We start from the raw sequence: 65,186 nt of genomic DNA, 5'->3' as shown, positions 1-65,186 counted from the left end.
GAATGCATTATATTTGAACATCAAGTGCTGACAACGTACAGAAGACCTGTGTTCCACAGACTTTACAGGCTTTTTTACTGGTGGTGCAGTTCAATCTAATCTAAATTACTACACACTGAGATGTCAGAATCAGGTTTCATTTTATTAACAAGATTAAAGCTACATATTAGTACAAAGTACTTTGGTTCACAGTGCACACAAAGAACTGAGTCTGTCCGCCCATCAAGGGTTGTGTGAGAGTAGTCCAAACAAAGGTCTTGGGTTGAGTTGTCCTCTCCTAACCATGACTTCCTGCAATGGCACACGAGAGGAAGAAGTCCTTTAACTTCATTAACTTGCAAGCTATGTCACCCTGGCACAAGAGAGTTTGGCTCTTGGGAGATTGTTGTACCCTGCCACAACACTCCTCCACTCTCCAGGTTGGTAGTTGCCAGAAAGGAGGGGCAGGTCAGCAAAAGCGGGAGGCACGTATCTTGTGTTTGGCTCATGAGCTTAATCTGTGGAGGACAGGTACAGTTGAAGTCGGAAGTTTACATACACCTTAGCCAAATACATTTAAACTCAGTTTTTCACAATTCCTGACATTTAATCCTAGTAAAAATTCCCTGTTTTAGGTCAGTTAGGATCACCTCTTTATTTTAAGAATGTGAAATGTCAGAATAATAGTAGAGAGAATTATTTATTTCAGCTTTTATTCTTTCATCACATTCCCAGTGGGTCAGAAGTTTACATACAACCAAATACTAATTGAGTGTATTGCCTTAAATTGTTTAACTTGGGTCAAACGTTTCAGGTAGCCTTCCACAAGCTTCCCACAATGAGTTGGGTGATTTTTGGCCCATTCCTCCTGACAGAGCTGGTGTAACTGAGTCAGGTTTGTAGGCCTCCATGCTCGCACACGCTTTTTCAGTTCTGCCCACACATTTTCTATAGGGTTGAGGTCAGGGCTTTGTAATGGCCACTCCAATACCTTGAGACTTTGTTGTCCTTAAGCCATTTTGCCACAACTTTGGAGGTATGCTTAGGGTCACTGTCCATTTGGAAGACCCATTTGCGACCAAGCTTTAACTTCCTGACTGATATCTTGAGATGTTGTTGCTTCAATATATCCACATCATTTTCCTTCCTCATGATGCCATCTATTTTGTGAAGTGCACCAGTCCCTCCTGCAGCAAAGCATCCCCACAGCATGATGCTGCCACCCCCCATGCTTCACGATTGGCCCCAAAAAAAATTAAAAATTTAAAAAATAAATAAATAAAAAATAAACATATTGTAAAGTGGTTATCCCACTGGCTATAGGGTGAATGCACCAATTTGTAAGTCGCTCTGGATAAGAGCGTCTGCTAAATGACGTAAATGTAAATGTAAATGTGTTCTTCGGCTTGAAAGCAACCCCTTTTTCCTCCAAACATAACAATGGTCATTATGGCCAAACAGTTCTATTTTTGTTTCATCAGACCAGAGGACATTTCTCCAAAAAGTACGATCTTTGTCAACATGTGCGGTTGTAAACCGTAGTCTGGCTTTTTTATATGGCGGTTTTGGAGCAGTGGCTTCTTCCTTGCTGAGTGGCCTTTCAGGTTATGTCGATATAGGACTCGTTTTACTGTGGATTTAGATACTTTTGTACCTGTTTCCTCCAGCATCTTCACAAGGTCCTTTGCTGTTGTTCTGGGATTGATTTGCACTTTTCGCACCAAAGTACGTTCATCTGTAGGAGAGCGGTATGACGGCTGCGTGGTCCCATGGTGTTTATACTTGCGTACTATTGTTTGTACAGATGAACGTGGTACCTTCAGGCATTTGGAAATTGCTCCCAAGGATGAACCAGACTTGTGGAGGTCTATAATTGTTTTTCTGAGGTCTTGGCTGATTTCTTTAGATTTTCCCATGATGTCAAGCGAAGAGGCACTGAGTTTGAAGGTAGGCCTTGAAATACATCCACAGGTACACCTCCAATTGACTCAAATGATGTCAATTAGCCTATCAGAAGCTTCTAAAGCCATGACATCATTTTCTGGAATGTTCCAAGCTGTTTAAAGGCACAGTCAACTTAGTGCATTTAAACTTCTCACCCACTGGAATTGTGATACAGTGAATTATATGTGAAAAAATCAGTCTATAAACTATTGTTGGAAAAATTACTTGTGTCACGCACAAAGTAGATGTCCTAACCGACTTGCCAAAACTATAGTTTGTTAACAATAAATTTGTGGAGTGGTTGAAAAACAAGTTTCAATGACTCCAACCTAAGTGTATGCAAACTTCCGACTTCAACTGCAGTTGTGGAAGGCCACATATGCCCCTAGCCTTCAGGGGTACACTCGGATTGGACGACCAAGAATCCTCATCCTTGCAGCCATGATGCTGAATGCATTCTATGACTCTCCGACAACGGGAGTAGTGGTAGTGCAGGTTCATTGAGATGGACACCTATGAATGAGAGGTAACAACAGAATAAACAGTACCGGGCAAAAGTTTGGACACACCTACTCATTACAGGATTTTACATTTTTTTTACATTTTAGTCATTTAGCAGACGCTCTTATCCTTATGAGTGCATACATTATTTTTTAGGTTTCATACCCCCCCGTGGGAATTGAACCCACAACCCTGGCGTTGCAAACACCATGCTCTACCAACTGAGCTACATCCCTGCCGGCCATTCCCTCCCCTACCCTGGACGACGCTGGACCAATTGTGCGCCGCCCCATGGGGTCTCCCGGTCGGCTACGACAGAGCCTGGATTCGAACCAGGATCTCTAGTGGCACAGCTAGCACTGTGATGCAGTGCCTTAGACCACTCGGGAGGCGCAGTGGTCGGCCGTCTTTATTTTTAAAAAATTCTACATTGTAGAATCATAGTGAAGACATGAAAACTATGAAATAACACACTCAGAGCCTTGCAAAAGTATTCATCCCCCTTGGCGTTTTTCCTATTTTGTTGCATTACAACCTGTAATTTAAATTGATTTTTATTTGGATTTCATATAATGGACATACACAAAATAGACCAAATTGGTGAAGTGAAATTAAGAAAATAACTTTTTTCAAACAATTCTAAAAAATAAATAACGGAAAAGTGGTGCGTGCATATGTATTCACCCCCTTTGCTATGAAGCCCCTAAATAAGAACTGGTGCAACCAATTACCTTCAGAAGTCACATAATTAGTTAAATAAAGTCCACCTGTGTGCAATCTAAGTGTCACATGATCTGTCACATGATCTCAGTATATACAGTGGGGAAAAAAAGTATTTAGTCAGCCACCAATTGTGCAAGTTCTCCCACTTAAAAAGATGAGAGAGGCCTGTAATTTTCATCATAGGTACACGTCAACTATGACAGACAAATTGAGGAAAAAAAATCCAGAAAATCCCATTGTAGGATTTTTTATGAATTTATTTGCAAATTATGGTGGAAAATAAGTATTTGGTCACCTACAAACAAGCAAGATTTCTGGCTCTCACAGACCTGTAACTTCTTCTTTCAGAGGCTCCTCTGTCCTCCACTCGTTACCTGTATTAATGGCACCTGTTTGAACTTGTTATCAGTATAAAAGACACCTGTCCACAACCTCAAACAGTCACACTCCAAACTTCACAATGGCCAAGACCAAAGAGCTGTCAAAGGACACCAAAAACAAAATTGTAGACCTGCACCAGGCTGGGAAGACTGAATCTGCAATAGGTAAGCAGCTTGGTTTGAAGAAATCAACTGTGGGAGCAATTATTAGGAAATGGAAGACATACAAGACCACTGATAATCTCCCTCGATCTGGGGCTCCACGCAAGATCTCACCCCGTGGGGTCAAAATGATCACAAGAACGGTGAGCAAAAATCCCAGAACCACACGGGGGGACCTAGTGAATGACCTGCAGAGAGCTGGGACCAAAGTAACAAAGCCAACCATCAGTAACACACTACGCCGCCAGGGACTCAAATCCTGCAGTGCGAGACGTGTCCCCCTGCTTAAGCCAGTACATGTCCAGGCCCGTCTGAAGTGCATTTGGATGATCCAGAAGAGGATTGGGAGAATGTCATATGGTCAGATGAAACCAAAATATAACTTTTTGGTAAAAACTCAACTCGTCATGTTTGGAGGACAAAGAATGCTGAGTTGCATCCAAAGAACACCATACCTACTGTGAAGCATGGGGTTGGAAACATCATGCTTTGGGGCTGTTTTTCTGCAAAGGGACCAGGACGACTGATCCGTGTAAAGGAAAGAATGAATGGGGCCATGTATCGTGAGATTTTGAGTGAAACCCTCCTTCCATCAGCAAGGGCATTGAAGATGAAACGTGGCTGGGTCTTTCAGCATGACAATGATCCCAAACACACCGCCCGGGCAACGAAGGAGTGGCTTCGTAAGAAGCATTTCAAGGTCCTGGAGTGGCCTAGCCAGTCTCCAGATCTCAACCCCATAGAAAATCTTTGGAGGGAGTTGAAAGTCTGTGTTGCCCAGCGACAGCCCCAAAACATCACTGCTCTAGAGGAGATCTGCATGGAGGAATGGGCCAAAATACCAGCAACAGTGTGTGAAAACCTTGTGAAGACTTACAGAAAACGTTTGACCTGTGTCATTGCCAACAAAGGGTATATAACAAAGTATTGAGAAACTTTTGTTATTGACCAAATACTTATTTTCCACCATCATATGCCAATAAATTCATTAAAAATCCTACAATGTGATTTTCTGGATTTTTTTTTCTCATTTTGTCTGTCATAGTTGACGTGTACCTATGATGAAAATTACAGGCCTCTCTCATCTTTTTAAGTGGGAGAACTTGCACAATTGGTGGCTGACTAAATACTTTTTTTCCCCACTGTATACACACCTGTTCTGAAAGGCCCCAGAGTCTGCAACACCACTAAGCAAGGGGCACCACCAAGCAAGCGGCACCATGGAGACCAAGGAGCTCTCCAAACAGGTCAGGGACAAAGTTGTGGAGAAGTACAGATCAGGGTTGGGTTATAAAAAACATCCCATGGAGCACCATTAAATCCATTACTAAAAAATGGAAAGAATATGGCACCACAACAAACCTGCCAAGAGATGGCCGCCCACCAAAACTCACGTACCAGGCAAGGAGGGCATTAATCAGAGAGGCAACAAAGAGACCAAAGATAACCCTGAAGGAGCTGCAAAGCTCCACAGCGGAGATTGGAGAATCTGTCCATAGGACCACTTTAAGCCGTACACTCCACAGAGCTGGGCTTTACGGAAGAGTGGCCAGAAAAAAAAGCCATTGCTTAAAGAAAATAATAAGCAAACACATTTGGTGTTCGCCAAAAGGCATGTGGGAGACTCCCCAAACATATAGAAGGAGGTACTCTGGTCAGATGAGACTAAAATTGAGCTTTTTGGCCATCAAGGAAAACGCTATGTCTGGCGCAAACCCAACACCTCTCATCACCCCGAGAACACCAGGTTTCTGAGAGAGCTCCTCACTCTGCCACTGCTTGCTGAAGACTGGGAGGAGGATCAGAGACCTTAGATGACCTGCCTGTGATTGGCTGACTCCACGTGTGGTAAGGGCCCCTGGCAACAAGAAACCAATGGGTATGGCTAGGGCCTGAGGTAAGGGAAGCCAGTTTCCAACCCCCCCCCCCTTTTCTACAGTACTGCTGAGTAATGAGATGTTACCGGTCAACGGACCACTGACGATTCTTTACAGATACTATAAACCTCACTTATCACTTGGCAGGTGCCTTCTCAGAACTGTAGATGAATAAACTGGGACATAAGATCAATTACATAATCTTTAATTCACTTATTGCACAGCAGGAATGCCCTTTTGGGTTTTATTTGGTAAAACAATAAACATTCTTGTTTAACTGCAAGGATGACTTACTTATTAGTGTTTGGACCTCTGAATAGAAGAATTTAAATGTTTAATTTAAATTTAATGATCTGGGTAGCTGCTGTATGTAAGAATTGAGATGACAAAGTTACCTGTTCGTAAAAAGAAAAATGTTATGTACTGTAAACAAACTTGGCAACCAGACAAGTAGACAGTATGGCAATTTCATTTGACGTAGCAAATAAATAATGTTATCTGAAACAATATTGTTATAATTTATAATAGATGGGTAGATTAGTGCAGTGTTCCTCACTCCTGGTCCTGGGGACCAAAAGGGGTGCACATTTTGCTTTTTGCTGTCTCCTGGGGCACATGCATTCAACACCTGATCTGCATACTCTTACTTCTCGCATACATGCACACATTCAATCAGGATACAGATTATTTAGCCAGGCCTATAGGACCCCTGGACACTGGGAGTGTAGCGTTAGCAGTAGGTTAGCTAGGTGGTTTCGTAACAACATTTACAGATTAATTGGGTAACACAGGTGACTCTCCGTTTTTTATACAAATGTGAGTAACGGTGTGTATATCATTAGATTCCTTGATACACTGCAAATGTATTTAAATTCAAATATAATAATATTTTATAGTAGACATTTAGTAGTTCATTTAGTAAACACTTTTATCATACGTTTTGATACATTTAGCGGGTAATAAGAGTTACAAAAATAGTAGATTAATTCTATAAATTCTATAAGCCAAAGTTAAAAACAGCAGGTATGTGGCCCATCCAGGAATTGTATTCACAGCCTTGGTGTTATAAGCACCTGCACCAGCCAACTGTCTTACTAACTAAGCCTTGAAAAGAAATGTACCCAGAAAAAGACTTACATAAAAATCACTTTATAGTTTAGTCGATTTTTCACAGTCGCAAACATCCACTTTGCAGCCTTTTGCTTTTTTCTTCGTGGTTGTAGTCACATTTCTACAGGAAAAGTAGATATCAATGAAACCAAGCTTCAAAAGACAACAACAAGTTATACACCCTTAAACAACTCCTTTGTACCTTATTGTGTTACTCCATCTGCCTCATATATGAACGAATACCCTCTTATAGTTCCACAGCATTCCTACAAATGCAAAACGATCTGCCAAGTCTTATGTATGTGCATCTTTCCTCACACATTCTCTGGTGCACCTACCTCTTCCCCTCGGCCTCATCTGTAGAGTCAGGTAGTTCTGTCCTCCTGGTCTCAGGAAGAAGGACGACCAGAGCCCCACCAGCCAATGACAGGCTGCTGAACACGATGGTGGGGATAGACCAATGGTATGTGGCCAATATGTTGAGCATTGGAGACAGCATTCCAGCAATTCTGATTGCTATTGAACCTAAGCCTGTGGCCGTTTGTCTGAATGAAGGAGCAAATGGATGATACATTAAGGGTTATTAAACAATCTAGCATTAGTTATGGGCCTTATATGTATATATACAGTGGGGAAAAAAAGTATTTAGTCAGCCACCAATTGTGCAAGTTCTCCCACTTAAAAAGATGAGAGAGGCCTGTCATTTTCATCATAGGTACACGTCAACTATGACACACAAATTGAGAAAAAAAATTCCAGAAAATCACATTGTAGGATTTTTAATGAATTTATCTGCAAATTATGGTGGAAAATAAGTATTTGATCACCTACAAACAAGCAAGATTTCTGGCTCTCACAGACCTGTAACTTCTTATTTAAGAAGCTCCTCTGTCCTCCACTCGTTACCTGTATTAATGGCACCTGTTTGAACTTGTTATCAGTATAAAAGACACCTGTCCACAACCTCAAACAGTCACACTCCAAACTCCACTATGGCCAAGACCAAAGAGCTGTCAAAGGACACCAGAAACAAAATTGTAGACCTGCACCAGGCTGGGAAGACTGAATCTGCAATGGGTAAGCAGCTTGGTTTGAAGAAATCAACTGTGAGAGCAATTATTAGGAAATGGAAGACAAACAAGACCACTGATAATCTCCCTCGATCTGGGGCTCCACGCAAGATCTCACCCCGTGGGGTCAAAATGATCACAAGAACGGTGAGCAAAAATCCCAGAACCACACGGGGGGACCTAGTGAATGACCTGCAGAGAGCTGGGACCAAAGTAACAAAGCCTACCATCAGTAACACACTACGCCGCCAGGGACTCAAATCCTGCAGTGCTAGACGTGTCCCCCTGCTTAAGCCAGTACATGTCCAGGCCCGTCTGAAGTTTGCTAGAGTGCATCCAGAAGAGGATTGGGAGAATGTCATATGGTCAGATGAAACCAAAATATAACTTTTTGGTAAAAACTCAACTCGTCGTGTTTGGAGGACAAAGAATGCTGAGTTGCATCCAAAGAACACCATACCTACTGTGAAGCATGGGAGTGAAAACATCATACTTTGGGGCTGTTTTTCTGCAAAGGGACCAGGACGACTGATCCGTGTAAAGGAAAGAATGAATGGGGCCATGTATCGTGAGATTTTGAGTGAAAACCTCCTTCCATCAGCAAGGGCATTGAAGATGAAACGTGGCTGGGTCTTTCAGCATGACAATGATCCCAAACACACCGCCCGGGCAATGAAGGAGTGGCTTCGTAAGAAGCATTTCAAGGTCCTGGAGTCTCCAGATCTCAACCCCATAGAAAATCTTTGGAGGGAGTTGAAAGTCTGTGTTGCCCAGCGACAGCCCCAAAACATCACTGCTCTAGAGGAGATCTGCATGGAGGAATGGGCCAAAATACCAGCAACAGTGTGTGAAAACCTTGTGAAGACTTACAGAAAACGTTTGACCTGTGTCATTGCCAACAAAGGGTATATAACAAAGTATTGAGAAACTTTTGTTATTGACCAAATACTTATTTTCCACCATAATTTGCAAATAAATTCATAAAAAATCCTACAATGTGATTTTCTGGATTTTTTTTTCTCATTTTGTCTGTCATAGTTGACGTGTACCTATGATGAAAATTACAGGCCTCTCTCATCTTTTTAAGTGGGAGAACTTGCACAATTGGTGACTGACTAAATACTTTTTTTCCCCACTGTATATACACACAAACACACACACACACACACATACAGTGGGGAAAAAAGTATTTAGTCAGCCACCAATTGTGCAAGTTCTCCCACTTAAAAAGATGAGAAAGGCCTGTAATTTTCATCATAGGTACACGTCAACTATGACAGACAAAATGAGAAAAAAAATCCAGAAAATCACATTGTAGGATTTTTTATGAATTTATTTGCAAATTATGGTGGAAAATAAGTATTTGGTCAATAACAAAAGTTTCTCAATACTTTGTTATATACCCTTTGTTGGCAATGACACAGGTCAAACGTTTTCTGTAAGTCTTCACAAGGTTTTCACACACTGTTGCTGGTATTTTGGCCCATTCCTCCATGCAGATCTCCTCTAGAGCAGTGATGTTTTGGGGCTGTCACTGGGCAACACGGACTTTCAACTCCCTCCAAAGATTTTCTATGGGGTTGAGATCTGGAGACTGGCTAGGCCACTCCAGGACCTTGAAATGGTTCTTACGAAGCCACTCCTTCGTTGCCCGGGCGGTGTGTTTGGGATCATTGTCATGCTGAAAGACCCAGCCACGTTTCATCTTCAATGCCCTTGCTGATGGAAGGAGGTTTTCACTCAAAATCTCACGATACATGGCCCCATTCATTCTTTCCTTTACACGGATCAGTCGTCCTGGTCCCTTTGCAGAAAAACAGCCCCAAAGCATGATGTTTCCACCCCCATGCTTCACAGTAGGTATGGTGTTCTTTGGATGCAACTCAGCATTCTTTGTCCTCCAAACACGACGAGTTGAGTTTTTACCAAAAAGTTATATTTTGGTTTCATCTGACAATATGACATTCTCCCAATCCTCTTCTGGATCATCCAAATGCACTCTAGCAAACTTCAGACGGGCCTGGACATGTACTGGCTTAAGCAGGGGGACACGTCTGGCACTGCAGGATTTGAGTCCCTGGTGGCGTAGTGTGTTACTGATGGTAGGCTTTGTTACTTTGGTCCCAGCTCTCTGCAGGTCATTCACTAGGTCCCCCCGTGTGGTTCTGGGATTTTTGCTCACCGTTCTTGTGATCATTTTGACCCCACGGGGTGAGATCTTGCGTGGAGCCCCTGATCGAGGGAGATTATCAGTGGTCTTGTATGTCTTCCATTTCCTAATAATTGCTCCCGCAGTTGATTTCTTCAAACCAAGCTGCTTACCTATTGCAGATTCAGTCTTCCCAGCCTGGTGCTGGTCTACAATTTTGTTTCTGGTGTCCTTTGACAGCTCTTTGGTCTTGGCCATAGTGGAGTTTGGAGTGTGACTGTTTGAGGTTGTGGACAGGTGTCTTTTATACTGATAACAAGTTCAAACAGGTGCCATTAATACAGGTAACGAGTGGAGGACAGAGGAGCCTCTTAAAGAAGAAGTTACGGGTCTGTGAGAGCCAGAAATCTTGCTTGTTTGTAGGTGACCAAATACTTATTTTCCACCATAATTTGCAAATAAATTCATTAAAAATCCTACAATGTGATTTTCTGAATTTTTTTCCTCAATTTGTCTGTCATAGTTGACGTGTACCTATGATGAAAATTACAGGCCTCTCTCATCTTTTTAAGTGGGAGAACTTGCACAATTGGTGGCTGACTAAATACTTTTTTCCCCCACTGTATATTTATACACACTACCGGTCAAAAGTTTCTTTATTTTTACTATTTTCTACATTGTAGAATAATAGTGAAGACTTGAAAACTCTGAAAGTATTTAGATATCTATTATTTTCCCACATTTTGTTACGTTCAGCCTTATTCTAAAATTGATTGAATTGTTTTTTTCTCCTCATCAATCTACACAAAATACCCCATAATGACAAAGCAAAAACAGGTTTCTTATACATTTTTGCACAAAAAATAAGTTAAAATGTGAAATATAACATTTACATAAGTATTCAGACCCTTTACTCAGTACTTTGTTGAAGCACCTTTGGCAGCGATTACAGCCTAGAGTCTTCTTGGGTATGATGCTACAAGCTTGGCACACCTGTATTTGGGGAGTTTCTCCCATTCTTCTCTGCAGATCCTCTCAAGCTCTGTCAGGTTGGATGGGGAGCGTCGCTGCACAGCTATTTTCAGGTCTCTCCAGAGATGTTCGATCGGGTTCAAGTCCGGGCTCTGGCTGGGCCACTCAAGGACATTCAGAGACTTGTCCCGAAGCCACTCCTGCGTTGTCTTGGCTGTGTGCTTAGGGTCGTTATCCTGTTGGAAGGTGAACCGTTGTCCCAATTTGACTTCCCGAACGCTTCGGAGCAGGTTTTCATCAAGGATCTCTGTACTTTGCTCCGTTCTTTCCCTCGATCCTGACTAGTCTCCCAGTCCCTGCTGCTGAAAAACATCCCCACAGCATGACGCTGCCACCACCATGTTTCACCGTAGGGATGGTGTTGGCCAGGTGATGAGCGGTGCCTGGTTTCCTCCAGACGTGACGCTTGGCATCCAGGCCAAAGAGGTCAATCTTGATTTCAACAGAACTTAGAATCTTGTTTCTCATGGTCTGAGAGTACTTTAGGTGCCTTTTGGAAAACTCCAAACGGGCTGTCATGTGCCTTTTACTGAGGAGTGGCTTCCGTCTGGCCACTCTACTGTAAAGACCTGATTGGTGGAGTGCTGCAGAGATGGTTGTCCTTCTGGAAGGTTCTGCCATCTCCACAGAGGAACTCTGGAGCTCTGTCAGAGTGACCATTGGTTTCTTGGTCACCTCCCTGACCTAGGCCCTTCTCCGCCGATTGCTCAGTTTGGCCGGGCTGCCAGCTCTAGGAAGAGTCTTGGTGGTTCCAAACTTCTTCCATTTAAGAATGATGGAGGCCACTGTGTTCATGGGGACCTTCAATGCTGCAGACATTTTTTGGTACCCTTCCCCAGATCTGTACCTCAACACAATCCTGTCTCTGATATTTACAGACAATTCCTTCAACCTCATGACTTGGTTTTTGCTCTGACATGCACTGTCAACTGTGGGACCTTATATAGACAGGTGTGTGCCTTTCCAAATCATGTCCAATCAATTGAATTTACCACAGGTGGACTCCAATCAAGTTGTAGAAACATCTCAAGGATGATCAAAGGAAACAGGATGCACCTGAGCTCAATTTCGAGTCTCATAGCAAAGGGTCTGAATACATGTGTATAAGTTATTTCTGGTTTTATTTTTTTATAAATATACAAAAAAATCTAAAAACCTTTTTTCGCTTTGTCATTATGGGGTATTGTGTGTAGATTGATGAGGGGAAAAAAATAATTTAATCGATTTTAGAATAAGGCTGTAACGTACAACAAAATATGCGAAAAGTGAAGAGGTCTCTATGCATGTATACAGAAATAACAGGTCTTACCTAACAGAGGTGGGAAACAGCTCCTGAACATAGACGTTGCATATGGATCCAGCGTTGTTCATGAAAAACCTCCCAGCAGCTGCAAGAGCAGTGATAGCAACGGCGTTGTCTGAAGTAGAGTTAACGTACTGTTCATCAACATCAAGTAGAGTTAACGTACTGTTCATCAACATGAAGTAGAGTTAACGTACTGTTCATTAACATGAAGTAGAGTTAACGTACTGTTCATCAACATGAAGTAGAGTTAACGTACTGTTCATCAACATGAAGTAGAGTTAACGTACTGTTCAGTAACATGAAGTAGAGTTAACGTACTGTACATCAACATGTTTCTGTTGTCTGAAGTAGAGTTAACGTACTGTTCATTAACATGAAGTAGAGTTAACGTACTGTACATCAACATGAAGTAGAGTTAACGTACTGTTCATTAACATGAAGTAGAGTTAACGTACTGTTCATCAACATGAAGTAGAGTTAACGTACTGTTCATCAACATGAAGTAGAGTTAACGTACTGTACATCAACATGAAGTAGAGTTAACGTACTGTTCATCAACATGAAGTAGAGTTAACGTACTGTTCATCAACATGAAGTAGAGTTAACGTACTGTTCATCAACATGAAGTAGAGTTAACGTACTGTTCATCAACATGAAGTAGAGTTAACGTACTGTTCATCAACATGAAGTAGAGTTAACGTACTGTTCATTAACATGAAGTAGAGTTAACGTACTGTACATCAACATGAAGTAGAGTTAACGTACTGTTCATCAACATGAAGTAGAGTTAACGTACTGTTCATCAGCATGAAGTAGAGTTAACGTACTGTTCATCAACATGAAGTAGAGTTAACGTACTGTTCATCAACATGTTTCTGTTGTCTGAAGTAGAGTTAACGTACTGTTCATCAACATGAAGTAGAGTTAACGTACTGTTCATCAACATGAAGTAGAGTTAACGTACTGTTCATCAACATGTTTCTGTTGTCTGAAGTAGAGTTAACGTACTGTTCATCAACATGAAGTAGAGTTAACGTACTGTTCATCAACATGTTTCTGTTGTCTGAAGTAGAGTTAACGTACTGTTCATCAACATGAAGTAGAGTTAACGTACTGTTCATCAACATGAAGTAGAGTTAACGTACTGTACATCAACATGTTTCTGTTGTCTGAAGTAGAGTTAACGTACTGTTCATCAACATGTTTCTGTTGTCTGAAGTAGAGTTAACGTACTGTTCATCAACATGAAGTAGAGTTAACGTACTGTTCATCAACATGAAGTAGAGTTAACGTACTGTTCATCAACATGAAGTAGAGTTAACGTACTGTTCATCAACATGAAGTAGAGTTAACGTACTGTACATCAACATGTTTCTGTTGTCTGAAGTAGAGTTAACGTACTGTTCATCAACATGTTTCTGTTGTCTGAAGTAGAGTTAACGTACTGTTCATCAACATGAAGTAGAGTTAACGTACTGTTCATCAACATGAAGTAGAGTTAACGTACTGTACATCAACATGAAGTAGAGTTAACGTACTGTTCATCAACATGAAGTAGAGTTAACGTACTGTTCATCAACATGAAGTAGAGTTAACGTACTGTTCATCAACATGAAGTAGAGTTAACGTACTGTTCATCAACATGAAGTAGAGTTAACGTACTGTTCATCAACATGAAGTAGAGTTAACGTACTGTTCATCAACATGTTTCTGTTGTCTGAAGTAGAGTTAACGTACTGTACATCAACATGAAGTAGAGTTAACGTACTGTTCATCAACATGAAGTAGAGTTAACGTACTGTTCATCAACATGTTTCTGTTGTCTGAAGTAGAGTTAACGTACTGTTCATCAACATGAAGTAGAGTTAACGTACTGTTCATCAACATGAAGTAGAGTTAACGTACTGTTCATCAACATGTTTCTGTTGTCTGAAGTAGAGTTAACGTACTGTTCATCAACATGAAGTAGAGATAACGTACTGTTCATCAACATGTTTCTGTTGTCTGAAGTAGAGTTAACGTACTGTTCATCAACATGAAGTAGAGTTAACGTACTGTTCATCAACATGTTTCTGTTGTCTGAAGTAGAGTTAACGTACTGTTCATCAACATGAAGTAGAGTTAACGTACTGTACATCAACATGAAGTAGAGTTAACGTACTGTTCATCAACATGTTTCTGTTGTCTGAAGTAGAGTTAACGTACTGTACATCAACATGTTTCTGTTGTCTGAAGTAGAGTTAACGTACTGTACATCAACATGTTTCTGTTGTCTGAAGTAGAGTTAACGTACTGTTCATCAACATGAAGTAGAGTTAACGTACTGTTCATCAACATGAAGTAGAGTTAACGTACTGTTCATCAACATGTTTCTGTTGTCTGAAGTAGAGTTAACGTACTGTTCATCAACATGTTTCTGTTGTCTGAAGTAGAGTTAACGTACTGTTCATCAACATCAAGTAGAGTTAACGTACTGTTCATCAACATGAAGTAGAGTTAACGTACTGTTCATTAACATGAAGTAGAGTTAACGTACTGTTCATCAACATGAAGTAGAGTTAACGTACTGTTCATCAACATGAAGTAGAGTTAACGTACTGTTCATTAACATGAAGTAGAGTTAACGTACTGTACATCAACATGTTTCTGTTGTCTGAAGTAGAGTTAACGTACTGTTCATTAACATGAAGTAGAGTTAACGTACTGTACATCAACATGAAGTAGAGTTAACGTACTGTTCATTAACATGAAGTAGAGTTAACGTACTGTTCATCAACATGAAGTAGAGTTAACGTACTGTTCATCAACATGAAGTAGAGTTAACGTACTGTACATCAACATGAAGTAGAGTTAACGTACTGTTCATCAACATGAAGTAGAGTTAACGTACTGTTCATCAACATGAAGTAGAGTTAACGTACTGTTCATCAACATGAAGTAGAGTTAACGTACTGTTCATCAACATGAAGTAGAGTTAACGTACTGTTCATCAACATGAAGTAGAGTTAACGTACTGTTCATTAACATGAAGTAGAGTTAACGTACTGTACATCAACATGAAGTAGAGTTAACGTACTGTTCATCAACATGAAGTAGAGTTAACGTACTGTTTATCAACATGAAGTAGAGTTAACGTACTGTTCATCAACATGAAGTAGAGTTAACGTACTGTTCATCAACATGTTTCTGTTGTCTGAAGTAGAGTTAACGTACTGTACATCAGCATGAAGTAGAGTTAACGTACTGTTCATCAACATGTAGTAGAGTTAACGTACTGTTCATCAACATGTTTCTGTTGTCTGAAGTAGAGTTAACGTACTGTTCATCAACATGAAGTAGAGTTAACGTACTGTTCATCAACATGAAGTAGAGTTAACGTACTGTTCATCAACATGTTTCTGTTGTCTGAAGTAGAGTTAACGTACTGTTCATCAACATGAAGTAGAGTTAACGTACTGTTCATCAACATGTTTCTGTTGTCTGAAGTAGAGTTAACGTACTGTTCATCAACATGAAGTAGAGTTAACGTACTGTTCATCAACATGAAGTAGAGTTAACGTACTGTACATCAACATGTTTCTGTTGTCTGAAGTAGAGTTAACGTACTGTTCATCAACATGTTTCTGTTGTCTGAAGTAGAGTTAACGTACTGTTCATCAACATGAAGTAGAGTTAACGTACTGTTCATCAACATGAAGTAGAGTTAACGTACTGTACATCAACATGTTTCTGTTGTCTGAAGTAGAGTTAACGTACTGTTCATCAACATGTTTCTGTTGTCTGAAGTAGAGTTAACGTACTGTTCATCAACATGAAGTAGAGTTAACGTACTGTTCATCAACATGAAGTAGAGTTAACGTACTGTACATCAACATGAAGTAGAGTTAACGTACTGTTCATCAACATGAAGTAGAGTTAACGTACTGTTCATCAACATGAAGTAGAGTTAACGTACTGTTCATCAACATGAAGTAGAGTTAACGTACTGTTCATCAACATGAAGTAGAGTTAACGTACTGTTCATCAACATGAAGTAGAGTTAACGTACTGTTCATCAACATGTTTCTGTTGTCTGAAGTAGAGTTAACGTACTGTACATCAACATGAAGTAGAGTTAACGTACTGTTCATCAACATGAAGTAGAGTTAACGTACTGTTCATCAACATGTTTCTGTTGTCTGAAGTAGAGTTAACGTACTGTTCATCAACATGAAGTAGAGTTAACGTACTGTTCATCAACATGAAGTAGAGTTAACGTACTGTTCATCAACATGTTTCTGTTGTCTGAAGTAGAGTTAACGTACTGTTCATCAACATGAAGTAGAGATAACGTACTGTTCATCAACATGTTTCTGTTGTCTGAAGTAGAGTTAACGTACTGTTCATCAACATGAAGTAGAGTTAACGTACTGTTCATCAACATGTTTCTGTTGTCTGAAGTAGAGTTAACGTACTGTTCATCAACATGAAGTAGAGTTAACGTACTGTACATCAACATGAAGTAGAGTTAACGTACTGTTCATCAACATGTTTCTGTTGTCTGAAGTAGAGTTAACGTACTGTACATCAACATGTTTCTGTTGTCTGAAGTAGAGTTAACGTACTGTACATCAACATGTTTCTGTTGTCTGAAGTAGAGTTAACGTACTGTTCATCAACATGAAGTAGAGTTAACGTACTGTTCATCAACATGAAGTAGAGTTAACGTACTGTTCATCAACATGTTTCTGTTGTCTGAAGTAGAGTTAACGTACTGTTCATCAACATGTTTCTGTTGTCTGAAGTAGAGTTAACGTACTGTTCATCAACATCAAGTAGAGTTAACGTACTGTTCATCAACATGAAGTAGAGTTAACGTACTGTTCATTAACATGAAGTAGAGTTAACGTACTGTTCATCAACATGAAGTAGAGTTAACGTACTGTTCATCAACATGAAGTAGAGTTAACGTACTGTTCATTAACATGAAGTAGAGTTAACGTACTGTACATCAACATGTTTCTGTTGTCTGAAGTAGAGTTAACGTACTGTTCATTAACATGAAGTAGAGTTAACGTACTGTACATCAACATGAAGTAGAGTTAACGTACTGTTCATTAACATGAAGTAGAGTTAACGTACTGTTCATCAACATGAAGTAGAGTTAACGTACTGTTCATCAACATGAAGTAGAGTTAACGTACTGTACATCAACATGAAGTAGAGTTAACGTACTGTTCATCAACATGAAGTAGAGTTAACGTACTGTTCATCAACATGAAGTAGAGTTAACGTACTGTTCATCAACATGAAGTAGAGTTAACGTACTGTTCATCAACATGAAGTAGAGTTAACGTACTGTTCATCAACATGAAGTAGAGTTAACGTACTGTTCATTAACATGAAGTAGAGTTAACGTACTGTACATCAACATGAAGTAGAGTTAACGTACTGTTCATCAACATGAAGTAGAGTTAACGTACTGTTTATCAACATGAAGTAGAGTTAACGTACTGTTCATCAACATGAAGTAGAGTTAACGTACTGTTCATCAACATGTTTCTGTTGTCTGAAGTAGAGTTAACGTACTGTACATCAGCATGAAGTAGAGTTAACGTACTGTTCATCAACATGTAGTAGAGTTAACGTACTGTTCATCAACATGTTTCTGTTGTCTGAAGTAGAGTTAACGTACTGTTCATCAACATGAAGTAGAGTTAACGTACTGTTCATCAACATGAAGTAGAGTTAACGTACTGTTCATCAACATGTTTCTGTTGTCTGAAGTAGAGTTAACGTACTGTTCATCAACATGAAGTAGAGTTAACGTACTGTTCATCAACATGTTTCTGTTGTCTGAAGTAGAGTTAACGTACTGTTCATCAACATGAAGTAGAGTTAACGTACTGTTCATCAACATGAAGTAGAGTTAACGTACTGTACATCAACATGTTTCTGTTGTCTGAAGTAGAGTTAACGTACTGTTCATCAACATGTTTCTGTTGTCTGAAGTAGAGTTAACGTACTGTTCATCAACATGAAGTAGAGTTAACGTACTGTTCATCAACATGAAGTAGAGTTAACGTACTGTACATCAACATGTTTCTGTTGTCTGAAGTAGAGTTAACGTACTGTTCATCAACATGTTTCTGTTGTCTGAAGTAGAGTTAACGTACTGTTCATCAACATGAAGTAGAGTTAACGTACTGTTCATCAACATGAAGTAGAGTTAACGTACTGTACATCAACATGAAGTAGAGTTAACGTACTGTTCATCAACATGAAGTAGAGTTAACGTACTGTTCATCAACATGAAGTAGAGTTAACGTACTGTTCATCAACATGAAGTAGAGTTAACGTACTGTTCATCAACATGAAGTAGAGTTAACGTACTGTTCATCAACATGAAGTAGAGTTAACGTACTGTTCATCAACATGTTTCTGTTGTCTGAAGTAGAGTTAACGTACTGTACATCAACATGAAGTAGAGTTAACGTACTGTTCATCAACATGAAGTAGAGTTAACGTACTGTTCATCAACATGTTTCTGTTGTCTGAAGTAGAGTTAACGTACTGTTCATCAACATGAAGTAGAGTTAACGTACTGTTCATCAACATGAAGTAGAGTTAACGTACTGTTCATCAACATGTTTCTGTTGTCTGAAGTAGAGTTAACGTACTGTTCATCAACATGAAGTAGAGTTAACGTACTGTTCATCAACATGTTTCTGTTGTCTGAAGTAGAGTTAACGTACTGTTCATCAACATGAAGTAGAGTTAACGTACTGTTCATCAACATGTTTCTGTTGTCTGAAGTAGAGTTAACGTACTGTTCATCAACATGAAGTAGAGTTAACGTACTGTACATCAACATGAAGTAGAGTTAACGTACTGTTCATCAACATGTTTCTGTTGTCTGAAGTAGAGTTAACGTACTGTACATCAACATGTTTCTGTTGTCTGAAGTAGAGTTAACGTACTGTTCATCAACATGAAGTAGAGTTAACGTACTGTTCATCAACATGAAGTAGAGTTAACGTACTGTTCATCAACATGTTTCTGTTGTCTGAAGTAGAGTTAACGTACTGTTCATCAACATGTTTCTGTTGTCTGAAGTAGAGTTAACGTACTGTTCATCAACATGTTTCTGTTGTCTGAAGTAGAGTTAACGTACTGTTCATCAACATGTTTCTGTTGTCTGAAGTAGAGTTAACGTACTGTTCATCAACATGTTTCTGTTGTCTGAAGTAGAGTTAACGTACTGTTCATCAACATGTTTCTGTTGTCTGAAGTAGAGTTAACGTACTGTACATCAACATGTTTCTGTTGTCTGAAGTAGAGTTAACGTACTGTTCATCAACATGTTTCTGTTGTCTGAAGTAGAGTTAACGTACTGTTCATCAACATGTTTCTGTTGTCTGAAGTAGAGTTAACGTACTGTTCATCAACATGTTTCTGTTGTCTGAAGTAGAGTTAACGTACTGTTCATCAACATGTTTCTGTTGTCTGAAGTAGCGTTAACGTACTGTTCATTAACATGTTTCTGTTGTCTGAAGTAGAGTTAACGTACTGTTCATCAACATGTTTCTCAACTTTGTACGATCAGTCCACTGTCTCGGTAGATCTTTTATGTACAGTGCAATCGAAAAGTATTCAAAGATCTTCACTTTTTCCACATTTTGTTACGTTACAGCCTTATTCTAAAATGGATTAAATAAAAACAATCGGCATCAATCTACAAACATTACCCCATAATGACAAAGCAAAAACAGGTTTTTAGAATTTTTTGCAAAAACAGAAATACCTTGTTTACAAAAGTATTCAGACCCTTTGCTATGAGACTCGAAATTTTGCTCAGGTGCATCCTGTTTCCATTGATTATTCTTGAGATGTTTCCACAACTTGATTGGAGTCCACCTGTGGTAAATTCAATTGATTGGACATGATTTGGAAAGGCACACACCTGTCTATATAATGTTCCATAGTTGACAGTGCATGTCAGAGCAAAACCAAGCCATGAGGTCGAAGGAATTGTCCGTAGATCGCCAAGACAGGATTGTGTCGAGGCACAGATCTGGGGAAGGGTACCAAAGAATTTCTGCAGCATTGAAGGTCCCCAAGAACACAGTGGCCTCCATCATTCTTAAATGGATGAAGATTGAAACCACCAAGACTCTTCCTAGAGCTGGCGGCCCGGCCAAACTGAGCAATCGGCGGAGAAGGGCCTAGGTCAGGGAGGTGACCAAGAACCCAATGATCACTCTGACAGAGCTCCAGAGTTCCTTTCTAGAGATGGGAGAACCTTCCAGAAGGACAACCATCTCTGCAGCATTCCACCAATCAGCCACTCTTCAGTAAAAGCCACATTGCCAAAAGGCACCTAAAGGACTCTCACACCATGAGAAACAAGCTTATCTGGTCTGATGAAACCAATATTGAACGCTGTGGTCTGAATTGCAAGTTTCACGTCTGGAGGAAACCTGGCACCATCCCTACGGTGAAGCATGGTGGTGGCAGGATCATACTGTGGGGATGTTTTTCAGCGGCAGGGATGGGGAGACTAGTCAGGATCGAGGGAAAGATGAACGGAGAAAAGTACAGAGAGATCCTTGATGAAAACCTGCTCCAGAGCGGTCAGAACCTCAGACTGGGGCGAAGGTTGACCATCCATCAGGACAACAACCCTAAGCACACAGCCAAGACACCACAGGAGTGGCTTCGGGATAAGTCTCTGAATGTGTTTGAGTGGCCCATGCAGAGCCCGGATTTGAACCCGATCGAACATCTCTGGAGAGACCTGAAAATAACTGTGCAGCGACGCTCCCCATCGAACCTGACAGAGCTTCAGAGGATCTGCAGAGAAGAATGGAAGAAACTCCCCAAATGCAGGTGTGCAGAGCTTGTAGTGTCATATCCAAGAAAACTTGAGGCTGTAATAACTGCGAAAGGCGCTTCAACAAAGAATTAAGTAAAGGGTCTGAATACTTATGTAAATTTAATATTTCAGTTTTTATATTTAATACATTTGCAGAAATGTCTTAAAACCAGTTTTTGCTTTGTCATTATGGGGTATTGTGTGTAGATTGATGAGGGGGGAAAAAAACAATTTAATCCATTTTAGAATAAGGTTGTAACGTAAATGTTTTTGGAAAAAGTAAAGGGGTCTGAATACTTTCCGAATGCACTGTGTATGTACACTGAGTTTACAAAACATTAGGAACACCTGCTCTTTCCATGACATAGACTGAACAGGTGAATCCAGGTGAAAGCTATGATACCTTATTGATGTCACCTGTTAAATCCACTTCAATCAGTGTAGATGAAGGGGAGGAGACAAGTTAAAGAAGGATTCTTAAGCATTGTGACAATTGAGACATGGATTGTGTATGTGTGCCATTCAGAGGGTGAATGGGCAAGACAAAAGATTTAAGTCCATTTGAGCGGGGTATGGTAGAAGGTGCCAGACGCACCGGTTTGAGTGTGTCAAGAACTGCAACGCTGCTGGGTTTTTCACGCTAAACAGTTTCCCGTGTGTATCAAGAATGGTCCACCACCCAAAGGACATCCAGCCAACTTGACACAACTGTGGGAAGCATTGACGTCAACATGGGCCAGCATCCCCGTGGAACGCTTTCGACGTCTGGTAGAGTCCATGCCCCGACAAATTGAGGCTGTTCTGATTGCAACTCAATATTAGGAAGGTGTTCCTAATGTTTTGTACACTCTGCTCTGTCATCTCCTGTTCATGCTCTACAACATCCGTGGAGTACGACCATTCCTCACACAGGAAGCAGCGCAGGTCCTAATCCAGGCACGTGTCATCTCCCGTCTACACTACTGCAACTCTCTGTTGGCTGGGCTCCCTGCTTGTGCCATAAAACCCCCTGCATCTTATCCAGAATGCCGCAGCCCGCCTGGTGTTCAACCTTCCTAAGTTCTGCCATTGCACCCCGCTCCTCCGCACACTCCACTGGCTTCCAGACGAAGCTCGCATCATTTTCAAGACCCTGGTGCTTGCCTACGGAGTGGCAAGAGGAACTGCACCTCCTTACCTTCAGGATATGCTCAAACCCTACATCCAAACCCGAGCACTCTGTTCCGCCACCTCTGGTCTCTTGGCCCTCCCACCCCTGCAGCTACCGCTCAGCCCAGTCCAATCTCTTCCCTGTCCCGGCACCCCAACGGTGGAACAAGCTTCCCCCTAAAGTCAGGAAAGCAGAGTCTCTGCCCATCTTTCGAAAACGTCTGAAACCCTACCTCCTTGAAGAGTACCTTAAATAACTCTCACGGCGCCTCCCCCGCAAAAAAATACAAACAAAAAAACACTGATATTTTCCCACTAGCACTGACTTTTCTGATAAATACTTTGTTGAGGGAAAATGTACTTGATACGATTGTGATGTGTCGATGTCTCAACTAGCTATCTTAAGATGAATGCACTAATTGTTAGTTGCTCTGGATAAGAGCATCTACTAAATGTCTAAAATGTCAAATGTATTCCAGTTGGAACTTTACCTTGTGGAACAGCCAGGATTAGGAAGCAGGTGAACCCACCAGTCAGAAGGGTGGACATTAAGGATATCTTCCTCCCCAAATATTCCAGTATAAAGATGCAGAGTATATGACCTGGTATCTCTGTGAGTCCGAACATGAGCTGTGTCAAGAAGATGTCCAAGCCAAAGTTCCCGACGTTGAAGGACAAACAGTAGTAGGAGAGGTTTAACGAGAACCTGTGATTTCAGAGAGAGAGAGAGACACAAAAACAGACATCACATTTGTTTGTCATGATGAGATTTAATATTGGCTAAAGGTTGGACAATTTGAGATATTAAGGTATTAAAGAACGTACCATCCAAGAGTAATAGTTAAGAAGTATTTCCTAAGTACAGGAGATCTGATGAGAATGAGTACGCCTCCCTTCTGAACAACTTTCTCCTCAGCTATCTGGAATAGAGGTGATCTTTGTGTTAGATATTGCTCTTTGGGGTAGATGTACGTTTACCATAATCAGTGCCTGAAAGGTCAATCGAACTCGAGCAATACAATGCAATTGCCATGGAAACGCACGAGGGAAAGGGCCGTGAGGGAAAGATCCCGATTCGCCTCATTGCCCACCAGCAAAATGTACCTACATATAGACTATTGTTTATTTGTGTATTTCACACTATATTGAGATAGAAATCTGAGTAAATGCTTGTATGGATGTCAACCCCAACACATGTTCATGTCATCATTACCAATCAACTGCAATACAGTTAAAAAACGACTTTGACTGCCACCACCGATTTCTGTATGTTAGCTATGCTACCCAGCTTATGCGAACGAGGGTTAGCATTTAGCAGTCACTTCTTCTATACCTGAAAAGGGACAACTTCTACATGTTATGCAGCGAAAACTGCCAAATAAGAATATCAGAAATTGTGTAATCTAATTATTGTCAACCTACAATTTTGTCATAGAAGTATAAATGCAGTTGATACAGGTTTTATGCCAATTTTCTGTATAAATAGCCTCTAGGATATATATAAACAGAGCATAAATGTCTAAATGTTTGTTTTCTTGGAAAGTTGTGAGTGATACAATATCAGTACTTGTTGCATTTACAACTTGTCAACAAACTGGCTGACTAGCTAGCTAGCTAGCTAACAAACATACAGTGCAGATAAATTATTCAAATTCATTATTTTTACAATATCTTATCACAGCACTGGCAAACCATGGTTGACCAACTCCCTCCCTGAACATAAAAAGTTTCATTTCCATTCTAGGATTCTAATTCCTAATTCATGCACTTTACCTTCTCTAGAATAGTATCTGGAACTGTGCGTTTGTTGATGGCTGCTACCCTGAGTATCAACTTCTTAGCTTCCTCTGATTTCCCCTGATCCAATAACCACCTGGCTGATTCAGGAATAAACCTGGAAATACATAACAAGCAGATTTTACAAATTATAATTAATATTGCTAATATTAATATTCAGCTTGGGTGCTGTAATGCTCCGTTTGGCTTTGTAATGTCCCTGAGGTCTTTATCAGTTTGAATAACTTCTGTTTGGGATGTGTAATGCCTCTCTGGATTAAAACGATCCGTTTTAATATTGGTGAAAGACGACACGTGTACACACCATATATATACGGCGACCACTGCTATTGGTGCAGCCATGACAAACTGCGCAAGTCTCCAGTCTCGGATGAAGAAGATCATGCCAGCAAGGATGCACTGGCCAACTCCACCGAATGTCTGACTCAAACAAGACGCATAAGAACGTCTTGTCACTCCGACCCATTCAGTTGCTGTAGAAAGGAACATTTTATAATGTTATACAACTTGTTATTTTGACCAGCTGACTGACAAATCATTGACTGAGTTCTGTTATCTCATGTTTTTTTATTACAGAGCATAGTCTATTTGAAATGGACATCACTTTACCTAATACAATGCCGTTGATTCGAAATCCACCATATGCGATCCCTACTAAAAACTGGGATGCCAGATACAAATAAAAGTTTGGAGACAGGCCTGTTGTTACAGTAAAGATTAGCATAATAACCATGGGTATCTGAGTTGCTCGTTGGCGACCAAATCTAGAAGAGAAAAAAAGTGCAGAAAACCATGTTGGTTAAAACAGTTTTAAACCTCCTTTTGAAGGTTTGATGAATGTTCCTCTTGGTTTACTTGTTTATGTTTGGTGGTGTTTTTACAAAAGAGAAAGAAAGAAACCAAGAAGTATAGGACATGTTATTCACAACTTCAAGTGTGCTTACGATTCAGCAAAAGGTCCGAACAAGAGTGAACCAAGAAGAATGCCAGCCATGAACACAGTTTGTGCAAGTCCGACAACGTTAGCTTTGCCACAGACAAGATCAAACTGCAACAAAATAAAATCTGATAACATATAAGCTCATTAATGACATGACAAAATACAGTCTTATGGTTAGTAAAAACAATAGTTCATCCCCTGCACTCATCCTGTCCTACTTACATCAGTGACTATGGTGGCCTCGTACATTATCTTGTTGTACACCCATCCATTCTGGCACTCAGTGGTCTGATTGAGTCCATGCTCCCTGATGGTGTCAATGTCCCAGTCCACAGGGGTAAACATCAGACACCTACTGAAGGCTCCATCCTCCTCCCGGGGCACGGTCAGATTCAGCTGTTCCTCCCTGCTCAGATTAGAACCAGCTCTAAGGATCCAGTCAGTGTTACAGTGGCACTCAGGGTCTGACTGGATGAAAATCAAACTGGCCAGGTGGAAAGGCAGGATAAGATTCGGGAAGCATAGTCCAAATAGTATAAGCTTCTGGAATAATCCAAAGTCTCCAACGGTCCTCAGGATCTCGCCAAAATCAGCCATGTTCAAGAATCAAGTGATTCTCTGTTTGAGGAGCTCCAGACAGAAGGTGTTTGTCACAGAGAATCCTTTATGCAAGATAAATTAATGTTTAACTCTACTGTCCCACAGTATTTCAGCAAGCATGATTCAGCATGTGTGGAAACATGACTTTTTTAACAAGAACTGTAAGAAGCAATGTATCTGCACCGTCAGTTCCCTAGTTATACAATTTACCAAACCCCCAATCTGAATATTTTGCCCATCTACACTCTGAACAAAGTCCCAAAAAATATTTTAGTTGCATTATAATATCGCTTAGGTGTTCCAAAATTAAGCAAGCAGAACCACATTATAAAATTGAACCACAGGAGGTTGACGGCACCTTAATTGGGGAGAACGGGCTCGTGGTAATGGCTGGAGCGGAATTAGTGGAATGGTAACCAATACATCAAACACATGGTTTCCATGGTTTCCAGGTGTTTGATGCCATTCCATTTTCCGCCGTTCCGGACATTATAATGATCCGTTCTCCCTTCAGCTGTTCCTCACTGCTCAGATTAGAACCAGCTCTAAGGATCCAGTCAGTGTTACAATGACGCTCAGGGGTCTGACTGGATGAAAATCAAACTGACCAGGTGGAAAGGCAGGATAAGATTCGGGAAGCATATTCCCAAAACTATAAGTTTCTGGAATGATCCAAAGTCTCCAATGGTCCTCAGGATCTCGCCAAAATCAGACATGTTAATGCTGCTTGAGGAGCCCCAGAAAGAAGCACCTTTGAACAAGATACATTAATGTTTAACTCTATTGTCCCACAGTCTTTCAACAGTCATGATTCAGCATTAATGGAAACGTGACTTTTGAAACGAACATTCTGCACGCTCAGTTCCCTAATCCCTAATTATACATATTTCCTTTTATTACATGTAGTTTTACAGGGACAAGTGCACATGAATCAACATTGCTGTAAAAGTGCCAGTTTTAGCCAGCCGGCTAGTTTTCAACAAACCCCTAATTTGAATGTTTTGCCATCAAGTTCGTGCCAGACATGATTTTAGTTTCACTAATGAACTTGCTTAGGAGCTCCGAAATCATGCAAGCAGTTCAACATTATATAAATAAACGTCCTTCAGACTCACATCATAGTATCTGATTTTAGGCATGAATTAAGAGTTAATCCATTGTTTTTACCAGTCAACGAATGACTGATTATTCATTACATAGATATCATAAACGTTCCTTATCTCTTGTAGAATGAATGTTGCATAATGAAACCTTTCAAAGACTATGTAACACTTGGAAGGTCAGGTGACTTCCCAGAACTGTAGCTGTAGAGGTAAGACCATTTAAATAACTTGATGCAGGACTGCCCTTTGGGTTATGCTCGCTCAGAAAAAAATTATTATTGTTGTGGAACTGCAAGGACTACTTGTGAAACTGGTGGACTTCCATTTATAATAACAACATGGCGGCAGGTAGCCTAGCGGTTAAGAGCATTGGCCCAGTAACCGAAAGGTCGAAAGGTCGGAGACAGCAGGGGGTCAAACTGTAGAACCCAGTTCCTACATTTGAATATAAAAATGGATTTTATCAAACAGAACTATGCTACATTTTTTATCTCTGGGACCCTCAGGATGACAAATCAGAGCAAGATTACTGAATGTAAGTACATAATTTACCTTCAGAGGTGACTGTATCAAACCAGTTGCCGTGACAAAAGTGTTTTGTTGTTGTGCACTGTCATCAAACAATAGCATGGTATTTTTTTTGTTGCTGTAATAGCTACTGTAAATTGGACAGTGCAGTTAGATGAACAATAATTTAAGCTTTCTGCCCATATGAGACATGTCTATGTCCCGGAAAGTTGCCGTTGTTTACAACATTCTAGTCACATGTCGCATATTGAGCAGCAACCATCCCGGTACAGGGGATCCGATCCGATCCAGTAGAGGTTAATGACAGATCGGTATCTCAATACATTTTTTTGTCTAAATTACTATACATTTCGCAATGTGTGCAGACCTTCACAATCAACCTGATACCCCAAATAAACAATTTTGGACAAGCCTAAATCTTGTGGTCCTCTGTAGCTCAGCTGGTAGAGCACGGCGCTTGTAACGCCAAGGTAGTGGGTTCGATCCCCGGGACCACCCATACACAAAAAATAAAATAATGTATGCACGCATGACTGTAAGTCGCTTTGGATAAAAGCGTCTGCTAAATGGCATATTATTATTATTATAAATTACGGGCACGGTTGACCAATGAACAACGTCTTCAATATCCAACTTTATCCTCAGTAGGTAATAAGCTGTAGTCAGGTGGACATTACCAGGTTATGAGGTCTTAACTGGCCAGGTGGAAAGGCAGGATAATCCAAAGTCTCAAATGGTCCTCAGGATCGCACCAAAATCAGTGATGGTGTTGATGCTGGTGGATCTCTGCTTGAGGAGTTCCAAGAAAGAACGTGTTGAGTCTCAGAAGCATCTTTAAACGAGCTAAATACATTTTTAACTAAACCACAATGTTTAATCAAGGATGATTCAGCAGATGAGTGGATGGTTTACATTTACAAGAAGAGTCTGTCCTTATATTCTGTTTCATACTCAGGCAAAATGTACACTTTTTGCAGTCCTAATCAAGACAGTTTAAATACAGTTTCCACCATTCATCAACTATTAAAAATATCTTAAACAGTCAGATTCTCTGACTTACACGTAGAAGTGGATTTAGGCTGCCTTTAAGATCACACTTTCCCTTCGAAATTCGACGTATTATGGAGTAATGTCAATTTCTGACGCATTAATTCCATGTGGTTACAGGGTTAATTCTCCATGGTTACTGGGTTAATTCTCCAGGGTTACAGGGTTAATTCTCCATGGTTACTGGGTTAATTCTCCAGGGTTACAGGGTTAATTCTCCATGGTTACTGGGTTAATTCTCCAGGGTTACAGGGTTAATTCTCCATGGTTACTGGGTTAATTCTCCAGGGTTACAGGGTTAATTCTCCAGGGTTACAGGGTTAATTCTCCAGGGTTACAGGGTTAATTCTCCATGGTTACTGGGTTAATTCTCCAGGGTTACAGGGTTAATTCTCCATGGTTACTGGGTTAATTCTCCAGGGTTACAGGGTTAATTCTCCATGGTTACAGGGTTGAAACAGAAACAACTCAAAGTTGAACAGTTTAGGCATTAATTCTAGGTTAGGGCTATGGTTTTGGGATTTAATTAATTTAAAATGACACGCTATTACCATCAGGTCTCATCAGTATTCTCAGAATTCTCGCGGCTTATTACAGCATTATGAACTGCCGAAGGGCAGAGGTCTAAGCAGTTCGCTCTGACTCAACACTGAGCATTACGAGTTCACGCCCAGTGCTGGGCAATAATTTTTCATTTTATGGGTGATTGCAGAAGAAGGCATATGTCCACGTTCTCGGGACATTTAGAGGTGTTGTGATCCCATCCTGTATAACAGCAATAACAGCTTGTGCGCGATGTCTAATATTAAGGTAGTCTCGAGGTATTCCTCGCCTGAGGTAGAATACCTCATGATAAGCTGTAGAGCACACTATCTACCAAGAGAGTTTTCATCTATATTTTTCGTACCCGTCTGTTTACCACCACAAACTGACGCTGGCACTAAGACTGCACTCAACGAGCTGTATAAGGCCTTAAGCAAACAAGAAAACGCTCATCCAGAAACGGCGCTCCTAGTGGCCGGGGATTTTAATGCAGGCAAACAAATCCGCTTTACCTCATTTCTACCAGCATGTCATATGTGAAACCAGATGAAATAAAACTCTAGACCACCTTTACTCCACACACAGAGACGCGTACAAAGCTCTCCCTCGCCCTCCATTTGGCAAATATGACCATAATTCTATCCTCCTGATTCCTGCTTACAAGCAAGATTCTTCTAATTCTACCACTATCGGCTTATCTATTTATTATGGCCATCGAGATGTTAGCTATTAAAATCAGATCCAACAATAATATAAAAGGATTAGAAATTCAGGGCTTAAAAACAAAAGTGTCATTGTACGCTGATGATTCATGTTTTCTTTTAAATCCACAACTTGAATCCCTCCACAGCCTCATAGATGATCTAGATCAGGGGTGTCAAATGTACGGCCCGCGGGCCGGATCAGGCCCGCAAACGGGTTTAATCCGGCCCGCGAGATGATAAAAAAAAAAAAAATAATAATAATAATTGTAAAGTATAAAAATGCGCTGCAATTTTTCTATAAAATAAACTGCTGTTCCAATTGCGTCCACTGGATGGCGCAATAGCAATTGTGTTAAGCAAGCAAACTGTTTATACCGGGGCAGAGCAAGTAGGTCAAGCACGTGCAGCCAATGAGCTACTTTGTTTTGCCCGCAATATTTATTACGGCTTCTACTTTTAACATTATGTGCTTTGGCACCCTCATTGCCCCAATATGTCTCTGTCAAAAAAGAGAAAAGTGGACGCAGAGTGCAGAGTGTTCCAAGAAAAATGGTCATCCTATTTAATCACGGAATTGAATGGGAAAGCTGTATGTTTGGTGTGTTCAGAGCATGTTGCAGTGCTGAAAGAATATAACCTTCGTCGCCACTATGTGAGTCTTCATGCCGACAAATATGACAACTTTCAAGGACAGCGGAGATGAGAGAAGGTGAATGAACTGTTGGCGGGTCTGAAGAAACAGCAGTCTGTGTTTACTCACAGCCGAGACATCAGTGACGCTGCAGTGAAAGCTAGCTACCTCATTGCTAATGAAATCGCAGTGGCTTCAAAACCATTTAGTGAGGGTGAATTTGTAGAAACATGCATGATGAAGGCAGAGGAGATTGTGTGCCCTGAAAAGCGGCAGGCTTTTGAAAATATCAGCCTGACAAGAAACACAGTTGCAGACAGGATTTCCGATCTTTCAGTGGATTTGGACAGCCAGTTGAAGCAAAAAGTAAAGTCATTTATTGCGTTTTCGGTTGCAATTGATGAAAGCACAGACATTACAGATGTTGCACAACTGGCCATTTTTTCATCCGCGGAGTTGATGACACATTGACCGTCACCGAGGAGTTCGTGGAGTTGGTGCCGATGACAGATACAACGACAGCAGCTGATATTTTTACCGCACTCGTCGGCGCGCTGGACAGGGTCGGAGTGGACTGGTCCCGCGCTGTCAGCCTGGCTACAGATGGTGCGCCCTCAATGATTGGGAAAAAGCAGGTGTTGTGACAAAGTTCAGAGAGAAAGTGCAATCTGCAAATGGAGGACGTGATTTTTTGACTTTTCACTGTATTTTGCACCAGGAGGCTTTGTGTTGCAAGTCATTAAAGATGGATAACGTCATGAAGGTGGTCATCCAAACTGTTAATTTCATCCGATCCAGAAGCCTGAATCACCGTCAGTTTGACAGCCTTCTCAGAGAGAAAGACCACATCTATGGCCTGCCATACCACACTGAGGTAAGATGGTTAAGCCGAGGTGCTGTGCTGAGGCGTTTCTTTGATTTACGAGAAGAAATTGAACAGTTCATGGAAGAAAAGGGCAAACCAGTGTTAGAATTTCATTCCGCAGAATGGATGCCGGACCTTGCATTTATGGTGGATGTTACAGAGCACCTGAATAACTTGAACAAACAGCTGCAAGGGCGCAACAAAGTTGTCACGCAGTATTATGACAGCATACGTTCTTTCAAGTTGAAGCTGTCATTGTGGGAGACGCAACTTGCCGGTGGTGATGCAGCTCACTTCCCCTGTCTGAAAAATGTGTGCGCGACCCAACATGTGGCAGACATGAAGCGGTTCAAAGATAAAATAACGGGACTGTTACGGGAGTTTGAGCAACGCTTTCAGATTTATGTTTATATGTTTTTATGTTGATGTGCTATTGTTTTTAATTGATTTTATTTTATTTGTATATTTAACCTATTCTTGACTCTGTGGTTCTTGCACTTGTTTGGGGAACAGGATTTCATTATTTTTATCTACATTTCTGCCTGAGAAATGACACCCTGATATAGTTCTGTGATCTGTGAAACAGTTCTGTTAATCACTGAGGCATTGTGTGTTTGTGTGTTCTTTTTCTTTAGAATTTTCAAATAAACTTGACGTGTTTTATGATTAATAGTGATGTTGTGCTTGTACTATTTTGGACACACTGTCCTCAGGCTCCAGCTTTATGTTGTATGTTGATCGTATTAAAACAAAGAAAACAATCTGAAGTTGTTGTTTTTAAGTTATATATACCATGATTTTTCCGGTCCGGCCCACTTGGGAATAGATTTTCCTCCATGTGGCCCCTGAGCTAAAATGAGTTTGACACCCCTGATCTAGATACATTTTCTAACCGCTCTGGATTACAACCAAATTATGATACATGTACTATATTACGTATTGGTCTGATGGTGATGTGGATATACTCGGAATACATATCCCAAATGAAATAAATGATCTCACTCCAATACATTTTAATAGAAAGTTAGCAAAAATAGATAAGATCTTGCTACCATGGAAAGGTAAATACCTGTCAATTTGTGGAAAAATCACCCTGATGAACTCATTAGTATTATCCCAGTTTACCTATTTGCTTATGGTCTTGCCTACGCCTAGCGAACAGTTTTTTAAATTATATGAGAAAAAAATATTCAATTTTATTTGGAACGGCAAGCCAGACAAAATTAAATGGGCCTATTTATATAATTAATATGGATTCGGAGGACATAAATTATTAAATATTAAAGCATTAGACCTATCACTAAAAGCTTCAGTCATACAAAAGTTATACTTAAATCCAAACTGGTTCTCTAGCAAATTAGTAAAATTGTCTCACCCAATGTTCAAGAATGGCCTTTTTCCCTTTATTCAGATTACAACCACTCACTTTCAGTTATTTGAAAAGGAAATAATCTCCCAAATATCACTATTTCTAAAACAAGCCATAGAAAGTTGGTTGCAATTTCAATTTAATCCTCCAGAAACGACAGAACAAATAATGCAACAAATATTGTGGTTAAACTCAAATATACTAATTGATAAAAAATCTTTTAAAAAGGTATAATCTTCGTAAATGATATCATCGGTAGGACTGGTGGAGTTATGTCGCACATGCAGCTAACAAAAACATATGGAAATGTCTGCTCTACCCAAAATTACAACCAAATAATTGCAGCATTACCGCAAAAATGGAAGAGGAAAGTGGAAGGGTGAAAATTTAAGGAACTTGTCTGTCGGCCTTGCATTAAAGAACATCATTGGTTAAAGAAAATTGTGATAAATAACAAAGTATACCAGTTTCATTTAAGGACCAAATAATTGACAGCCGTCCCATATAGATTGCAAAATAGTTGGGAAGAGATTTTTGACGTACCGATCCCATGGCATAGTGTTTATGAACTGATACGCAAAACGACGCCGGATTCAAAACTTAGAATTGTTCAATTTAAATTATTATATAAAAATCTTGCTACCAATAGAATGTTATTTATATGGGGGATACAATCTTCCCAGCTCTGCAGATTTTACTGCAAAGAGACAGAATCATTAGATCATTTGTTTTGGTTCTGTCCATTTGTAGCTTGTTTTTGGACACAGGTCCAGGAATGGCTAAAGGATTGCAATATTTACCTGGAGCTAACCCTGCAGATAGCATTACTGGGTGATCTGAAAAGTCATAGTCAATCGATCAATAATATAATAATACTTTTAGCATAAATGTTTATTTTCAATTTACAATCTGTAGAAACAATGAGAATAGAAAGGTTCAGAACTTTTGTAAAACATCACAGTACAGTTGAAAAATATATGGCAAATAGAAATCCAATATGGATGGTGTTAAGAGATAGATGGGTGGTGTTGAATGGAGTTGAAGGATGGGACTAATAACAACTAACAACAACTAATAACAACAAGATAACTAATAATGTAAGCATACTGTGCCCATAATAAGTATATAGGTTATTTTTTTTACATTTTAGTCATTTAGCAGACGCTCTTATCCAGAGCGACTTACAGTTAGTGAGTGCATAAATTTGTTTCATACTGGCCCCCCGTGGGAAACGAACCCACAACCCTGGCATTGCAAGCGCCATGCTCTACCAACTGAGCTACACAGGGCCTGGTTATAGGTTGAGAGCTTTTGTGAAAGAGCACAGTTAGAAAGATATGGTAAACCGGATGGACATCATGAAAATGATCGGAGAGGTTAAGGGTAGAGGAAGTTCAGGAGTAAAAACAAACAAAATAGAATTATTGTAAAATTGACTGTGCCATAAAATGTATATAGTATGTATACGCTGGAAGTAGAGGCCTAAGCATTGTTGTTCACTAGTTTACTCCAATTAGGGAAGGGGTGGTGGGGTTGGAAAGTAAGAAAGGGAAATATATATGTATGTGTATATATATATGTATATATGTATGTATGTATGTATGTATATACAGTGGGGAGAACAAGTATTTGATACACTGCCGAATTTGCAGGTTTTCCTACTTACAAAGCATGTAGAGGTCTGTAATTTTTATCATAGGTACACTTCAACTGTGAGAGACGGAATCTAAAACAAAAATCCAGAAAATCACATTGTATGATTTTTAAGTAATTAATTTGCATTTTATTGCATGACATAAGTATTTCGATACATCAGAAAAGCAGAAATTAATATTTGGTACAGAAACCTTTGTTTGCAATTACAGAGATCGTACGTTTCCTGTAGGTCTTGACCAGGTTTGCACACACTTCAGCAGGGATTTTGGCCCACTCCTCCATACAGACCTTCTCCAGATCCTTCAGGTTTCGGGGCTGTCGCTGGGCAATACGGACTTTCAGCTCCCTCCAAAGATTTTCTATTGGGTTCAGGTCTGGAGACTGGCTAGGTCACTCCGGGACCTTGAGATGCTTCTTACGGAGCCACTCCTTAGTTGCACTGGCTGTGTGTTTCGGGTCGTTGTCATGCTGGAAGACCCAGCAACAACCCATCTTCTATGCTCTTACTGAGGGAAGGAGGTTGTTGGCCAAGATCTCGCGATACATGGCCCCATCCATCCTCCCCTCAATATGGTGCAGTCGTCCTGTCCCCTTTGCAGAAAAGCATCCCCAAAGAATGATGTTTCCACCTCCATGCTTCACGGTTGGGATGGTGTTCTTGGGGTTGTACTCATCCTTCTTCTTCCTCCAAACACGGCGAGTGGAGTTTAGACCAAAAAGCTCTATTTTTGTCTCATCAGACCACATGACCTTCTCCCATTCCTCCTCTGGATCATCCAGATGGTCATTGGCAAACTTCAGACGGGCCTGGACATGCGCTGGCTTGAGCAGGGGGACCTTGCGTGCGCTGCAGGATTTTAATCCATGACGGCGTAGTGTGTTACTAATGGTCTTTGAGACTGTGGTCCCAGCTCTCTTCAGGTCATTGACCAGGTCCTGCTGTGTAGTTTTGGGCTGATCCCTCACTTTCCTCATGATCATTGATGCCCCACGAGGTGAGATCGTGCATGGAGCCCCAGACCGAGGGTGATTGACCGTCTTCTTGAACTTCTTCCATTTTCTAATATATATTTGCGAGAATAAAAAAAACATATGGGGGATTGGAAGTGATGTAGACAATTACATTGATGGAAGTTACAATCTATCTTCAATATTAAAGCTGATCTACCCCCTAGAAGAAAAAGAAAAAAAGAAAAGAAAAGAAAAAAGATTATTCCAATGGCATTGAAGAGTATACCACCTCAGTCACCGGCTTCATCAATAAGTGCATCGACGATGTCGTCCCCACAGTGACCGTACGTACATATCCCAACCTGAAGCCATGGATTACAAGCAACATCCGCACCGAGCTAAAGGCTAGAGCTGCCGCTTTCAAGGAGCGGGACACTAATCTGGAAACTTATAAGAAATCCCGCTAGGCTCTCAGACGAACCATCAAACAGGCAAAGCGTTAATACAGGACTAAGATTGAATCCAACTACACCGGATCTGATGCTCATCGGATGTAGCAGGGCTTGCAAACTATTACAGACAACAAAGGGAAACCCAGCTGGGAGCTGCCCAGTGACGCGAGCCTACCAGACGGGCTAAATGCATTTTATGTTCGCTTCGAGGCAAGCAACACTGAAGCATGCATGAGAGCACCAGCTGTTCCAGACGACTGTGTGATCACGCTCTCCGAAGCCGATGTGAGCAAGACCTTTAAACAGGTGTAATGGGAAATGCTTATTTTATGTGTTCACATAACTGAGTATTTGGCTAACCTTGTGAAACGGTCCTATTATGTTCTCTCCTGTTCTTCTGAGTATAATTCTGTGTTGCAAACCAGCTTGCTCCTATGTCCTTGTATAGATAAAAGGAGAACTGAAAGTCCCGCCCAAGAACAGGAAACTATAAAGATATGTGCTTATCACCCAACGCTTCGGAATTTAGACTGTCTACACTGCGCTGTGTAACTCTGTTATTCTCCTGAGCTCAGAAAAATAAAGAATCTTAGTTTGACTTGGACTCCAGCAAATCCTTATTTTATAATATCCACCACACAGGTCAACATTCACAAGGCCGCGGGGCCAGACGGATTACCAGGACGTGTACTCAGAGCATGCGCGGACCAACTGGCAAATGTCTTCACTGACATTTTTAACCTCTCCCTGACCGAGTCTGTAATAGCTACATGTTTCAAGCAGACCACTATAGTCCCTGTGCCCAAGAAAGTGAAGGTAACCTGCCTAAATGACTACCGCCCTGTAGCACTCACATCGGTAGCCATGAAGTGCTTTGAAAGGCTGGTCATGGCTCACATCAACACCATCATCCCGGAAACCCTAGACCCATGCCAATTCGCACACCGCCCCAACAGATCCACAGATGACGCAATCTCAATCACACGCCACACTGCCCTTTCCCACCTGGACAAAAGGAACAACTATGTGAGAATGCTGTTCATTGACTACAGCTCAGCGTTCAACATCATAGTGCCCACAAAGCTCATCACTAAACTAAGGACCTTGGAACTAAACACCTCCCTCTGCCACTGGATCCTGTACATCCTGACGGGCCGCCCCCAGGTGGTAAGGGTAGGCAACAACATGTCTGCCACGCTGATCCTCAACACTGGGGCCCCTCAGGGGTGTGTGCTTAGTCCCCTCCTGTACTCCCTGTTCACCCACGACTGCATGGCCAAGCACGACTCCAACACAGTCATTAAGTTTGCTGACGACACAACGGTGGTAGGCCTGATCACCGATAATGATGAGACAGCCTATAGGGAGGAGGTCAGAGACCTGGCAGTGTGGTGCCAGGACAACAACCTCTCCCTCAACGTGAGCAAGACAAAGGAGATGATCGTGGACTACAGGAAAAGGAGGGCCAAACACGCCCCCATTCACAGCCTTTGGGCCAAGTTCATTCAAACCATGCTTTCTGGGATAAGTAAACAAAAACATACCAAAAAGGTCATTCTTGGAGCAAAAGAAAACCACACTGAGTTAGTGGCTCCTCAAAACAATATTAAGGCTACAGTATGAGCCAACAAGAAACATCTAAATTAATACTTGCCTGAGAAAAATGTTGGTTTCGTTTTTTGCTTTGAAATCCAGTTGGTGAGTTTGATTAGATAAGGCCTTGCATAATATCATATTCGTTTAAAAAAATGAACTGAAATCTAAGCTACTGAGCCAAAACACTGTCAGTAGCATAGGGGTTCAGGTCAGGGTATGTTGTGTGACTTTTGAATGTAAGAAGGTTTAACTGGAACACCACAGGCAACCAATTTATTGTGCCATATAGACAAAATATTGTATTGTATAATGTCTAATATATCACTTACCATTTTTATTACACTGAACAAAAATATAAACACAACATGTAAAGTGTTGGTCCTATTTTTCATGACTTGAAATAAAATAAAAAATCCCAGAAATTCTCACAATTACGCACAAAAAAAGCTTATTTCTCAAAAATGTTGTGCACAAATGTGTTTACGTCCCTGTCAGGGAGGATTTCTCCTTAGCCAAGAGAATCCATCCATCTGACAAGTGTGGCATATCAAGAAGCTGACTAAACAGCATGATCATTACACAGGTGCACCTTGTGCTGGGGACAATAAAAGGCCACTTTAAAATGTGCAGTTTTGTCACACAACACAATGCCACAGATGTCTCAAGTTTTGAGGGAGCGTGCAATTGGCATGCTGACTGCAGGAATGTCCCCCAGAGCTGTTGCCAGAGAATTAAATGTTAGTTTTTCGACCATAAACTGCCTCCAACGTTGTTTTAGAGAATTTGGCGCAATCTACATCCAACCGGCCTTACACCAGCCCAGGACCTCCACATCCGGTTTCTTCAGCTACAGGATTGTCTGAGCGGGGGGGGGGGGGGGGGGGGGGGGGGGGGGGGGGGTGCTGAGGAGTATTTATGTCTCTAATAAAGCCATTTTGTGGGGAAAAACTCATTCTGATAGGGTGGGACTGGCTTCCAAGTAGGTGGGCCTATGCCCTCCAAGGCCCACCCATGGCTGCACCTCTGTCCAGTCATGTGAAATCCATAGATTAGGGCCTAATTATTTTTATTCAATTGACTAATTTCCATATATGAACTGTAACTCACTCAGTAAAATCTTTGAAATTCTTGCATGTTGCATTTATATTTATGTTCAGTATATATGAAATATAAATATTTAATGTAATGTATTTAGATAAAACATTTACATTATATATTCTATAAAGAAAACGACAAATACAGTTCTCTTCAACAACAAACAAAATACTTTAAAAAAACATCCTTATAGTTATTTGTTGATATGGGAAACAGTCATCGCAATATATCCACATAAATGTATGTATACTACAGTGCCTTCAGAAAGTAGTCAGACCCCTTTCTCCACATTGTTACGTTACAGCCTTACTCTAAAATGGATTAAATATATTTTTTTCCTCAAATCTACACACAATACCCCATAATGAAAATGGGGTATTTGCAAATGTATTAAAAAATACAAACCTGTTTTTGCTTTGTCATTATGGGGTATTGTGTGTAGATTTTTGAGGGGGAAAAAAAACATATAAATCAATTTTAGAATAAGGCTGTAATGTAACAAAATGTGGAAAAAGTCAAGGGGTCTGAATACTTTCTAAGTGTGTTAATAACGGTGGCATTGGCTGCCATTGTTTTGTCAAAGGGAGAATCTCAATTGCATACTCCTTGCGTCCTCTCTCCTCCTCAAAACCCATTGGATGAAAAAGCCAGAGGTCCCTCACCTCTGACCTCTAATGCGTTTTGAGTAGGCGGCGAGAGGAGTATACAATTGAGATTCGCTCATTGTAGCACCCTCAGATGACGTCTGCTAAATTACTAAAAATAAATAAATAAATAAATGACCTGACCTAAACCACAGCCTTGCTGTGAACAAGGTAGAGAGTTGTAGATGTTTTTTTTTTTTTTGTTATATAAGATTTAACCCGAAATATCCCGAAGGAGAAGCCTCCACACGGTTTGAAGTTTGGTTGAACTCCCACGGTTACTACAGCATCATCCACTTTCAGATCGCTTGCATTCTTCAAGACGGTCACATTCCTACAGGGAAATAGATAACACAGATAAGAACACCAACAATGAATTAAAAGCATAATAACATCTTATGTTTTCAAATCTCACCGTGTCATTTAAAAAAAAACATATTTTGTCCTTTTTGTTTGTTTTGACAATTAATTATATATCTATCATTCTGTTTGAGGAACAAGTCGTAAAACTACTGTACTAAGTCTCTTCTCCGGCAGGTTTTTATGACTCATACGGTCAAATTATCCTTTCATCTCCTGACCTGCATAGTCCACCATCTGTAATCTTCTCCTGGCCGAGAACGCCACGCAATCCTTACATTCAATGCTTGAAATATTTTGTTCATGTGAGTTGCGTGCTCCTCCCTTTCATAGTGAAAGCACTTACAAATTCGTAACATATTGTACAAATTGGAATCCGTAACATATCATACAAATTGCAGGAAGTAACATATATACGAAATGGTTGACATTGTAGACAATTGTGGCTTGTCTTGTGAGCACTAGGCTACTTTCAAAACTACTGGCTGAAATTATACAAAACCTCTGTAGCATCACTTTAACTGAAACTATTATCTGGCTATTCTTGCAATGGCCAGTAGATTTTCCTGACCTTGTGACCAGACTCTGAAAACCATTTACAGGCTGTAACTAGGACACAAGAGTTGTTCCCGGTTCAGGTCACATGATCAGGAAAAACAAGTCTAAACGGATTGAGATTATCTGGTACAAAACTCACCCACAGTTTGAAATGTTGGCAATTAATTTGATCCTTTTCAGTGGCGCAACTGGTTTGTATGTTGTCAAGCGGGTGGTCACGTGTTTTTGCGAGCTAAGGGTCACTAGTTCAAGCCAGGGAAGGAAGCGTTACTGGTAGCAGCACAGTGACGCCGGCCACAGTTGTGCCATGACCCAGATTCACATTGTTTTTATTTACCAAACACCTGCATAAAACGGACTATGAACGTATATAAAGAAAACTCTTGGGACTTGGTTCAAATCATGAGATTTTATTTGCCTATTCACCAGTTTTTTGAAATAATAGTTGACCAGAATTATTTTCATGTTTTTGTGTGATGGCTAAAAATGTTAACCGCACATTTACAACATTGATTCTGCAAAGGGCTTTTAATTCATGACATTAAGTTTTGTAATTTAATTCTAAGGTTTCACAAATAACATTCTTCAAATAATCAACACAATTGATTTTGATCACTTGCACGTTTTGTGACGATACACATAACATCGAAAATATATGCATTGGTTTTAAGTAAACCAACTTCCAACAAATAAAAATAACCAAATCATAAAGTTCATTCAGATCCAAGTGAGTGTCATAATAAATACTCATCATTCAAAGAGTTTGCCTTGTGACATATCTACCTGACAACAGTGGCTTTCCAAATGGTATCACAATATAGGAGGGGTGTCTCAAATCTGTTTATTCTCATGCCAATTACATTGTTTTCCATGACAATGAGTGACAGGGATTTGGCATGATGGTACAAAGAGACTGGCACCCAGGCTAACTTTCTTCAACATATTGCTCAGTCTGAAAGCAACATATCACACTAGCGGGAATGGTGTCAGTTGTGTCATTTGCATTTGTTAGCTAGAACTACTTTTACATTTGTATAGGAACATCATTCCAGTTTGTGTGATTTACTACGGGAAAACCAACTCTAAAACTGGACAGGTTTCAGTGATTAGAAGAAAAAACAAACAATGGAAAAACAAAACAAAAAATACAAATTGCATATTAATATCTCCATGAAAACAAAAGCATAGAATGTGAGCCAGATCACAAGCCTTTTGAACTAACTAAAATATGCAGCTATGTTAATATATATATTGATAATAATAAAGGTGCGAACTTAGCAAATCAGATGTGGCATGATTAGCAACAAAACTTGGAATTAGTGATGAATATCTAAACAGAAGGCCAACAGTGGGAAAACTCAATACAAAATAAAAAAAATAAAAAAAACACCTCACTGTAGTTTCATTGTTTTAACCTATAGACTGGATGAGCTGATCAAGTATACCAGTTGTTTTTCTGACGTAATCATATGTACAATAAGAACCTTCTTCCCATTTTGGAAATGTACTCCAGAAAACAGTCAATGCTTTGCTTTGCCTCCTACTCACAGACCTTTGGGAGGGTGTGTGACTGACCGTGCATGTTGTTGCATCCATCATACGTTCCCATTATAATAATGTACGTACCTTTTTTGAAAATACAACACCCCTGCTAAATAGACCGATTTACAACAGTACCTGAACTAGGAAACACACGTCACACATCAACCAACCGTGTTGGGGAGTAGTGAACTACATTTAATTTTTTTTAGTTAAACTAGTAATTGGAATTACATTCTGCAGTAGCTTGGTGGTAGTCGAACAAAATTCAAGTCTAGGTAGTGTTTTCAGTAGTCAGTTACTTTATAGCCATGTAGCGGTGTAGCTAACTACTGGAACTACACACTACTGTTTTACCATGTAGCGGTGTAGCTAACTACTGGAACTACACACTACTGTTTTACCATGTAGCGGTGTAGCTAACTACTGGAACTACACACTACTGTTTTACCATGTAGCGGTGTAGCTAACTACTGGAACTACACACTACTGTTTTACCATGTAGCGGTGTAGCTAACTACTGGAACTACACACTACTGTTTTACCATGTAGCGGTGTAGCTAACTACTGGAACTACACACTACTGTTTTACCATGTAGCGGTGTAGCTAACTACTGGAACTACACACTACTGTTTTACCATGTAGCGGTGTAGCTAACTACTGGAACTACACACTACTGTTTTACCATGTAGCGGTGTAGCTAACTACTGGAACTACACACTACTTGTTTTTTTTTTGCAACGATTTAATAAAAATGTGTGAAGTAGGCAAGGATGTACATTCTTTTTTGGAATCAGACCTGCCTAATTCTCACTATTTTGTGTTTAATAGGCTAAATTATAGTGTTAACATCTGACTCCAGTGAGATCTGTTCCTGCAATTTGTAGTCTGACATTTCAGTTAGATATCATTTTTCACAAAGTAGTTTGGATGTAACTTAAGTTAAGTAAGCTATGTTTTTCTTAAGGGTAGCTTTTAGTGCAGCTTAACTTCTTCTAGCGTGAAGTAATTGGTAGCTTGGTAAACTATATTTTCATAGTAGGTTCCCCAACACTGCCAACCAACCAACATACAACGTAAAGTGGGAGTGACAACAGTCGGTGACTTTCAGGTGAGTGGATGGATTGGAGCACGACAAATTATTTTGTCCATCTACGATGACGAAACAGACAAATGTATAGAGACATACTGATGACAGCTAGCTGGCTAGTGAGATAACAGACAGTGATGACAGCTAGCTAGCTAGCTAGTGAGATAACAGACAGTGATGACAGCTAGCTAGCTAGCTAGTGAGATAACAGACAGTGATGACAGCTAGCTAGCTAGTGAGATAACAGACATAATGATGACAGCTAGCTAGCTAGTGAGATAACGGAGATCCAGTGGCTAGTGTACCGCTGGTGCTGGACATCAGAGACAAAGTTGCATAGTCACTCCCAAGACCATAATGATCAAGGTCTCAGTAAGGTATTGTTTTACCATAATAATCAAGGTCTCAGTAAGGTATTGTTTTACCTTCTTTGTGTATTAACACCGGCTAATGGTCCAGAACGTTTGCAGATAGAAATGTAATGAACAGAGCAGACACCGACTCACTCCTGAACAGACCCCTTTCATATTAGAGCAACGATGTCTGTCTGTCTGTCCTTCTGTCTGGGATAACCTGAACAACTAACACCACAGCTTATGTCAACATAATGATACACCAATGAGCGGTTATAACAGCTGATGTCAACAGTTAAGATAACTTATGACAGCTAATGTCAACTTATGATACACCTATGAGAGCTTATAATCAACAGATACACCTCAGAAAGCTTATGTCAACTTATGTTATGATATACACTAAAAGAGAAATGCGAGTTATTTCTGGTTCATGAAAAACTGGCTAGTTACTGTGTAATAAGGGGTTAACTGTGTGTGACTAGGGGCCCCTATAGTTTAATATCAATAATATTATCAAGGAAACTCAAGTCACTCATTCCCTCTACTTAGATCCATACTGTAATAGATCCGTACTAACTAAGGCCCCCCCTTCCTTTACACTTCCTAATATACCATGTCCGCGTCCCAAATGTCACCCCCATTCCCTACCTAGTAAACTACTTTCGACCAAGGCCCATAGGAAATGCACTATATAGGGGAATAAGGTGTCCATTTGGGACGTGGCATCCTGTATGATTCAGATGAGGATGTCTACCAGTGGAGGCCACTACACACACACACAACACTCATTTGGTTCAGTGGCACGGTTGATAAAAAGGCATTTATGTTGTTGTTGTTACCACTTCCAGAACTGGCAGCAGTTACATTTTTATTATATAACGCTTTGGATTGTACAACACTAACTAAGAAACGGTTTGTTGTTTTATTTTTAAGTCGATGACGACATCGTTGATTGCGACGTCGTCCTCCCTCCCAGATACACGTTGTCGATCGGTCCTGCTATAAACTCTTTCAAAATGTGATTTCCTGTTCTAACTGTTGTTGTTGTTGTTGTTGTTGTTGTTTTTTTTATTGTTGCGCTGGTCCCGTTCTCATAGCCCGTCCATTTTAACTAACACAGCAGGTTTCAGTAAAGAAAAGATCCCTACAGGTTGACAAATGCAGCTCTCGTCTTTGGCAGCGGTGGTGTCTTGGAATTTAGAACTATGCTGCTGTGCAATACTGTTTGTCGTTCTTTGTTGACGGAACGTTGAGTTAACTGATGCTGAGCTGAGCGAAACCCATCAGCTTCACATCGTCAGGGATCTCCGACTCGTCTATGCCAGATGCCTGAGAAGGAAAAAAAGGAGAATTGAGAAATTCCCAGTGCATCTCTCCTCGTAGGCTGTTGAACAGGGCCATAGAGTTGTTTCAATAGGCCAATGGTGGAGTGTTTTGCTAACTTACAAGTTTGAAAGTGACATTTCTATTGTTGAGAGGATCATCAACAATCTTCTGCAAATTGGCAGCAACTGGAAAGAACCCAGAGACGGGAAGCAGGAGTTACTGAGGGGGGTCATTGAGATAATCCTCTAATTTTAGCTCTGGAGTCATTGCTGGTTCATCATTTCAGCCTGAACTCTGTTGGCCTTTGTGTGACTTATCCTAGGTTTCTTACTCACCGACCACTAAATCTTTTCCATCGACCAGTCCTGCTGACACCAACTCCTGAGACACTCCATCAGCGGAGTCTGAGAGAGAGAGAGAGAATGTTTACTAATGAATTGAAGGAGAGAAAGAGAGACAGAAGAGAGGTTGAGCGAGAGACAGGAGAGAGGGAGAGAGAGACACAGGAGAGAGGGAGAGAGAGACACAGGAGAGACGGAGAGAGAGACACAGGAGAGAGGAGAGAGCTAGAGGGTGAGAGACAGGAGGGAGAGCGAGTGGGTGAGAGAGACAGGCAAGAGAGAGAGTAGGTGAGAGAGGAGAGAGAGTGGGTGAGAGAGACAGGCAAGAGAGAGAGTAGGTGAGAGAGGAGAGAGAGTGGGTGAGAGAGACAGGAGAGAGAGAGAGTGGGTGAGAGAGAGACAGGAGAGAGAGAGAGTGGGTGAGAGAGAGAGAGAGTGGGTGAGAGAGAGAGTGGGTGAGAGAGAGAGAGTGGGTGAGAGAGAGAGAGTGGGTGAGAGAGAGAGAGAGACAGGAGAGAGGGTGAGAGAGAGAGTGGGTGAGAGAGAGAGTGGGTGAGAGAGAGAGTGGGTGAGAGACAGGAGAGAGTGGGTGAGAGAGACAGGAGAGAGAGAGAGTGGGTGAGAGAGAGAGAGTGGGTGAGAGAGAGACAGGAGAGAGAGAGTGGGTGAGAGAGAGAGTGGGTGAGAGAGAGACAGGAGAGAGAGAGTGGGTGAGAGAGAGTGGGTGAGAGAGACAGGAGAGAGAGAGTGGGTGAGAGAGAGAGAGAGTGGGTGAGAGAGAGAGAGAGAGAGAGACAGGAGAGAGAGAGTGGGTGAGAGAGAGAGAGACAGAGAGAGAGAGAGAAGTGCGAGAGAGAGACAGAGACAGAGAGGATTGTTGACACAAGCAAACACAAAGATTGCAATAAAGTCAGACTGTTCGCTCCCCTCCTGAGCAGAAAACACCTGGTGATGTTTAAAACACAAACACCTACCTCTTCCAGGCATGAACTCAAACCGGATGTCATTCAGTTCTTTCTTCAAGTTTCTGGGAGAAGAACGTTAGAACTGGTTATTATAAGATTTAGATATGTGAAATAACTGTGTGGCATGGTAGAAAGGCTTGAGAAACACCCACTAGGTCAGTGTTTCTAAAACAATGTGTACCAGGGACAGACAAGCTATGGCCCTTCCTCCTTGGAGGACCACAGATTAAAACTAGCACTTGGGGACCGGACTGAACCACTGTCATATCAGTGAAGCATCTGAGGAACCAGTCAGTAACATACCATGGACCAGCACCGGTCCACGTACCAGGGGTTGAAGACCTCTGCACTAAATGATGCATACCTCAACCTTAACACCAGGCTGATGGGGACTTTGGTGGCGGTGGAGGCAGCAGGGTCCTGCGCTGGGACGTCTCCCTGGATCAGGGTGGCCTCACCTGGCTTGTCCTTGTCCTTGTCCTGTCCTGCCTCTCCTGGACGGAGCAGACTGGGAGAACCATCCTCTGGAGGGAAAATCTGAGGAGGACCAACGAAAGATAAACTCCTACTGTCTCAGGAAGAGATTCATTAACCGTTTAATGCGAATGTGGTTGTGACCATTATGTGGTTGTCTTACCTAGCTACCTTAAGATGAATGCTATGGATAAGAGCATCTGCCAAATGACTTAAAATGTAAGGCCTTTTCACAGTGCATTCTCTTAGCCAATGAGTAAGGAGGCTGTCAGCCCTGGGCTCAGTGCAGTGTGAACGTGGCTATAGATGCTTATAATGTATTATCACCGCACCATAATGCATTATACCTGTATGCCTTAAGTAAAGTGTTACCCCATTAACTACATGTCCATACACATGTTTTGTGGGAAGCAGATGAGAGAGTTAGATCAGGACATTTGGCAATGATTCTTCTAATTCAATTTCATGCAAATTTCACGCACAACTGAAGTCGGCACACTATTGTTTCTGCAATGAACAGATAAAAAGGTTTGAGGTGTTCTGATTTGATACCAACACCAGGGCTTACCTCGATGGATCCATCTTTCACTCTGGGAGACTAGAATGAAATACGACACAAAGATTAACAGACGTCAGAAGAACACGCGATGAAGGTTTTTTTCCTCCCCCAACACAGTAACAGGTTTGATTGAACATCTGATTTATTTATTTAATTTGATTGAGTCCTAGGTGGCTTTGAACCACTAGAGGGCTACAATAAGGTTACAGCTATCACACCTGGGTTCAAATACGAGTTAAAATCATTTTTGAAATACTTTATCTGGGCTTGATTGAGCTTGCCAGGCACAATGACACCAATAGAATAGTCTCGAAATCACAACCCACTCCAGGCAAGGCTAGAGCAAACCCTAAGGACCGGTTTCCCGGACACAGATTAAGTCTAGTCCTAGACAAAAAAAAAAAAAAAAAAAAAAAGCACTTCAGATGAAGAATCTCCATTGACGACGCTTTTTAGCCCAGGACTAGGCTTAATCTGTGTCTGGGAAATCAGCCCTTTAAGTATTTGAAAGGTCTGAGATAGCATTTGAAGCCAGGTGTGCTAGCTAGGTAGTCTAGGGTAGTCTAGGGTAGGGTAGTCTAGGGTAGTCTAGGGTAGGGTAGTCTAGGGTAGTCTAGGGTAGTCTCACCCGTAGAGCCGCAACCGCAGCCTTGCCCTCCTCACTCTCCATGTCCAACTCGTCATCACTCCACTCCCACTCCCCGTCCTCGGTCTTATGGAGACGACCGCTGGAGCCAGGAACACGACGCACCTGCATCAACGCACAAAAGGTCAACACACACTCACAGTAACACACTTATCTTCAGCATGGCATTTTTAGGGAAAAAAAAGGATACACGTGACCATTCCCTCGACCTCGACCACATAAACATATAAAAATGGGCAAAAAACCAAAACAAACCCATTCTGGACTATTCCCCTCCTCCCATACAGGCCTCCCGAGTGGCGCAGCGGTCTAAGGCACTGCATCTCAGTGCTTGAGGCGTCACTACAGACCCCCTGGTTCGATTCCAGGCTGTATCACAACCGTCCGTGATTGGGAGTCCCATAGGGGCGGCGCACAACTGGCCCAGCGTCGTCCGGGTTTGGCCGGTGTAGGCCGTCGTTGTAAATAAGAATTTGTTCTTAACTGACTTGCCTAGTTAAATAAAATAAAAAAAGGGACCTAGACTACTACTGCACACAGTTTGTGATGCGATGTTGACTTTCTGCATGACCGGCCATGTTTCAGGTCCTGTGTGTTAGCTAGTGCTGCTGAAATATTAAAGATGCACTCTACGTTACAGCAGATACTTCCTCCTTCTGACACTACGCAGGCAGGCCTGCCTACCCTGGCACAAGCACTGAGCAGATTGGGCACAGACTGGTTGTCGGGTTAGGCTCAAACACACAGAGACCAATACTTTTTTGATATATTATAGGCTACAAGATATTAGTGGGTTAGTTATAAAAATGGCTAACTCATTTCTTGTAAGCCTCGAGTACTCGGCTGACAAACTGTCTGTCTGGTTAGGATCATACAGTGAGACAAAACACTATATAGATACATTATACATTTAAAAACGTATATACATGCATCTTTTATCTCAATAATATTAGTTTTTAATGGCTATCTAATCCCTTGAAACTAGTATAACTAGTATATTTTCCCCTGTAGTGTTTGATGGTGTACATGGCAACAGAGCCTGATGTTTCATGCTGAATCTATTGTACAAATTCTAATATGCATACCACTTCTTCCACTCTACTGACATAACTGGGGCCTGTTCAGGGGATGCAACATTACGCAACGTTAATATAGAACTGCATAGAGTGGAGCAGATCTGAATGTCGTGTGGACTTCCACTATACACATCCAAGGGTTATTGTCGTACTCGTTTGGATCGGTCTCCTATCGACGGACCCTTCTGGAGCAGCTTCTCTTCCAGGTATTCATTATTCTGCGAGACAGAGACAGACAACATTAAAGCACATGACAAGAAGGTTCGATTTTCCTTTGCAACAGCATGCATATTGTAAATGGTCCTGTACTCTACAGAGCTATATATATATATATATATATATATATACACATACACACACACATATATACACATATATACGTATGTTTGTGTGTGTGTATATATATGTATATATATATATATATATACACATATACACACACATATATACATACATATATATATACACATACACACATATATACACACACACATATACATACACATTATATATACATATACACACACACACACACATATATATATATACAGTGGGGAGAACAAGTATTTGATACACTGCCGATTTTGCAGGTTTTCCTACTTACAAAGCATGTAGAGGTCTGTAATTTTTATCATAGGTACACTTCAACTGTGAGAGACGGAATCTAAAACAAAAATCCAGAAAATCACATTGTATGATTTTTAAGTAATTAATTTGCATTTTATTGCATGACATAAGTATTTGATCACCTACCAACCAGTAAGAATTCCGGCTCTCACAGACCTGTTAGTTTTTCTTTAAGAAGCCCTCCTGTTCTCCACTCATTACCTGTATTAACTGCACCTGTTTGAACTCGTTAACTGTATAAAAGACACCTGTCCACACATTCAATCAAACAGACTCCAACCTCTCCACAATGGCCAAGACCAGAGAGCTGTGTAAGGACATCAGGGATAAAATTGTAGACCTGCACAAGGCTGGGATGGGCTAAAGGACAATAGACAAGCAGCTTGGTGAGAAGGCAACAACTGTTGGCGCAATTATTAGAAAATGGAAGAAGTTCAAGACGACGGTCAATCACCCTCGGTCTGGGGCTCCATGCAAGATCTCACCTCGTGGGGCATCAATGATCATGAGGAAGGTGAGGGATCAGCCCAGAACTACACGGCAGGACCTGGTCAATGACCTGAAGAGAGCTGGGACCACAGTCTCAAAGAAAACCATTGGTAACACACTACGCCGTCATGGATTAAAATTCTGCAGCGCACACAAGGTCCCCCTGCTCAAGCCAGCGCATGTCCAGGCCCGTCTGAAGTTTGCCAATGACCATCTGGATGATCCAGAGGAGGAATGGGAGAAGGTCATGTGGTCTGATGAGACAAAAATAGAGCTTTTTGGTCTAAACTCCACTCGCCGTGTTTGGAGGAAGAAGAAGGATGAGTACAACCCCAAGAACACCATCCCAACCGTGAAGCCTGGAGGTGGAAACATCATTCTTTGGGGATGCTTTTCTGCAAAGGGGACAGGACGACTGCACCGTATTGAGGGGAGGATGGATGGGGCCATGTATCGCGAGATCTTGACCAACAACCTCCTTCCCTCAGTAAGAGCATTGAAGATGGGACGTGGCTGGGTCTTCCAGCATGACAACGATCCGAAACACACAGCCAGGGCAACTAAGGAGTGGCTCCGTAAGAAGCATCTCAAGGTCCTGGAGTGGCCTAGCCAGTCTCCAGACCTGAACCCAATAGAAAATCTTTGGAGGGAGCTGAAAATCCGTATTGCCCAGCGACAGGCCCGAAACCTGAAGGATCTGGAGAAGGTCTGTATGGAGGAGTGGGCCAAAATCCCTGCTGCAGTGTGTGCAAACCTGGTCAAGACCTACAGGAAACGTATGATCTCTGTAATTACAAACAAAGGTTTCTGTACCAAATATTAAGTTCTGATTTTCTAATGTATCAAATACTTATGTCATGCAATAAAATGCAAATTAATTACTTAAAAATCATACAATGTGATTTTCTGAATTTTTGTTTTAGATTCCGTCTCTCACAGTTGAAGTGTACCTATGATAAAAAATTACAGACCTCTACATGCTTTGTAAGTAGGAAAACCTGGAAAATCGGCAGTGTATCAAATACTTGTTCTCCCCACTGTGTGTGTGTGTGTGTGTGTGTGTGTGTGTGTGTGTGTGTGTGTGTGTGTGTGTGTGTATATATATATATATATATATATATATATATATATATATATATATATATATATATATATATATATATATACACATACATACAGTGGGGGAAAAAAGTATTTAGTCAGCCACCAATTGTGCAAGTTCTCCCACTTAAAAAGATGAGAGGCCTGTAATTTTCATCATAGGTACACGTCAACTATGACAGACAAATTGAGGAAAAAAAATACAGAAAATCACATTGTAGAATGTTTTATGAATTTATTTGCAAATTATGGTGGAAAATAAGTATTTGGTCACCTACAAACAAGCAAGATTTCTGGCTCTCACAGACCTGTAACTTCTTCTTTAAGAGGCTCCTCTGTCCTCCACTCGTTACCTGTATTAATGGCACCTGTTTGAACTTGTTATCAGTATAAAAGACACCTGTCCACAACCTCAAATAGTCACACTCCAAACTCCACTATGGCCAAGACCAAAGAGCTGTCAAAGGACACCAGAAACAAAATTGTAGACCTGCACCAGGCTGGGAAGACTGAATCTGCAATAAGTAAGCAGCTTGGTTTGAAGAAATCAACTGTGGGAGCAATTATTAGGAAATGGAAGACATACAAGACCACTGATAATCTCCATCGATCTGGGGCTCCACGCAAGATCTCACCCCGTGGGGTCAAAATGATCACAAGAACAGTGAGCAAAAATCCCAGAACCTCACGGGGGGACCTAGTGAATGACCTGCAGAGAGCTGGGACCAAAGTAACAAAGCCTACCATCAGTAACACACTACGCCGCCAGGGACTCAAATCCTGCAGTGCCAGACGTGTCCCCCTGCTTAAGCCAGTACATGTCCAGGCCCGTCTGAAGTTTGCTAGAGTGCATTTGGATGATCCAGAAGAGGATTGGGAGAATGTCATATGGTCAGATGAAACCAAAATAGAACTTTTTGGTAAAAACTCAACTCGTCGTGTTTGGAGGACAAAGAATGCTGAGTTGCATCCAAAGAACACCATACCTACTGTGAGGCATGGGGGTGGAAACATCATGCTTTGGGGCTGTTTTTCTGCAAAGGGACCAGGACGACTGATCCGTGTAAAGGAAAGAATGAATGAGGCCATGTATCGTGAGATTTTGAGTGAAAACCTCCTTCCATCAGCAAGGGCATTGAAGATGAAACGTGGCTGGGTCTTTCAGCATGACAATGGTCCCAAACACACCGCCCGGGCAACGAAGGAGTGGCTTCGTAAGAAGCATTTCAAGGTCCTGGAGTGGCCTAGCCAGTCTCCAGATCTCAACCCCATAGAAAATCTTTGGAGGGAGTTGAAAGTCCGTGTTGCCCAGCGACAGCCCCAAAACATCACTGCTCTAGAGGAGATCTGCATGGAGGAATGGGCCAAAATACCAGCAACAGTGTGTGAAAACCTTGTGAAGACTTACAGAAAAAAATTTGACCTGTGTCATTGCCAACAAAGGGTATATAACAAAGTATTGAGAAACTTTTGTTATTGACCAAATACTTATTTTCCACCATCATTTGCAAATAAATTCATTAAAAATCCTACAATGTGATTTTCTGGAGAAAATAGTTGACGTGTACCTATGATGAAAATTACAGGCCTCTCATCTTTTTAAGTGGGAGAACTTGGACAATTGGTGGCTGACTAAATACTTTTCCCCCCCACTGTATATACATACATACATACATACATACATACATACACACACACACACACACACACACACACATGGGCTTTACCTTTGCTTTCGTGAAGAATTTGTGTTTTAGCAGCTCAGCAGCAGTTGGTCTGAAAGACAACGACACAACATGCTTTACCACTACAGGACATTAGAACACATCACGGCAGGAAATCAGACTAGGAAAGAGAATCCACTCAACTAGAAAATGGGACTGAGAACGGTCGAGACCCAGAATAAGATGACAGTTTATTATTTACCCAATCTTCTTTTTGGTAGAAAATTATATATATAAAAAAATATATAATAATGTAAATGTAATGGTGCACCACACAAAGGACAACGCTAACTTGGAGAAATGGTGTCAAGGTGGAATTAGTTTACTAATACTAGGAGCCACCAACCCTGTTGTAACATATCTGATTAGTAGAATCACATTTGGTTAGATTAGGGTTGAAGCAAAAGCCTAAATGGGGAAAGCTCTCCAGGAATAACCCCTGTACTACACCCCTCCCACTTCAATTACAGTCAGTGGTCCTTTGTGACTGAGTTGGTTAGACCGTAGGACGGTGCCAGGTTTCCTCCAGACATGACGCTTGGCATACAGGCCAAAGAGTTCAATCTTGTTTGTCATGATCTGAGAGTCCTTTAGGTGCCTTTTGGCAAACTCCAAGCGGGCTGTCATGTGCCTTTTACTGAGGAATGGCTTCCATCTGGCCACTCTACCATAAAAGGCCTGATTGGTGGAGTGCTGGAGAGATGGTTGTCCTTCTGGAAGGTTCTCCCATCTCCACAGAGGAACTCTGGAGCTCTGTCAGAGTGAGCATCGGGTTCTTGGTCACCTCCCTGACCAAGGCCCTTCTCCCCCGATTGCCCAGTTTGGCCGGGCGGCCAGCTCTAGGAAGAGTCTTGGTGGTTCCAAACTTCTTCCATTTAAGAATGATGGAGGCCACTGTGTTCTTGGGGACCTTCAATGCATCAGACATTTTTGGGTACCCTTCCCCAGATCTGTGCCTCGACACAATCCTGCCTCTGAGCTCTACGGACAATTCCTTCGACCTCATGGCTTGGTTTTTGCTCTGACATGCACTGTCAACTGTTGGACCTTAAATAGACAGGTGTGTGCCTTTCCAAATCATGTCCAATCAATTGAATTTACCACAGGTGGACTCCAATCAAGTTGTAGAAACATCTCAAGGATGATCAATGGAAACAGGATGCACCTGAGCGCAATTTCGAGTCTCATAGCAAAGAATACTTATGTAAATAAGGTTTGCAAACATTTCTAAAAACCTGTTTTCTCTTTGTCATTATGGGGAATTGTGTAGATTGATGAGGAAAAACATTTAATCCATTGTAGAATAAAGTTGCAACGTAACAAAATGTAGAAAAAGAGAAGGGGTCTGAATACTTTCCGAATGCACTGTATCAAAGATCAAGTGGCTATGGCAGGCTACAAATCTTTTTATTCAGCTGAAACAAGCCCACAAATTTACTTCAGGAAATGTACCTTTTCTAGTTTAGTCATATTTATATCTGAGCTACCTTTAGAAGTGTTTACTTCGCGGGCTGACTAGCATCTATTGAGTTGAATGTCCCATACTTAAGACGCCTAAATCAACTGGAAGCGGCACAGGTCCTAATCCAGGCACTTGTCATCTCCCGTCTGGATTACTGCAACTGGGTAAGAGCGTCTGCTAAATGACTTAAATGTAAATGTACTGTACAAAACAAGTTGAAGCCACATAATCCAAAAGAAAGGCGACGTCTAACATTTTTTCCTAAAATTACTCTTCACAATTCACAAGTTATTATTTTGATTCACATGATTTGATTCATCGCAATTGAACCGAATCCCAACAAATACAATGTCGAAGTGAATAGTTTGTTTCGTCCCCCCCAAAAAAAAAAAAAAAAAAAGATTCATATGAATCGTTCACAAAGGTTAATCAACTTTGTATGGGCTTATTCCCGAGTGTCAGTGGAAAGTTTTTTGGGACATGACGAAAACATGATTACATGCTAATAACAGCTCAACAGTTAACTAGAGGGTAGAAGATATGTTTTGAATTGGCTTCCTAGTCAGTCTGCTCTATCATAGTTTATAGGATAGGCCTACCTGCTGTAATGGCCTACTGTCTGTCTCTCCTTGGGAAACGGCCCACTCGTCTCGCATACATGCAGGTGAAGTGTCATTCCAATCCTAGCTGATGTGTTGATTTTTATTTTATTTATAAAATGTAAAAACTATTCCTAAATAAATTACATTAACAGAAATTATGGAATTAATTTCGGTGACTTTTCCAAAACTTTTCAGATTTGATTATTTTCCAAAACTTTTCCAGGCATGGAAAACACCATTTAAAAATTCCATGACTTTTCCAGGATTTTCATGACTGTACGAGCCCTGCGTACTGCAAGTAACTTTGGATTAAAAACGTCTGTTAAAATGGGATAAAATATGAGCGTTTGGGATAGTCACCTTTTCTCAGGCTCCTTCTGCAGACATAGAGAGATCATTTTCCTGAAGGACTTCCCGTACTTCTTCACCATCTCCTTGTCCTGGATGCCGGTCTCCAAGCAGGGAGGGTCATTCTGTAGGGTTAGCATCAGCACCTACAGATACACACACACACACACACACACACACAACATCAGGTTACTACCAGGTCATTACACACACACACACACACACACACACAACATCAGGTTACTACCAGGTCATTACACACACACACACACACACACACACACACACACACACACACACACAACATCAGGTTACTACCAGGTCATTACACACACACACACACACACACACACACACATCAGGTTACTACCAGGTCATTACACACACACACACACACAACATCAGGTTACTACCAGGTCATTACACACACACACACACACAACATGTTAGACACCATCGGCTGACAATTGAATTTAATTCCTATTTATTTGGCCAGGATAGTCTCCTTTGCAACTGCTTTTCAGGAAGTCAAAGATCACACCCCTTCCATCTCTCCAAGTAAAAAGTAGAAATGACCTTCATGGGTGGATATTTGTGGTATGGAGCAGCGCCTGTAGCCAGCTCAATGGCTGTGATCCCAAAACTCCAGATATCTGCTTTGTAGTCATAACCTCGGACCTGAGGAGACATAAAGGATAATGGTAAGATATTTTTGGAGAGAGAGAAACAAAGAGAGAGAGAGACAAAGACAAAGAGAGCGAGAGAGAGAGAGAGCGAGAGCGAGAGCGAGAGCGAGAGACACAGAGAGAGAGAGAGAGAGAGACACAGAGAGAGAGAGAGAGAGAGAGAGAGAGAGAGAGAGAGAGAGAGAGAGAGAGAGCGAGAGAGAGACAAAGAGACAAAGAGAGAGACAAAGAGAGAGAATAGCCCCCCACCTGCTCCATGACCTCTGGGGCCATCCAACATGGCGTCCCAACAAACGTCTTCCTGACCTTAGTCCTGGTCATGTCTCCTCCCGCCGCTAAGAAGGCACTCACACCAAAGTCTGGGACAGACAGACACGAGGGGTGAAGAGTGGTGAGTGAGAGAGAAAGATCAGACAGACGGATATAACCAATGGACTTGTTCCAGAGGAATGAATGCCATAAAGCAGCGTTTCCCAAACTCGATCCTCGGGACCCCAAGGGGTGCACGTTTTTGGCATTCATTCATTCATTAATTCATTCGACAGCATAAAATCGATTAGAAGTGGGGAGTTAAGGTCTTGGGACATGTGACCATACCTGCGATTTGCACGGAGCCATCGTCACCAAGAAGAATATTTCCAGCCTTTAGATCCCTGTGAAACAGCAGAAGCCAGACGAACCAGTATTTATCAGGAGTCACCTGTAAATGAAACTAAACTACACGTAAATGCCGGGGAATGATAAGCAGTAGCCTCGTCTATATCAAGGTTTCTATAGTAGAGACCTAGTTACTACACAGACATGTTGGTCATACTACTAAAGAGGAGTCATTATCCAGTCTGTGTGTGGCCTGTTTTAGCTGTAAACCGTCAGCTCTTTTTATTAGCTCACGATAAGTGCCATCCAGTTTAGTGCACACTGTCTCGACGACCCAAGCCCTTTTACTTATCAGGACTTAACTATTGTGAATCTGAGCCAAACATGCTGGTTCAGCGCATACTACTAAAAGAGGAGTCAATATTCTGTGTGTCTGTGGCCTGTTTTTAGATGTGCGATACTGTAGTGTTTCATATGTAGTGTTACCTGGGGAGAGAAGCTGTTACATAAAACAAACCTCTTTAACAATGCATAAAGCCCTCTATGAAATATTGATAAATATGGGACAATGTGAAAGCTCACGAACCCGAAGAATGTGACTTTACCGAATGTGGCTTTGCCACTTCAAATTGGAGCTAGTAGTTTGGTTCATAAATGAATGAATGAAATAATGAATGATGGAGTTAACAATAAAACAGGGAAGTGCGCCAATTTCTTTGACTGGCTGTTGAATCTGACAACATCCTCAATGTACAAAGGGGAAAAAAAAGGTAAAAATCAACGCTAAATATTTCTAGTTGAATTTCAGTTGAAAACAAGGATGTGTCCTGACCTGTGGATCTGTCCGTTCTAAATATTTCTAGTTGAAAACAAGGATGTGTCCTGACCTGTGGATCTGTCCGTTCTAAATATTTCTAGTTGAAAACAAGGATGTGTCCTGACCTGTGGATCTGTCCGTTCTAAATATTTCTAGTTGAAAACAAGGATGTGCCCTGACCTGTGGATCTGTCCGTTCCTATGCAGATACTCTAGTCCTTCTAGGACCTCTTTGAGGATGGTGGCTATGGACGACTCATCCAGCACCCCAGACTTATGCTCCCCACGAGATATGATGTGTTTAATGATGTCCAGTACTGAGCCTGAGAGAGAGACAGAGAGAGACAGAGAGAGAGAGAGAGAGAGACAGAGAGAGCGAGAGAGCGAGAGAGAGAGAGAGAGAGAGAGAGAGAGACAGAGAGAGAGAGAGAGAGACAGAGAGAGAGGAGGGGGAGATAGAGAGTGAGTAACAAAAGGACCAGGTTACTATTGGTTAGCTGCAGACTAGGTTACTATTGGTTAGCTGAAGTATGCCTTGAATGGTTTAAGACGGCACTCTATACTCGCTCTTCCAAAGGGGAAGTGACATTGTTTTTGTTTGTTGCAGCGATAGAGCGGTGTTTGAACTAGGGCTCTGATCTTTATTACTGCTGTGTTTTTACCTTGGCTTGTAATGAAACGTGTGTGATAGCTGAGAACCCTAATCCCTCTATCTCTAGACAGCGTTACTGCATGCCAGGAGGATGGACAGTACCGTAGCAGGCGGAGAGCCAAGGCCACAGCTGGAGAGAAGCTGCTGCTCAGGGCCCTGCTTCATCCAGAAAGGGGGCCTATAGTGTCTGGTAGTCAGGCAGCTGGGATGGAGATGAACCAAGCTAACCATCCTCCTAGAGAGCTACTAGGTGTGCAGGGTTTTGCTTCAGCCCTGCTATAACAGCTGGAGGGCAGGAACAGGGGTGGACAACCACCTCCTGGAGAGCTACCGGGTCATGCAGGGTTTTGCTCCAGCCCTGCTCTCTGATTTGTTGAATCAGGTGATTACAGTAGGGCTGGAGCAAAACCAACAACCCACCCGTTATAGTATTGTTAAGCAGGCCGCAGTGTTTCCCCTAGCAATGTTTATGCAATGTTTATACAAAGGTGGGCCACCACCAACTAAAGAGCTACATAAGTGGTATTTATCCTCCTCTGCTTCCCTGCCTGGTTACAGTCCCTAAAGCAATACTTTACCACCACTGAGGAGCCGCATCACCAGCCACAGCTCGTCCTTCACTACAAAAGACGTGTAGTAGGACACAATGTTGGGGTGGTGGCACTGGGACATGGCCTGGATCTCTTTCTGCAAGGAGACGGGGGGAGAGAGAGAAAACAGAACGAATGAGCTTCCAATGGCTCAGCACATCGTACAGTAAAGCGTTTTGAGTCTAGACAGCAGATCTGACAGAATTGTACAGGTCTCGACTCTCCAACAATGCAGTAATGTATTTCCATTTCGACAGGCTAGGGGGGGGGGGGGGGGGGGACTCTCTCCCTATTGCTTATACTTATCCAATCCTAGTCAGATCCACACAAGAGTTTAGGGGTTGATTTGATGATTGGGTATCAGTGTCTAGAGGAAGGCTAAATCTCCACAGCTGTTCTGCTTCCTCTGCTTGTTCTCAACCCGACTGAGCACATGACAGAGCAGAGCAGGCCCCCCAATAGGGAAGAATGAGCGAGGAGTGACCTGGGTTATGTCACTACCGTAGCAATAGAATTACTAGGACACACACATTCAAGTCAATGTGCCACGATGGCTGCAGTCCAAATCACTGTGGCTTTTTTTCCCCCGTTCTAGTAATTCTATTTCTATGTCGCTACCGGCCGTGTCTCCAAGAGAGGCTTGATTGAGTTGCCAAGACAGGGCCTACTGAATGTTATGCAATAAGGGCTGAAAACACTGTGTTGGTATCTGTCTAGCTGCTGGCCTGAGCTTGTCTGATTTACACTGACAGCCTGTGTGTACGTGGTTGTGTGTGTGTACGTGGTTGTGTGTGTGTGTACATGGTTGTGTGTGTGTGTACGTGGTTGTGTGTGTGTGTGTACGTGGTTGTGTGTGTGTGTGTACGTGGTTGTGTGTGTACGTGGTTGTGTGTGTGTGTGTACGTGGTTGTGTGTGTGTGTGTACGTGGTTGTGTGTGTGTGTACGTGGTTGTGTGTGTGTGTACGTGGTTGTGTGTGTGTGTACGTGGTTGTGTGTGTGTGTACGTGGTTGTGTGTGTGTGTACGTGGTTGTGTGTGTGTACATGGTTGTGTGTGTGTACGTGGTTGTGTGTGTGTGTACGTGGTTGTGTGTGTGTGTACGTGGTTGTGTGTGTTTACGTGGTTGTGTGTGTACATGGTTGTGTGTGTGTGTACATGGTTGTGTGTGTGTGTACGTGGTTGTGTGTGTGTGTACGTGGTTGTGTGTGTGTGTACGTGGTTGTGTGTGTGTGTACGTGGTTGTGTGTGTGTGTACGTGGTTGTGTGTGTGTGTACGTGGTTGTGTGTGTGTGTACGTGGTTGTGTGTGTGTGTACGTGGTTGTGTGTGTGTGTACGTGGTTGTGTGTGTGTGTACGTGGTTGTGTGTGTGTGTACGTGGTTGTGTGTGTGTGTACGTGGTTGTGTGTGTGTGTACGTGGTTGTGTGTGTGTGTACGTGGTTGTGTGTGTACGTGGTTGTGTGTGTGTACGTGGTTGTGTGTGTGTGTGTACGTGGTTGTGTGTGTGTGTGTACGTGGTTGTGTGTGTGTGTGTACGTGGTTGTGTGTGTGTGTGTACGTGGTTGTGTGTGTGTGTACGTGGTTGTGTGTGTGTGTACGTGGTTGTGTGTGTGTGTACGTGGTTGTGTGTGTGTGTACGTGGTTGTGTGTGTGTGTACGTGGTTGTGTGTGTGTGTACGTGGTTGTGTGTGTGTGTACGTGGTTGTGTGTGTGTGTACGTGGTTGTGTGTGTGTGTACGTGGTTGTGTGTGTGTGTGTACGTGGTTGTGTGTGTGTGTACGTGGTTGTGTGTGTGTGTACGTGGTTGTGTGTGTGTGTGTACGTGGTTGTGTGTGTGTGTACGTGGTTGTGTGTGTGTGTACGTGGTTGTGTGTGTGTGTACGTGGTTGTGTGTGTGTGTACGTGGTTGTGTGTGTGTACGTGGTTGTGTGTGTGTGTGTACGTGGTTGTGTGTGTGTGTGTACGTGGTTGTGTGTGTGTGTACGTGGTTGTGTGTGTGTGTGTACGTGGTTGTGTGTGTGTGTACGTGGTTGTGTGTGTACGTGGTTTTGTGTGTGTGTACGTGGTTGTGTGTGTGTGTACGTGGTTGTGTGTGTGTGTACGTGGTTGTGTGTGTGTTCCTGCTGCTGTACTCTCATCGTTCCCAGCTCCGCCTTTACAGCTAAGCTTTACCAGAGGCCATAATTGGCTTTATGTCAAATGATTAGCTAGTATTGATTAGACAGTATTGATTGCTATACTGTCAACTCCTGAAATAAATTGTGCTCTGAACATGTGGGTGGGTTACCAGGAGCTCGTCCATGCTGGTCTGACACTTCTCCAGGTTAATGCGTTTAATGGCCACCCTCTCCTTCCTGGGCTCACAGTAGGCCGCCTGCACCACGGCCGTGGCACCACTCCCTGAAGAGGAAACCAAGGGGGAACAATTACAATGTAACACAAATCCAAAGGGAAGCCAGTGGCACCACACCCTGAAGAGGAAACGAAGGGGGAACAATTACAATGTAACACACATCCAAACACACCAAGACAGTCGTGAAGAGGGCACGAAAAAGCCTATTCCCCCTCAGGAGACCGAAAAGATTTGGCATGGGTCCTCAGATCCTCAAAAAGTTATAAAGCGGCACCATCGAGAGCATCCTGACTGGTTGCATCACTGCCTGGTATAGCAACTGCTCGGCCTCCGCCCACAAGGCGCTACAGAGGGTAGTGCGTACAGCCCAGTACATCACTGGGGCCAAGCTTCCTGCCATCCAGGACCTCTATACTAGGCGGTGTCAGAGGAAGGCCCTAAATATGGTCAAAGACAGCCACCCTAGTAATAGACTGTTCTCTCTGCTACCGCACGGCAAGTGGTACCGGAGCGCCAAGTCTAGGTCCAAAAGGCTTTTTAACAGCTTCTACCCCCAAGCCATAAGACTCCTGAACAGCTAATCAAATGGCTACCTGGACCATTTGCATTGTCGTCGCCCCCACCCCCTCTTTAACGCTGCTGCTACTCTCTGTTTATTATCTATGCATAGTCATTTTAACTCTACCTACATGTACATATTACCTCAACTAACCTGTGCCACTGCACATTGACTCTGTACCGGTACCCCCTGTATATAGCTTCGCTACTGTTATTTTACTGCTGCTCTTTCATCATTTTTTATTCATCTATTTTTTACTTAAGACATATTTTTCTTAGAACTGCATTGTTGGTTAAGGGCTTGTAAGTAAGCATTTCACTGTAAGGTCTGCACCTGTTGTAGTCGGCACATGTGACAAATACAATTTGATTTGATCCAAAGGGAAGCAAATGGCACCACACCCTGAAGAGGAAACGAAGGGGGAAGATTTACAATGTAACACACATCCAAAGGGAAGCCAGTGGCACCACTCCCTGAAGAGGAAACGAAGGGGGAAGAATTACAATGTAACACACATCCAAAGGGAAGCCAGTGGCACCACTCCCTGGAACAACCCAAGAGGAAGACAAAATAAGATGGCACATCAGTACGAATGGGCCAATTGAATCTCAACAAGGAAACAGTCGGTGGCTGTATTTGATTCACGTTTGATTAAAAAGCATTAATTTCAGCAAACAAGGAAAGGCATGCAACAACAGAGGGCAAACATAGGTACACCGTAAGGGTTTAAGAATGTAAATTTTTGAAGTATGCGAGGCAATGACCTGAAGGAGTCGAAGGTTCATTTAAAAAAACTCTAGTATGCAGATAACTCTTGGAGGAGTTGAGGTACTTGGCAAGATACCAGACAACTACAACAAGGAACTACTATTTTCCTGTATTTACTACAAAGGAATATCCTTTGTTGGAAGGATCTTTGACATATCTTTGCCATTTGTATCAAAAGTGATTAGCTAGTGAGATACATTTGGCCTTTAAGACACTTTATCTGTATCAAGTCTGAGGTCTCAAACTTCAACTAACTATATCACGCATATAGCTAGCTACATGTCTTATGCATTGTACAGAAAGAATAACAAACATAACCCGGTCAATATCACAAAAAGAAAAGCCTGACTAATACCAACTCCTTGCTACCACAAGGTATGAGTGACTCACTAAGCCCCATCATGCCTTCTCTTTCAGCGAAGTAAGGCACCACCCACCTCCATACTTCACCCTTAAGCAACTATGCTGCCCGATTTAGCTAGCTAGCTAGCTACTGTAGCTAACGTTAGCTACTAGGCTAGTTATTCAAGTTAGCATCTGGAAAATAGCTAACGTTAGCTAACTAGATAGCTAATTAGCTAGCTATCAACCTATGAACGACAACTGAGAAACATATGCTTGGCCTAGCTAGCTATTTCTAACGTAACTTCAATAGCTTAGTTAGCTGTCAAAAGTAAGGTTGGTTAGCTGTAGCTAGGTTTAACGTTAGCTAACCAGCTATAAGTTAGTGAACTAACGTTAGCTAGCTAGCTGTCTTGCGAGAAACCTAGCTAAGAGGTTAGCATGCTAGCGACATACTCACCAATCACCTCGTTGAGTACATAGTCGTCCTTGTTGATAGACCAAGTTTGAGCACTCGAGTCCTCTGCCATGGCTTCGTTGGAGGTTAACAATGTTATAAGGAATGTGGTGGGTCGGTTTTCTTGAAATGTAACGCGATAATTACTCCATTCGGCTCGTGATGTTAGCTACCTCGCCCTGCCAGTTTCTGCTGCTACTACTGTCAACACAACTTTGACAATTGCGAGGCGCCTCACGTCCTTTGCGTAGCCAACATTGGAATGAAAAAGCCGCCATCTTGAGTGTGGCACTAAAACGATACAGAAATACACTACGTAAAAAGAAGGAACAGCACGTCTTAAAATCAGTTCAATGTAATTGAAGAATCCATATCAGTGGCGGTCAGTGAAGTTCATGATGAGGTTGGACATATAATTTTTTTCATGAGCATGGCCTTATTTATATTACAGCATGTTGGATGACTGTCATTCATTTCCCATTCACCTAATTCAATGTAACATCGATAGGTTTAGGCTACTACATGATACTCGACATTTCCCTATACCCATCATGAGGTTGCTACAACCTAGCCTATGAATGAAAGTTTGCAACGTAGGTGCACACAGGTCGAGAGAAAAATGTGAGATGACAGACAGTGACACATTCAATACCACCTTGCACACTATTGCCTGCATCTAGCTTATCTAGGGTGTAATCATTAGTCCAACAGTTGCAAACGAGAGTTTATACTGGACAAATTCAGGTATTTTTCTCTCTGTTTCGTTTGCTTCCGTTTAAGAAACGTTTTCAACAGAATCGGCAGAATGAATACACCCCTGATCACGCATAAACATAGTTCACTTTCATAGCAGCCACGTTGTATTCATTCTAGCCTCTATGCACTCTCCTCCTCTCACATTTTCCCTTGGTTTGTGGACTTCAATGAATAACACATCAGCTGTATGTGACCAGGCGAAAAAACTTTTCCAAGCCAAACCATGTCATAACCGCTACACACAGCCTACATCGTTGTCCCCATATTAGCTAAAGTAAAGTCCTAGTCAACATAGCTAATATAACTAATGCATAGTAAACCCTCTACAATCATGCAGTAACATTACAGTGTATAGTCAGTAAGCAGTTAGACCAGTGGGCCCAGGTGGCAATAAATTAATAAAACCAAAAGCTTACCTTGACTTGGAAGAGTTCCAGTGTTGTGTTGGATAGTCATAGCCAGCTAGCTAACATAGCATCCCTCTGTTTGAGCCTGGTGTTTGAGTAACTAAACTAGCCAGCTGCATATGCTAGCTAAGTAACTGAAACTGAAAAAAATATGATGAAATCTCTCTCTCTCTCTTGCTTCTCCTTCATTTTTGAATCCATTAATTTGTTGAAAACTGTTCAACTATTGTCTTTCTCTCTCTTTGAGTCAACTACTCACCACATTTTATGCACTGTAGTGCTAGCTAGCTGTAGTTTATGCTTTCAGTACTAGATTCTCTAAGCCTTTGATTGGGTGGACATGTCAGTTCATGCTGCAAGAGCTCTGATAGGTTGGAGGACGTCCTCCGGAAGTTGTCATAATTACTGTGTAAGTCTATGAAAGCGGGTTAGAACCAAGATCCTCCTAGGTTTTGTATTGAAGTCAATGTACCAAGAGGGGGACGGAAGCTAGCTGTCCTCCAGCTACACCATGGTGATACCCTACAGAGTGCTGTTGAGGCCAATGTAGACCTTCATTGCAAAACAGTGTGTTTTAATCAATTATTTGGTGATGTAAATATATTTAGGATAGTTTTTCAATGTTTTACAATTTTTGTTTTTATGAAATTCACTGAGGAGGATGGTCCTCCCCTTCCCCCTCTGAGGAGCCTCCACTGATCCATATAATCTAACCACTGCTGGGGAAACTGGAACACACTAAACAAACAATAAAACGAGGAGTTTTATATCCAAAACGGAGATGTATGGATAAACCACTTCTACAATCTTTTTGGCTCTATAACAAAGAACAAACAGCAAAAACATATACATGATCAATTACAAATCTTAGAATCAGCTATTAAAGACTACCAGAACCCACTGGATTCTCCAATGACCAATTCTCCAGTCACCGGCTTCATCAATAAGTGCATTGACGACAACGTCCCCACAGTGACATTACGTACATATCCCAACCAGAAGCAATGGATTACAGGCAACATCCGCACTGAGCTAAAGGCTAGAGCTGCCGCTTTCAAGGAGCGGGACACAAATCCGGACACTTATAAAAAATCCCGCTATGCCCTCAGACGAACCATCAAACAGGCAAAGTGTCAATACAGGACTAAGATTGAATCCTACTACACCGGCTCTGATGCTTGTCGGATGTGGCAGGGATTGCAAACTATTACGGACTACAAAGTGAAACCCAGCCGGGAGCTGCCCAGTAATGCGAGCCTACCAGACGAGATAAATGCCTTTTATGCTCCCTTCGAGGCAAGCAACACTGAAGCATGCATGAGAGCACCAGCTGTTAGGCCTGATCACCGACAACGAAGAGACAGCCTATAGGGAGGAGGTCAGAGACCTGGCAGTGTGGTGCCAGGACAACAACCTCTCCCTCAATGTGAGCAAGACAAAGGAGATGATCGTGGACTATAGGAAAAGGAGGGCCGAACAGGCCCCCATTAACATCCACAGGGCTGTAGTGGAGCGGGTCGAGACTTTCAAGTTCCTTGGTGTCCACATCACCAACAAACTATAATGGTCCAAACACATCAAGACAGTCGTGAAGAGGGCACGACAACACCTGTTCCCCCTCAGGAGGCTGAAAAGATATGGCATGGGTCCCCAGATCCTCAAAAAGTTATACAGCTGCACCATCGAGAGCATCCTGACCGGTTGCATCACCGCCTGGTATGGCAACTGCTCGGCATCCGACTGTAAGGCGCTACAGAGAGCAGTGCGTACGGCCCAGTACATCACTGGGGCCAATCTTCCTGC

General features: G+C 41.8%; 2 protein-coding genes across 2 annotated transcripts; both read right to left on the bottom strand.

The window, feature by feature from the left end:
• Positions 1 to 6,541: 6,541 nt before the first annotated feature.
• Positions 6,542 to 25,571, bottom strand: slc22a13a (solute carrier family 22 member 13a). Its single transcript, XM_084188063.1, has 10 exons — positions 25,196 to 25,571; positions 24,978 to 25,081; positions 24,643 to 24,797; positions 24,338 to 24,506; positions 24,010 to 24,130; positions 23,062 to 23,156; positions 22,728 to 22,942; positions 12,237 to 12,345; positions 7,015 to 7,221; positions 6,542 to 6,797 (listed from the first exon to the last, which is right to left on the bottom strand). Exons 1-10 carry the CDS (start codon positions 25,568 to 25,570, stop codon positions 6,716 to 6,718), a joined length of 1,632 nt encoding a protein of 543 aa, XP_084044189.1. The 5' UTR covers position 25,571; the 3' UTR covers positions 6,542 to 6,715.
• Positions 25,572 to 40,069: 14,498 nt separating this feature from the next.
• LOC311099033 (serine/threonine-protein kinase OSR1-like) lies at positions 40,070 to 62,451 on the bottom strand. Its single transcript, XM_084139633.1, has 17 exons — positions 62,224 to 62,451; positions 60,029 to 60,141; positions 57,731 to 57,839; positions 56,682 to 56,823; positions 55,685 to 55,740; positions 55,337 to 55,446; positions 54,978 to 55,079; positions 54,414 to 54,547; positions 51,993 to 52,041; positions 48,201 to 48,266; positions 46,955 to 47,077; positions 46,336 to 46,365; positions 45,658 to 45,830; positions 45,303 to 45,355; positions 44,323 to 44,391; positions 44,108 to 44,172; positions 40,070 to 43,990 (listed from the first exon to the last, which is right to left on the bottom strand). The coding sequence occupies exons 1-17, from the start codon at positions 62,291 to 62,293 to the stop codon at positions 43,916 to 43,918; spliced, it is 1,539 nt and encodes a 512-aa protein (XP_083995759.1). The 5' UTR covers positions 62,294 to 62,451; the 3' UTR covers positions 40,070 to 43,915.
• Between the last annotated feature and the right edge of the window lie 2,735 nt (positions 62,452 to 65,186).

Source organism: Coregonus lavaretus (assembly GCF_964263955.1).
Source record: "Coregonus lavaretus genome assembly, chromosome: 23".
NCBI classification, from domain to species: Eukaryota; Metazoa; Chordata; class Actinopteri; order Salmoniformes; family Salmonidae; genus Coregonus; species Coregonus lavaretus.
Note: the sequence above shows the minus strand (reverse complement) of the source record. Positions and strands in the feature narration are given on the sequence as shown.

Bases quoted from the DNA above. Each gene is read 5' to 3' on its own strand.
- slc22a13a (XM_084188063.1), bottom strand. From the start codon at position 25,570: ATGGCTGATTTTGGCGAGATCCTGAGGACCGTTGGAGACTTTGGATTA. The intron at 25,082-25,195 runs GTAAGTAGGACA...ATTTTGTTGCAG, and splicing joins AGGCCACCATAGTCACTGAT to TTTGATCTTGTCTGTGGCAA. The intron at 23,157-24,009 runs GTAAAGTGCATG...CCTCTATTCCAG, and splicing joins CAGATACTATTCTAGAGAAG to ATAGCTGAGGAGAAAGTTGT.
- LOC311099033 (XM_084139633.1), bottom strand. From the start codon at position 62,293: ATGGCAGAGGACTCGAGTGCTCAAACTTGGTCTATCAACAAGGACGAC. The intron at 47,078-48,200 runs GTACGACAATAA...GCGTTGATGCAG, and splicing joins TAGGAGACCGATCCAAACGA to GTGCGTCGTGTTCCTGGCTC. The intron at 45,356-45,657 runs GTATGCATCATT...TTCTTCTCCCAG, and splicing joins AGCCTGGTGTTAAGGTTGAG to AAACTTGAAGAAAGAACTGA.